This window comes from Arachis hypogaea, chromosome 5 (assembly GCF_003086295.3).
Source record: "Arachis hypogaea cultivar Tifrunner chromosome 5, arahy.Tifrunner.gnm2.J5K5, whole genome shotgun sequence".
Classification (NCBI taxonomy): Eukaryota; Viridiplantae; Streptophyta; class Magnoliopsida; order Fabales; family Fabaceae; genus Arachis; species Arachis hypogaea.
In genome coordinates this window covers 95,603,786-95,675,874 of record NC_092040.1, presented here as the reverse complement: position 1 = coordinate 95,675,874, position 72,089 = coordinate 95,603,786, and the positions used below count along the sequence as shown (strand labels likewise).

Here is a 72,089-nt window from a genome sequence, read left to right as displayed (position 1 = left end):
ATAATATTTAATTTTTTTAAAATAATATGATATTTTTTTATTGATATTGGTCTTATATTAAATATTATATGTAATATGAATTTTAATTATAAATTAATTTAATTACTATAAATATAAAAAATGATATTCAAAAAATATTTCATTGGATTGGCTCTTCTTCGCTTTGGTCAACAAACACATTTTTAAGTCAATGGAGCTTTATGTGAGTGTGTGGGGTTGTGGGGCACCGTTTCTTAGCAGCAAGCAAGTGACTTTTGGCGTATAAAATGAGGCACTCATTCTAGTTTCGATTGGTGGCTTGTTATGAATAAATTATTCATGTAAAACTATTTTTATAAAAATAATAATTACAATTTTTAAAGTTGTTTAAAATATGTAATTAAATTATTTAATATAATATATATATATATAAATATTTTCATGTAAGTCGTAAAACTTGTTATAAATCCAATAATAAGAAACTTCAGGTGCCCATTAAAAATGAAACGTAAAGTTCTCCATATATTCCTTTGATAATTATTGATTAAATCAGTAGATCAAATAATTAGGTTCATAAGTCAAGGTCTTCCATTTTATTATTATTATTGTAATCATGCACACATATTTGTCTTTGATGGTGCATGTCGTCCTATAATATAATAATGTATGGTCAATTTTCAACAAAGGGATGCTAAGCATTAACTATTTAATTGCACCCTGGAAAATGAAATGGAATGTGCGGACACTACTACTCAAGGCCCAGCCATCAATTTGTAAGATTAGTGCTGGATGATGTCATTACATTAAAGTATTGATCCAAAATAAAAAAAACATCCATGAACAAAAAGAAAAAAAAAACATTTATATTAGTAGTTATTATCCAATTGTTATTCATTAATGTCCATTATACTATTCATACCAAATCTGAAAGATAAATAAATAATTTCGAGGATCTCATCCTTTCAAATATATAATTTGGGAGGATCCTAGGTTCTCTTCATAGTATCAACACTAACATAAAAGAGGAATGATTAAAAAAAGACTAATTAGTTGTTTTGCACTTTGAACAATCAAGATTAATAAAGTTCCTAGTAATTTGAAAATAAAAGAGGTTGAATAAAAAAAACACAAATTATAGATATTTTCGCTGGTTATGTCTAACGTAATAAAATAAAAGATTATTTTTAATTTTATCCATGAAGATTATACAAAAAAGAGAAAGAGAGAGAAATAATATTAGGATATATTTTGATTCAGTTTTTAATTTAATATCTACTAAAACGTATATATATCTAGTCTCTACTATAAATTATAGTAGAATTTTTATTATAATTAAATTTTGATTGCAAACACTAATACAAGGATAAAAGTACTTTTTTTATACCTAGATGGCTAGATTAGACTAAATTTAAAGCACCTCTAAGTATTCACCTAACTTAGAAAAAGAAAAATTATATGAACCTTAGTCCTAGCTCATACTTTTGGATAAACACTCGAGAATAAGTAAATATAGTTTTTGTCACTTTCAATATGAAACAAAATTAGACCAACAGAAAAAATAAAAAACACTCAATAATGAAAGAAAAAACTAAAGCTTCAATGGTTATATATGCAAACTATTTTTTTATTTTCTTTTTTGAAAATATATGCAATTTGATTTGCTTTGATATAGAGATTTTTTAAATTTTTTTTCTCTAACTTTTGCAAAAAAACTTATTTAGACCATTAGCTTTAAATAGAAAACTTTTTTTATTTTGCTTCATAAAGAAGTATAGCAGCTTTTCTTATTTCACTACAAAAAAATTGGTTATTGTGATAGTTTTTTAGAGTAATTACAACAGTTTAAACCACCATTATATCTAAGAATAGTATTTTCGAAAAATGCCATGATCTGAAGTGTCATTCTAAAAGTTACGGTGGTTTTCCAAACGTTTAAAATGATGCTTTTATTTCAGAGAAAGAGTAACAATTAGGAAAAGTATAGGTAGACAATGAAAATATTAAATAATATGAACAATGGATATGTCGGATGTTCAATTTACTAGGTATGTGAATGGTTATCCTAATGTTAATATTTAGAAGGTAATTTAAAGGTGGAGTACTTTTTATTTTATTGGGCCAATTTTAAAACTCCTTGTTCATATTATCCAAAAAAATCGTTGATTACCTAGCATAACCCCAAGCATTAAAAATAGGAAGCCAATGTTATCTGTAGTATAAAAATAGTGTGGGTGCATTTTATTCAACAAGGTGTTGAAGTCTTGACATGAAAATGAAAGTAGTAGCCACTTCTCTAATTGGATTTCAGCACTTGAAGCGAACCAAGTATTTGTAATATAGTATTACAATACATAATTTCAGTGTTCTTCTATGTCTACTTAGTTCCTCTCTTGGGCCTTGAAAGTTGAAATCATAAATCATCGTTGTCCCTTTCAATAAAAGAATATCAATTACACCAATATTACTAGTAATAATTCTATCAAGTGGATGATTTTCTAAGAAAACCATAGTTAAGGACAACAAGCTAAGAATGAAGAGGAGTGTTAGGGACCAGCAACTTTTGTGATTTGTAGTCATTAAATAATCATCAATGATGATTTTAATGGTGTAAGATTGGTGTGAGATTTTATCCAATAACTCACTTATTTTTACTGGTTATATGCTGGCCAAAATTTAATAAAGTTGATGGCCCTTAAACTTTTCCGAGAATGATTTCTTCTATATTTTTGTTCTTTTTGTGCAAATTATATACCTTATATACTAGTTTCATGAGTCAACAAAGCTATCTCGAATTTAATTTTCATTAAATTAAAGAGAGAATATTTTTAAACAATCATAAAGAACCAAACTAACATCATTGACTACTAAATCGCACAAAATAAATGACAAATACATTGATACTAAGTCCTAACAAAGGTTTTTGCATGGCTCTCTACGATCTAAATGCATGGCAAACCACATTCTTCATTCATGCCTCTGATTTCTAGTGGGTATGCAATGAAGCCAAATGAAAGATGAAGTGTCTTCTTCATATTTCACATTGCAGACTAGATAGCAATCAAAACTCCGGTATCACTATGAATTTGGACATCTATGATATCAGTCTCACTATAGCTCCTGCAATCAATTATCGATTATTATTATTTATCAAAATCGCAAGAACACGAAAATGCTAACTTTGGTAATTAGAAGAATGTTATTGAGAGAAGATGTAATTAGAAGAATCGGCATAGAACAATCATTGAAGTAATTAGAAAAGATTATGTGAATTTATTTACAGATCTAGAAGTGAGAAGATAGCATACAACCTAAAAAATATATTGAGGTAGATGGAGAAGGTGCGTTAACGGATGAGGAGAAGTTAGCAGAGTAAAAGCTCGAAGAAGAAGGAGAAGTTCGTAGATCTGGAGAAAATTATGATGGAGGAAACACTGGAAGGCGAAACAATGGCATTTTTGCTAAGGCAAGCTCGATGGAAGTTCGCGTTTTTAGATGGAACTTTAGATATGAGTCTGACAAGTTGAACTTTTGTTTCTCTTTTAAATAGGTTGGGTCATAGTGGCAGTTTAAAACTGCTAGAATCACCAATAACTACCATTAAATAAAGATAAATTAAGGCAACATAAACTGTTCTAATTAATAAATATCACGGTAGTTTTATAAAACTACCACAATGTTAATGCCATTTTATACCTTTTTTGGTAATGTTTTGCTTGGTATGATCCATGGAGAATTTCTTTGATCATAGCTTATATGCACCACCTCTTAATTTCCTAATTGATCTTTGATTGCATTTTACATAAGACATACAATACTCAAAATTAAGAGATAGATATATTTGACAAATTCAAATATTATCCATCTTTAAGGTTAATAACCATTCTTAAATCAACCCAACTCATACTTCTATAGACATTATTGAGTTTGGTCTTATATCACTTCAAATAAGAACCATTCTACATCTAATCTAATTATAAAACAGTTCTCAATCAATTCAATATACAATTTAAATGGAGCCACCAAATTTTCTCACCCTAAAAATAATATAAATCTTATTCCAAGTAAGGATAGTATAATACTAATTATTAACTAATATGTAAAGATATTAGTATTTTATTGAGTTATTGGTTATAATTTAAAAGTTTTTTTTGAAAAAAAAAGAAAGCTCAACATATAGATCAGAGCATACAATCAACAGAGTAACAAGAGCAAAAGAATAAAACCAAAGCAACACCTATATTATCTCTAGCATAGCTATCAACAACATAAGTTAGTTATCACACTACTCTCTAGAGTAATAAAATGACTTAGCAACACTGTAATACCCTACTATTTATATTCTTATACTCGAGTCATAAGTTAATAATGATAAGGTGGTACGATTTAAGATGGAGTTGTAATACATATATATAATTAAAAGAGACTATTAAACGAGAAACCTGAAAAGAAATTAAAGAAAATCGGGAGCGCAAACACACACATATAAAAAATATAACGCGTTCGGAAAAGCGGTATAAAATAAAAACTTAAAGGAGGAATAGAGTAAATATATATATATATATATATGCAACAAAAATAGTTGATAACAATTCTTATCTCTCCCAAATATACATTAAAGACTCTATGGGCAAGATTTCAATATATATATATATTATTAAAGTTTTTCTAAAATAAGGGGGCGAAAAATCTAAACAAAATACAATACAGGATTTAAAAAAACTTTGCCGTCTTCTAGATGAACTCCAGCTCACCGCAGAGCATCAGGACCTACGTTTGAAAAACAAAGAATATATACGGAATGAGAACCCTAACCCATGAGTTCTTAGTACGTAAAAATACCAAATACGTAAACTCTTTAAGCAATCTTAAGCTTCCACATAACAATATTTCCATCCTAGGTTCTCACTAATCCGTGATTAGGCAACTATCATAAGGAATTCTAATCAATTTTACTTTTCACATTTTTCCACAACACTCCGAACCCCAAACAGAACAGTCCTCAACATCAATCGGCACCAGCCTGAGAGATCTCTCAGATATTCAAATACAAGTAAGACAAATAAATAATACATAAGTAAATTCAAGTAAAACAATTAGCACAGAGTCACTTAATATGCACAATTAAATAAGCCATGACAAGTAACAAACCCAAACAAATCAAACAAATACAAATGATGCATGCCGGCCCTATTGCAGATGAGTTCATCATTCAGTTATACATCCAACCCAACATGTTCGGTAGCTAACCTTGGACATTTCCTGCGTGTGCGTATTCCTAAGCTGATACTCATATTCATATTCATTTATCAATAGCATTGGAAAAACATCCGGGAAGGTCTAAGTGCCCAGCCACATCTTACGACGGAGGGTCAACATTCCAATTTGGAGCAAGTGGGACTAAATCACAATCCTTGCGTCTATCCCAGAAGCTCAAAATATCAATTGGGAGCAAGCAGGACAAAACCACAATCCTTGCATTTACCCCAAATGCTCAAATACCAACTGGGAGCAAGCAGGACAAAACCACAATACTTGTTTTTATCCTAGAGGCTCAAACCTTAACCTGGAATAAGTAGAACAATGCCATTGCATCTACCCAGACAAACACATTTCAATTAGACTCACTTCTATTATCAAATTTATTCTCAATTTTATTTCACTTCATTCATAGTCATAATCATAATCAATCATCATCATCTCTCAAATAATCATCCTTATTAGATATTAATCAAAATTAATCATCATTGTCATCATCTCAATATCATAATCGTCTTCACTATATTTAGTCCATCTTTCTTCAACTTACTGTCTTAACTCATTAGGTCTTATTTCTAACCCCTCTACTCTCTATTACGTACACTGGATCTAGACTCATAACATGGTTTATAGAGGTTTAGAAAATTAGAGAAATGGTTAAACACTCAAAAATTCATTTTCAGCAAAACAGGGTGATCGCGTACGCAAGCCTTTTGCGTACACGAGAATATTATCAAGAACGTTTACTCGCGTCGCTGACACTATCGCGTGTGCATGAGTTCAAAAATCACATTGTCGCATACGTGGACCACTCTCGCGTTCGCGAGAGTACTGGGCAGAACCATTTACTCGCGTCGCGTGACACTTCTGCGTACGCACGAATGCAGAATTTTCAAAAAAGTTGCTATGCTGCAAAAAGTTTAGTTTTTTTTTATCAAAACTTCAAATGCACATAACTTTTATGTAATAAATCATTTTTCGTCTATTCTTCGAATGTCGTAAACTACTTAGACCTAATTTTCATTTAAAATAAGTTTTATAAAATTTGAAGGTTCGAGAGCCCGGCTAAAAACTCTTTTTTTACTAAAAATAGAAATTACCTAATTTCCAAGAGGTTTACAAGCCATTTTAGTTTGATTAAATATCTCCCAACTCACTTCCTTACTTTCAACTAAGTTCAAGCCTACTTAATTTAAACATTACAACTCTAATTCATCATTTTCATATCTCAATTCATCAATTCCTCTATTCCAACAATTCATTACCAAAATTTCATATGCTCAGTTACATAATCATCATCTCAATTTCAAGCATAAACATTCAATGCATTCCATCAACTTACGAAGCTTATTTTTTTTCGGCCTCTGGCCCAAAATTCATGGCCTCCAGTCCAAAAATCATCAATTCAACTCATAAATCATAAACAACCAATCACCAACCAAAATCAAATTCAAAAATTCATTAATTATAATATTTCAATTCCATCCAGTCACATAATTCAATCTTATGTTTAGGGGCGTCTAATCTAGAACTTCATATCACATTACATGGTATTTAAATAAAACTTAAACAGTACATTTAGAAAGCCAAAATCAAACCCTTAATTCTTAAATTCTACCAAGTTTAGGCTCCAAGATCACCTCCACCAAGCTCAAGCACCACCAATGATCGATTTAATGCCTCTAATACTCATTCTACAATATTTTCACATAATATACGCATTATTTAATCACTAGGGCTTCATAAAATTTTATGTAATTTTATGAATACATAAGAAAAGTGTCTCTTACCCTTAGTCATACGAATTGGTGATGAAACTTGGCTAGAACTCAAGTTAGGGCTCACCCTAAACACAAGAATCACTATGTTTCATAAACACATAAGCCAAAAACGTAATTCTCATAGAAAAAATAAAATTACAGCTTGGTGAGGGAGATACCTACCAAAATTTTTAGATGAAACTAAAGAGGAGAAAATGGGCTTCGTGTGGTTGCAAATGGCGCGGCGATCGAAACTCCGGATAAAGAGATATGATCAATTGAAATTGGAAGTAAATAATGAAACCCTTGGTTCTTCTTCTCTTTTCCTCACCGCATCTCTCTCTTTCTTTAAGGGAATGAGGCTGAATTGTATTTGGTGAGGGGTGTTAGTGGGTGGGTTATGAGCGTTGGACTCAAGTGTGGTCCACGTCTCATGTCTGTGTATTTAGCCATTTAGTCCAATTTTAGGCCGAATTTCTTAGGATAAGTGTTTTAATTTATGTTCTAAATATTTTTATCCTCTCAAAATATAAATTTTAAATTTTCAAATCTTCTTCACTTATAATTTAATTTATTAACTGTTAATTCATTAATTACAATTTAACTAGATTTTACAAACACAATCTATCATATTCATTACCTTGTTCTGAAATATGACTTTATTCCTACGTAGCTTGATATTTCATATAATTGAGAAGAAACTAATTAACCATTTTTTACGCAAGTTTTTTTCAAATGCAACATTCTCTAACTCTCAAAGTGTTCTTTTATAGTACCTAAGGTGGTTCAAGTTTGTCCCACATCAGCAATCCATGCACACTACATCTACCAAGCAAATTCACACGTAACAAACAAATGCTATACAATTTTAACTTTTTTGGTACACACAACACAAATATTATAGCTCTGTTCAATGATAACACAGAAACAGATCCAAGAGGAGTAAGCATAGGTCTTGATCCCCCAAACTTTTTTTTTTAACCAAAATTAACAATTTTAAGTGTATAAAGTTATTATATATTATATAATTTTATTTTTATTTTAAAATACCTAAAAAACAAGTAACCATCCTTAAATTGAGAACAATATTATTGTCAATTATTTTTTGATTAAATAAATTTTCAAGTCTTTAAATATTTAATTTTTTCTCTTTTTAAATATATATTTTTTAATTTTCACACCTATTATCATATAAAAATACTTTAATATTTATAATAATTAAAAGAAATCTTTATATATTATAGTACACATATGAAAGTAAATAATTTTAAAATTTATTTTTTAATGATATTAAATAATAAAATGATTTTATATATTTTATTTACGAATATATTTTAAATGTATATAATAAAGTTATTAAAATAATTTATTTATATTATTTTATAGCATATTTTTCTATAATATGAAGCATAGAAATATAATTTACTATCACAATAATATTCAATAAAGTAAACTAAGATAACTTTTTATATAATCTTTATATTTTATCGAATTCAAAATAAAAATATAAAAACTAAGATAACTTTTTACATAACAAGCACTTATTAGTATTTTTTTAATTAAAAAATATTAATCATGATTATATATTACTAAATATAAAATATTATATTTGATTATATAATATTTTAATTTTCAATCCTTCCTCTACTAAATTTCTGGATCCGTCCTTGATGATACCTATTCTACTCAGTCAAGTTTTAGTATTAATCCGACCTACTAACACAAATCAGGTAAAGAGCTCAATTTGAGGTGGAACTAGCCTTTTCCAAATTTTATTTGTGAATTTGTAGCTAAGAATATCATCCACCAAAGTCTTTTCCTGCATGACGAATGTATTTTCTATCGGTAAAGAAATATAAAAATATGATCGCATTGTAAGTATAGCTTCTAAACCAACAGAAAATCCTTTCGTACAAACGTTTGGTTGTCACAAGTAACAGACCCAATAAAAATAATTAACCGAAGTATTCAAACCTCGGGTCATCTTCTCAAGGAATTGTAGGGAAGTATGATTTATTATTGGTTATGGAAAATATTATTTTTGGGTTTGAAATGGTTTGAGCAATAGATTGCAGGAATTAATAAATCAATAACTGTAAATCTCTTGGCAAGGTATGAAAACTGGAATTTCTATCCTAGTTATCTTTATCAGATGTGATGAGAATTGGGTTTTAATCCCACTTAGTCATCCTTTATTAAATAAAGGAAAGTCAAGTGGACTAATTAAATTGATCCTCAAGTCTTAGTCAACTTTTAGAGCGATCCAAATTAATTAGCAATCTGCCAATTTCAACCACTACTGAGTTTGATAACTCAAGTATTACCAATTAATTAACCAAAGCCAAAAGAAAAAATAAATCATAAATAGAGCAAAACAATCATGAGTTTGAAATACTTCAAATTATATTAATTAAGAAAATCATAACATGAATGGTCTATAAGCCAATTGAACAGCACAAATCAAATACACATAAAAGCATCAGAGTAGATAAAAGTAGAAGAGAAACATAAATTATTGAACTTGGTATGAAGAAACAATCCTAATGATTAAAAGAAATTTTAAATCCTTTAAGAGGAATCCTAATCCTAAATCCTAAGAGAGAGGAGAGAACATCTCTCTCTAAAAGCTACATCTAAATTGTGAAAAGTGTGAATTATGAATGAATGATCATGAATTAATGGATTCTCCCACTTTATAGTCTCTAATCTGTGTTTTCTAGGTCGAGAACTGGGTCATAAACAGCCCAGAAATCACTGATTGTGAAATCTGGTTCGTACAGGTCGCGGCAAAGTGACGCGGAGGCGTCGTCCACGCGTTTGTGTGGATTGAAATTCGCAGATGCGACGCGGGCACGTCATCTACGCGTTCGCGTTGTCTAAATTTGGAGCAGCTATGACAAATTATATATCTTTGCGAAGCCCCGAATGTTAGCTTTCCAACGCAACTGAAACCATCTCATTAGGATCTTTGCAGCTCAAGTTATGACAGTTTGAGTGCGAAGAGGTCAGGCTGGACAGCTTAGCAATTTCTTCAACTTCTTGTATTTCTTCCACTTTTGCATGCTTCCTTTCCATCTTCTGAGCCATTCCTGCCCTGTAATCTCTGAAAACACTTAACACACATATCACGACATTGAATGGTAATAAGAGAGGATTAATATTACCAAATTTAAAGCCCAAAGAAGCATGTTTTCAATCATAGCACAAAATTTGGAAGGAAAACGTAAACTCATGCAATTAGTATGAATAAGTGTATGAAAGATTGATAAAATCCACTCAATTAAGCACAAGATAAACCATAAAATAGTGATTTATCAACCTCTCCACACTTAAACATTAGCATGTCCTCATGCTAAGCTTAAGAGAAGCTATAAGAGAGTGAAGAGGAATGATAGAATGTATGAAATGCAACCTATCTTTATGAATGTAACTACATGCAAAGATGATTCTACCTACTTGGTGAAAAAGTAAATAAATCTTTCAAGAACAAATATGAAATGGATTTCACTAATTCAAAACACAAAATACAATACAAATAACTTGCAAGAAGAAGATAGCTGATGAAAGCAGGGAATATAGAATTAAGCATTGAACCCTTACTGGTAGTGTATATCATTCTAACTCTCAAGTGTCTAGGGTCAATTCTCTCAATTCTCTACTAATCTTGCTTTCTATAGCTTGCTCTTCATCTAACAATCAACAAAAATTTAATGCACCAATACACAAATCAAGAGGTCTTTTAATGGTTGTAATGGGGTTAGGGTCAAGGTAAGATTGTATTTGGCCAAGTGGACTAAAATCTGAATCCTTAATTAACTTAAACTTTCCACCTAACTTAGGACAATCCATGTAATCATAATATAAAATCAATAACTACCCATTAACTGCGTTTACTACATATTTATGCATTTCAAATTTTGAGTACAGTACATGTGCATTGCTATCACCATTTACTTTGGGGCATTTTGTCCCCTTTTTATTTTTCTGCTCTTTTTTTCTTTTTTTTTCTCTTTTTTTTTCTATTTTTCTTTTCTTAATAATTTTTTTTAATGCATATGATTAAGATATTGAATGCATAAACAGTTCTTAACATTTTTCACATTTTCACACAAACTCTAACATACTCAATTCCCAAACCAAACGTTTCCAAACCCACTTTCCCCACACTTAATTCATGAGCACTCTCACTAGTCTAAGCTAATCAAGGATTCAAATTAAGGACATTATTGTTTTCTGCTTAGAGTTACTGATGAGCTAAAGTAAAGAACAAGGGGTAAAATAGGCTCAACATTGGTTTGCAAAGGATAATAAAAGGTAAGGCCATATGGGTATGTAAGCTCAGTGAAACAAGGCCTCAATCATATAAGTGCATGCATACATCAAATAATGAAAATATAAAATTAAGCAAGACAAATATCACAATTTTAGAGAGAAAAACACACACCAAAAATAAAATATTGGTTGATAGAATGCAACCAATTCAAATAGGCTCAAAATCTCACTGGTTTTGTGTGTTCGAGCTCTAAACCATGTTCCAAAATAAGATTTCTTCAACAAGTTTTTCAAAAAGTTTTTAATTTAAATTAGTAAAATACTATAAAAAGTTTTCTTGAAAAAGAAAATATTACTTCAACCAAGTGGTAAAATATGCACAAAATCAAACAAACATGCAAATGCAACAACTAACAAGGAAAATAAACCATTGGTGTTGAGATAAAAGAGTAACTAACCCATGAAGATCGGTATCGACCTTCCCACACTTAAAGATTGCACCGTCCTCGGTACATGCTAAGATGTACAAGTGGACGGGCTGCTCCAACTGATGCCTTTCTCTATAAATTGTGCATATTGACTTGCCTGTCTCCCCATTAAGAAGCTTTTTCTCTCGCTTCGTGGTGGCCATCTTGAAAGAAGAGAAAAAGGAAGGAAAGTAACCCAAAAATAAAGATAAGAACATAAATAAAATATGGGTGTTAATACCAAATAATAAAGGTCTCAATTACATGGTAGCTACAACATGTAAGTGAGAAAATAGTGGAAGCAAATGGCATATCAATAGTGCAAAAGTTGCAACAATGGGGAAGACAATGTGGGTAATATAAGATAGTGTAAGTACATATCAATGCAAAAGGAATATCAGTATTATAAAAATTAGCATTGACTTATGAATAATAATACCCAATTAGAATAAAACAAGTCCTGAAGCACCAGAATAATTCAAGAAAAGATGCAATAGTTGGAGAAGAGAATTTTAATACCAATGGAAAAGAAAAAGAAAGTAAGAAAGGAGAAAGAAAGAAATAATAAGGAAAGAAAAGATTTAGATATGGGGAAGAAAAAGATAAGATATATGGCTGATCTGGATAAGCTGTGCGCCGCTTGTGACGCGGATGCGTGAGTGACGCGTTCGCGCAGATAGCACTTCTATGAAAGACGCGGACGCGTCATCCACGCGATCGCGTGGATCGATTTGTGCCATTAGCGCGAGGGTAGCCTCACGTCGCGCAACTCTCTGTTTGAAACTCATATTGCCAAATTTTAGGGTGACGCGTTCGCGTGGTTGGCCTTGTTTGAAAAATGGTGGGGACGCGTGAGGCACGCGTGCGCATGGTAAGGCTTGTGCTTCTAGCACAAGTCCAGCCACGTTCCAGGCCAACATTCTGCCATACACCCCTTTTTACGTCGATTTTGAGGCACGCGTTCGCGTGGGTGACGCGGACACGTGTGAGGCATTTTTTTCACATGACGTGGACGCGTCGGGCACGCGGTCGCGTGGATCAATTTTTGCCAAAGGCACGCCTCTAGCCACGCTTTCGCGTGACTCTCTGTTCAATTTTGTTTTCTTCCCAACGCACATATGACGCGGACGCGTCGCGTGCGTTTTTTTTATAATGCAGTATGCAGAATGCAATGCTTAATATGAATGCTATGCATGATTCCAGGTTCAATCAAAACTCAAAAATAGACTAAAATTAAAACTGAAAAAGAAACGATCATACCATGGTGGGTTGTCTCCCACCTAGCACTTTTAGTTAAAGTCCTTAAGTTGGACATTTGATGAGCTTCCTATTATGGTGGCTTGTGCTTAAATTCATCCAGAAATCTCCACCAATGTTTGGAAGGCCAACAGCCTTCGGGGTCCCAAACCAGGCATGTGAAGCTTTTGAGCAGCTTCAAACAGATTCTCAGGCTCCCGGGGTGACGAATGTCAGAATAGATTCCAGGATCCCAAATTTTGCATTTAAATCCGCCTCTGTCTTGATTTATATTCTTCCATCCGGGCGGTTTAGAAATTGTATTCTCACCAAGATGACCAAACGTCTTCTGAGACCCATTCAATTGAACTTGATACCAATCCTTACACTTCGGATTGAAGCGTCGAATCCTAAGGAACCTTGCATACCAGCTCTGAGTACGAGCCATTTTCCTTCTACTCTTAAAGCCGCAGAGAGCTCTAAGCTGGCCATCTGTTTCAAGCAAACCATATTCAAGTGGAAAAGTAAGGATAAAGGTCAAGGATTGTACCCACTTGAAGCTTGTATTAGGTGGTAATGGCCTTGGGATAGGTGTTTCCAGTGGTTCTGTAGGCTCTACTCCCTTGTATCCTTCTGTGAATTCCTCCACTTTATTGCAAACTTCTTCAACTGCAACTGCGTCTTTATCAAAGTCTTCTATGTCTTCCTCTTCACTCAAGTCATAATTGGGAGGTTGAGAAAAGTCTACCTCTGCATCATCTTTGTATTCACTTGGGAAAGATTCTTCTATCTCAAAGAATTCACTTGCGGGTGCAAGTTCATTACTAAGAGAACTTGACTTGTGATTATCATCATCAAGGAAACTTGCGTCTTGGGTCATTCCGTCCAGTTCTTCACAAGATACCTGCTTTGGAGGTTGTGCACTATTCTCCTTAGCATCAACTGTAACGTTCTTGACGGAGTCTTCCATAACTCTGGATTCCCATGGAGGTTCGGCATCTCCTAAACCTTCAACCAACTCTTCTTCTTCTACAACTATTATGGCTTCCTCCACTTGTTCCAAGACAAAGCCATGCTCCTCATTGTCCACCGAAGTTTCTAGTGTCTCATTCATGCTACGCTCTTCTTTTGATTCTCCACATGTAACCATGGGAGTACTTTGAGTGCTCAGATGTCAGGAAGCTATTATATTTACTACCTCGGTTAAGGCAGTAGTGAGTTCCAGTACGCCCCTTTACATCTTCGCTTGCCCTTGAAGAAGAACACGAAGTTTGTCATTTACTGGGGGTTGGGGTGGGTATGAGGGCTCATTGGTTGGGAGAGAGGGTTCATAATAAGAATGTGGTGGTTTTTGGGAGTAATTGGATTGGAATTGTGGTGGATAAGGGTCATATGGTGGTGAATGGCAAAAAGGAACTTGTGAGTGTGGTGGTTCAAAGCTACGTTGAGAGGATGGTCTATAAACACAGGGTGGAATTTGTTGGTAACTATCAGGGGGTCCACCATATCTATCAGCTTGGTATGCATTGTATAATGGTCGTCGTCTGTGTTGTTTCCTAAAGGGTTGATAAAGTCCTCGTGGCTCCATCCATCTTTGATTGCTCTGACTTTGATGCATATTCCTGTTATAGCTTCCACTCCTTTCAACAAATGTAGAACCAAACTCAAAGCGAGAGGGGTGAGAATTCATAGTAGCTAATAGAAATAAAAGGGAAAAACAAAAACAAACAAACAAATAAAAGAAAAAATATTTACAATAACCAATAATAAGGCACACGTTTGCAAATCCCCGGCAACGGCGCCATTTTGACGAACGTATTTTCTATCGGTAAAGAAATATAAAAATATGATCGCGTTGTAAGTATAGTTTCTAAACCAACAGAAAATCCTTTCGTACAAACGTTTGGTTGTCACAAGTAACAGACCCAATAAAAATAATTAATCGAAGTATTCAAACCTCGGGTCATCTTCTCAAGGAATTGCAGGGAAGTATGATTTATTATTGGTTATGGAAAACAGTATTTTTGGGTTTGAAAAGGTTTGAGCAAGAAAAATAGATTGCAGGAATTAATAAATCAATAACTGTAAATCTCTTGGCAAGGTATGAAAACTGGAATTCCTATCCTAGTTATCCTTATCAGATGTGATGAGAATTGGGTTTTAATCCAACTTAGTCATCCTTTATTAAATAAAGAAAATTTAAGTGGACTAATTAAATTGATCCTCAAGTCTTAGTCAACTTTTAGAGCGATCCAAATTAATTAGCAATCTGCCAATTTCAACCACTGCCGAATTTGATAACTCAAGTATTACCAATTAATTAACCAAAGCCAAAAGGAAAAATAAATCATAAATAGAGCAAAACAATCATAAGTCTGAAATACTTCAAATTATATTAATTAAGAAAGTCATAACACGAATGGTCCATAAGCCAATTGGGCAGCACAAATCAAATACACATAAAAGCATCAGAGTAAATAAAAGTAGAAGAGAAACATAAATTATTGAACCTGGTATGAAGAAACAATCCTAATAACTAAAAGAAATCCTAAATCCTAAGAGAGAGGAGAGAACCCCTCTCTCTAAAAGCTACATCTAAATTGTGAAATGTGTGAATTATAAATGAATGATCATGAATGAATGGATTCCCCCACTTTATAGCCTCTAATCTGTGTTTTCTGGGCCGAGAACTGGGTCAGAAACAGCCCAGAAATTGCTGATTGTGAAATCTGGTTCGTACAGGTCGCGGCAAAGTGACGCAGAGGCGTCGTCCATGCGTTTGCGTGGATTGAAATTCGGAAATGCGACGTAGGCGTGTCATCCACGCGTTCACGTCGCCTAAATTCGGGGCAGTGATGATTGGATTTTTGACAGTTTAGAATTTTCCAAATGAAATCTCGTCGAAGTATAGTCTCTAAACCAACAATAATCCTCTCATACAAAAATTTGTTTGTCACAAGTACAAACCCCTAAAATTAATAACCGAAGTATTTAAACCTCGGGTCGTCTCTCAAAGGACTTGCAGGGTAGTGTTCTTGTTATTGGTTATGGATTTATTTATTTTGGGGTTTTAGATGAGAAAAATGAATAGTAAATGGTAATGAAATTGTATTAACAAAATGGTCTTGACAAGGTTTGGTTGTCAAGGGTCTTCATCATTATCACTAGCCACAAGTATGGTAGTTGCAAGGATTAATCTCACTAAGTCATCCTTTAATCAAGTAGCAAAGGAAAGTCAAGTGAGTAATATCAATCCAAGTCCATAAGTCCTAGCTTTTCACTAATTGGATTATTGAAGGCTAGAGTCAATGGCTATCAACTATCAATCAACTGGACACTAGAAACTCAAGAAATCCTAAGTCACATTCTCAAGCCAAGAACATAGAATTCTACTCTAACATCCTCTCAAGCATTTCATCAAACACTTGGAGGGTAATGAAAGAAAGCATTTTTATTTGTAAGAATAAAAGGAGTCAACAACTAACAATTACAAAGAATTAACAAAACAACAATCAACAACATCACAATCACATGAATTATCTCAAATTGCATTATTAAAAGAAAACAAAAGAACAAAAATATCTCAATTACAAAACCTAGAAACAAAATAAGAGAAATTACAACAAGAGGATAGGGATAGAAAGAAGAACCAAAGTGTAGCAATCATCAATTGAAGGTAGAAGTAGAAGGAGACTTGAATTAAACCTAGAACTATGAGATCCTAATCTAACCCTAATTCCTAATCCTAATTCTAGACAGAAGAGAGAGCTTCTCTCTCTAACTCTAACTACTTCTAAAACTAAACTATGACTAATGATCAAAAGTATATTGATTCTTCTTCAATCCTTGGCTTAAATAGCATCATAAATGAGTTGGATTGGGCCCACAAGGCTTCTAAAATCGCTGGCCACGTATTGCATTAAGTGGATCATGTGCCACCATCGATGCGTCCGCGTACCATGCGCGTGCGCGCTCCTATGCGCGATGCAACTATGGCAAATCTTATATCTTTTCGAAGCCCCGGATGTTAGCTTTCCAACCCAACTGGAACCGCATCATTTGGATCTCTGTAGCTCAAGTTATGATCAATTAAGTACAAAGAGGTCGGCTTGACAGCTTTTGCGATTCTTTCATTTCTTCATGAGTTCTCCATTTCTACATGCTTTTTCTCCATTCCCTTTGATCCAATCTTTGCCTCCTAATTCTGAAATTACTTAACAAACATATCAAGGCATCTAATAGAATCAAGGTGAATTAAATTTAGCTATTTTAAGACCTAAAAAGTATGTTTTCACATTCAAGCACAATTAAAGGAGAATATACAAAACCATGCTATTTCGTTGAATAAATGTGGATAAAATGTGATAAAATCCCCAAAAATCACTACAAGATAAACCCTACAAATGGGGTTTATCAGGCAGCTATGACAAATTATATATTGTTGCGAAGCCCCGGATGTTAGCTTTCCAATGCATCTGAAACCATCTCATTTGGATCTTTGTAGCTCAAGTTATGACCGTTTGAGTGCAAAGATGTCAGGCTGGACAGCTTAGCAATTTCTTCAACTTCTTGTATTCCTTCCACTTTTGCATGCTTCCTTTCCATCCTCTGAGCCATTCCTGCCCTATAATCTCTGAAAACACTTAACACACATATCATGGCATCGAATGGTAATAAGAAAGGATTAATATTACCAAATTTAAAGCCCAAAGAAGCATGTTTTCAATCATAGCACAAAATTCGGAATGAAAACGTAAACTCATGCAATTAGTATGAATAAGTGTATGAAAGATTGATAAAATCCACTCAAACGACCATAACTTGAGCTACAGAGGTCCAAATGAGATGATTTCAATTGCGTTGGAAAGCTAACATTCGGGGCTTCGCAATGATATATAATTTGCCATAGCTGCCTCGACGCCAGGTGACGCGAACGCGTGGATCACGCGGCCACGTGGCCTGGCAGGAACACAACCCACGCTAACGCGTGGACGACGCCTCCGCGTCACTCTTCCGCGACCTGTACGGATCAGAAAGCGCTGGGAGTGATTTCTGGGCTATTTTTGACCCAGTTTTCAGCCCAGAACACACAGATTAGAGGCTATAAAGTGGGAGAATGCATCCATTCATAAACAGGCTCTCATAATTCACTTTTCATAGTTTAGATGTAGTTTTTAGAGAGAGAGGTTCTCTCCTCTCTCTCAGAATTTGGAATTAGAATTTCTCTTAAAGGATTTAGGATTTATTATTATTTCAACTTATAATTTTTCTGAGCTCCAGGTTTAATATTCCTTTATTTTGACTTCTCTTATTTTTAATTATATATGTTGCCAATTTGGCTTAATGACATTCATGTTATGATTTTGTTAATAAATATTATTTGAGGTATTTTCAGATCTACGATTTGTTTCTCTTATTTATGATATAAATAATTTAGATTTTTCTACCCTTTTGGCTTTGGTTAATTAATTGGTGACTCTTGAGTTATCAAACTCATTGCTGATTGAAAATTGGAATTCTTCAAGAATTGATTCGAGATCCAATAACTCTAACTTTTCCCAAGGAAAGACTGGGACTTGAGGATTCGAATTAATTCATCTACTTAACTTACCTTCATAGTTAGAGGTTAACAAAGTGGGAGAAAACTCCAATTCTCATCATAATTGATAAGGATAACTAGGATAGGACTTCTGAATTTTCATACTTTGCCAAGAGTTTATTTTACAGTTATTATTATTTTATTTTAAGTGTCATTCAACATACCTTTTACCTTAATCCATAACCCCAAACACACTTTTGCATAACCAATAATAAGAACATACCTCCATGCAATTCCTTGAGAAGACGACCCGAGGTTTAAATACTTCGGTTATCAATTTATTTAGGGATTTGTTACTTGTGACAACCAAAATATTTGTACGAAGGGATTTCTGTTAGTTTAGAAGCTATATCTGCAACGCGAATATTTTTATAAATTCTTTACTAGAAAAAATCCTAACGTCAACCTAACCAATAGAACTGCCGTCTGACACCCTAGTAACTGATACATCCGTCCAACCCACTCCTGACTGCAATTCACCGATATCAACATGGACTTCTCAAAATTAATGCTCAATTCATACATCATTATAAAACACCTCAGAAGTATCTTATAATTTCTCACTATCTCCTCTTTAGGTGGATAGAACAATATAGTGCATCAGTAAATTGGAGATGTGATAGCTTTGTATTATCCCTTTCCAATAAAAGTGGAGATATTTTCATATTCCTTACTGCATCTCCAATCAATCTATTCAACACATCCACCACAATAATGAATAAAAATGGTGACAATGGATCGCCTTGTTGAAGCCCCCTTTTATCTTGAATAGTTTTGATGGTGACCTGTTAACCAGAATAGATATAGATGCTAACTTAACACACTTCCTAATCCAAGCCCTCCATCTTCTACCGAACCCCATCTTTTCTAGCCAAAAGTGCTGCTTATGCCATCTACCCAGTGGTTTTGACAATGTCTTCAACTTATCTAAGTATTGGACATCTCCTAATCCCCTTTATTACTCCTTTACCATTCTTTTGAATGGTTCATGCATGAACCATGAGTCTTAGCTATGAAACAATTTTGGACCCTCAACTATTCTTCTATCTTTCACTATCAAGGAGCAATGATCTGATAATTCTCTTGGCCTTTCCTTTAGTTGTGTATCCGAGTATGTTTCTAACCATCCCAAGCTAACCAAACTCCAATCAATATGACTGCAAAACTGAACTCTAAACTATGTATACTTGTGATCATTTAGCATCAAGTCAATCAACTCCATAACATTTATCCATGTTCTAAAGTCTTCAACATACGTTGACAAGCTAATCGCTCCTTTTCATTCATTCAGATGCACAATTTCATTGAAGTCTTCCATATAACAAAAAGGAACCTAACACAACCCTGCAATATAACTTAATTTCTCCCACGTTAAAAGCTTATCATCTCTCACATGCGGTCCATATACCAGACAAATAGCACAGTGACAATTATCTTTGGCCATTACTCCTTCTACACACAACCACATATCTCCTTTATATAGCAGTTATTTAATTTAAACACTAATAATCCCATATTAACAATAAACCTCCGGATGCTCCAATAGAACTTACAAACTCCCAACTAGCTTCATCGTTTCCCGAATTCGTACTACATCAAATTTATTCACCACCTCTTTTTTTGTCTCTATCGAACCCAACATATCCAGTCTAAACTTATTTTTAAAATTCTTTATCATACTCAATTTTTCAACTCCTCCTAACCCCCTAACATTGCAAGAGCTTAAAATCATTTAAAATTCTTATTACACACTTGTTTGCAATTTTTTAAGTGACTTCTTTAGATTTTTTCTTTTTGCTTTGACTATCTTCGTTTCAAAGCTATTGCTTCATTTTGCTCCTAGAGAATACCCATAATGTCCTCCTCATCAGTATATTAAATCGCACTTAACTCCACAGTCAGTTTCCAAGCCTCTTTGTTCTTTGCCATTTTTTCTTCCCAACTCTGTCTTTGGTTGTCTTTGTGAAACTCAGTACCTTTATCCATACCAACCTTTGTTTCAGACTCTTCTTCTACATGGTCTTCACGTTCCTTTCCTTGACCATCACCATAAACATCTCCCAAATTTACCGCCAATCTTCTCCACTCCTCCGATTTCGTGCCTTCTGTTCCACTGGTTCCCCTTCATCCTCTTGTACGTCTTTGTTAAAGCTTGTGGAACTACCATCACATTGCCTATCCAGAACTACATATGCTCATCATCCTGCCCCTCATCCCGTGATATCTCTCTCTTTTGAGGGTTATTCTCTTTCAATCGTAATATTCTTGTTCTCTTGCTAATTATTGGTTCGTGTTCTTCCTGACTACGTCGTATCCTGTTGCTGGCAGTGGATACCACCGCGATATTAATGACATCATCAGGCCTGCCGTATGCAGTGTCACCATCACCTTCCTGACTCATGTAATGCATTCCGTTGTCTTTGTGTTGCCTCCCTCCCACCGAGCATCACGTCTCCTGCGCCACGCAAAAGCTGCGGAGAATCAGGCAGGGCACACGTTGGATTTAGTGTCTCTTCCTCCAACCAGGTCAAATCTGCAATCAAGTTACATCCTACATGGTTGGGGAGCCCAAAACCAACTTCACTCATATGTGCCTTATCCTTCATCTGACTACTAATTTTGATTTCCAACTTGTTGGGCCTATTTGCACCAAGCCCATTAATCCCTCTTTTATAGGAATCTGATTGTTCCCTTATTAAAACCTCATAATTACATGATATGATACAATCCAAATCTTCTTCTTGGTGAATTTCACCACAAAATCCTCCTTCTCTTTTATTACCGTATAATAAGTGCTCTCATAATTTTGCTTTGAATACTTATGATTTCATTCATTTAAATCTGAGCATAAAATGACCACTTTTCCCTTGTCATGTTCATCATTCCTACATTTCTTCGACATCAGCACCGCTGCTGGATCCCATCCAACCATCAGTTTCTCTACACCATTATTGACTGCACAACTTATATCATCATGCTTAAAATCTTCTCCATCTACTATGTGATTATCTCCTTGCTCAACCTTTGTCTTCAGAAAGCATTCTTCCTGATACACTTCTCCACCGACCTCTTTCACTGGGGCGTTGATGCATGAGCATCTTTAGTTGTTTTTAGTTATTGTTTCCTTGAATAAAGTTAGTGATTTATTTATTTTTATTAAGATTCTTATGCTTTTAATCAATATTTCTTGGATTTACTTTGAGCTTTGATTTAAGTAGAAAAGTGTTGAAAACTTAAAGAAAAGAACAATGGGGAACTAAAAATTGAAGACAAGTGCAAAGAGAATTCGTGGATACTGTCAATCCTGACCTCCTCACACTCCAACAAGCATAACTTGATCTATAAAAATTTAAATGACGTGGTTTCAGTGACATTAGAAACCTAACATCAGGAGCTTTCCAACGATATATAATAGTTTATAACTTCTCTCTGGCTTCATGGCGCTATACACCGTGACATCGGCGCTAAACGCCAAACTGCGTCCACTCACCATTCCATGTGGGAGGAGTGGCGCTGAACGCTAAAAACTGGCACTAAACGCCAGACCTATAGCAAGAAGTGTGCGAATTGCATCCATTGTGATGTTTAGTGGCGCTAAATGCCAACAACGGCCCAAGCCCATGATTACGCTGATATTAAGAGCTGTTTCTGAATCCTTTTGCGAACCTTCTTTTCTCCCTTTCGTTCCTTTTTCACTTTACCTTCACAAAAAATAAGGATTTCTATTTTTCTGCACTTTTCAGTTTTCATTTTTTAAACTTTTAGGATTTTTTCTGCACCATGAGCAACTAAATTTCCATTATTAATATTAGGAGCTCTATTTATTTTCATGCATTAATGCTATTATTTTTCTACTTTTGATCTCCTCCTCCAACCAGGTCAAATCTGCAATCGATTACACCTTACCTGGTTGGGGAACTCAAAACCAATTTCACTCATATTGGGTCTTATTCTTCATCTGAATACCAATTTTGATTTCCAACTTATTGGGCTTATTTGCACCAAGCCCACTAATCCCTCTTCTATAGGCATTTGATTGCTCCCTTATTAAATTCTCATAATTACATGATATGATGCAATCCAAACCTTCTTCTTGGTGAACTTCAACCTATCCCCCAAAATCCTCATTCTCCTTTATTACCGTATAATCAGTGCTCTCATAATTATACTTTGAATACATATGATTCCATTCATTTTAATCTGATAACGAAATGACCACTTTGCCCTTGTTATGTTCATCATCCATACGTTTCTTCAACATCAGCACCGCTGCTGGATACCATGCAACCATCAGTTTCTCCACGCCATTATTGACTGCACCACTTATATCATCATGCTTAATATCTTCTCCATCTACTATGTGCCTATCTCCTTGTTCAGTCTTTGTCTTAAAAAAGCATTCTTCCTGATACACTTCTCCACCAACCTCTTTCACTAGGGCGTTGATGGATGAGTATCTGTAGTTATTTTTAGTTTTTATTTTCTTGAAAAAAGTTAGTGATTTCTTTATATTTATTAAGATTCTTATGCTTTTAATCAGTATTTCTTGGAGATACTTTGAGCTTTGATTTATGTAGAAAAGTGTTGAAAACTTAAAGAAAAGAATAACGAGAAACTAAGAATTAAAGACAAGTGCAAAGAGAATTCGTGGATGCTGTCAATCCTGCCCTCCTCACACTCCAATGAGTATAACGTGATCTATTAAGGTTTAAATGATGTGGTTTTATCGACATTAGAAAGCTAACGTTCGAAGCTTTCCAACTATATACACTAGTTTATAACTTCTCTCTTGCTTCACGGCGCTAAATGCCAAACTGTGTCCCACTCAGCATTCCATGTGGGAGGAGCAGTGTTGAACGCCAAAAACAGGCACTAAACGCCAGACCTGCAGTAAGGAGTGTGCAAATTGCATCAATTGTGATATTTAGTGGCGCTAAACGCCAGTAAAATCCCAAGTCCATGATTACGCTGATATTAAGAGCTGTTTCTATATCCTTATTGCGAATCTTCTTTTCTCCCCTTCGTTCCTTTTACTCTTTACTTACACAAAAAATTAGGATTTCTATTTTTCTACAGTTTTCAGTTTTCACTTTTTACACTTTTAGGATTTTCTCTGCACAATGAGTAACTAAATCTCCATTGTTAAGGTTACGAGATCTATTTATTTTGATGGATTAATATTATTATTCTTCTACTTTTGATCTCCTCATCTAACCAAGTCAAATCTGCAATCGGGTTACACCCTACCCGGTTGGGAAGCCCATAACCAACTTCACTCATATGGGCCTTATCCTTCATTTGATTACTAATTTTGATTTCCAACTTGTTGGGCCAAATTACACGAAGCCCACTAAACCCTCTTCTCTATGCATCTGATTGCTCCCTTATTAAATTCTCATAATTACATGATATGATGCAATCCAAATCTTCTTCTTGGGGAACTTCAACCGATCCCACAAAATCCTCAATCTCCTTTATTACCATATAATCAGTGCTCTCATAATCATGCTTTGAATACTTATGATTCCATTCATTTAAATCTGAGCACGAAATGACCACTTTACCCTTCTCATGTTCATTATCCCTACGTTTCTATGACATCAGCACCGCTGCTGGATCCTATCCAACCATCAGTTTCTCCACGCCATTATTGATTGCACCACGTATATCATCATGCTTAATATCTTCTCCATCTACTACGTGCCTATCTCCTTGCTCAGCCTTCGTTTTCAGAAAGCATTCTTTCTGATACACTTCTCTACCGATCTCTTTCCCTATGGCGTTGGTGCATGAGTATCTTAAGTTGTTTTTAGTTATTACTTCCTTGAATAAAGTTAGTGATATCTTTATTTTTATTAATATTCTTATGATTTTAATCAATATTTCTTGAAGTTACTTTGAGCTTTGATTTATGTAGAAAAGTGTTGAAAACTTAAAGAAAACAAGAATGAGGAACTAAGAATTGAAGACAAGTGCAAAGAAAATTTATGGATGCTGTCAACCCTGACCTCCGCACACTCTAACGAGTATAACTTGATTTATAGAGGTTTAAATGACGTGATTTCAATGGCATTCGAATGCTAACGATCAGAGCTTACCAACAATATATAATAGTTTATAACTTCTCTTTGGCTTCACGATGCTATACACCGTGACATCGGCACTAAATGCCAAACTGCGTCCCAGTTACCATTCCATGCGGGAAGCGCGGCGCTGAATGCCAGAAACTGGAACTAAAGGTCAGACCTGTAGCAAAGAGTGCGCGAATTGCATAAATTGTGATGTTTAGTGGCGCTAAATGCCAGCAACAGCCCATGCCCATGATTACGATGATATTAAAAGCTGTTTCTGAATCCATTCTGTGAACCTTCTTTTCTCCTCTTCGTTCCGTTTTCTCTTTACCCACACAAAAAATTAGGATTTGTATTTTTCTACACTTTTCAGTTTTCACTTTTTACAATTTTAGAATTTTCTCTGCACCCTAAGCAACTAAATCTCCATTGTTAACGGTAGGAGCTCTATTTATTTTGATGGATTAATACTATAATTCTTCTACTTTTGATCTCCTCCTCTAACCTGGTCAAATCTGCAATCGGGTTACTCCCTATTGGGTTGTGGAGCCCAAAACCAACTTCACTCATATGGGCCTTATCCTTCATCTGATTACTAATTTTGATTTCCAACTTATTAGGCCTATTTGCACCAAGCCCACTAATCCCTCTTCTATAGGCATCTGATTTCTCCCTTATTAAATCCTCATAATTATATGATATGATGCAATCCAAATCTTCTTCTTGGTGAGCTTCAATCGATCCTACAAAATCCTCCTTCTCCTTTATTACCATATAATCGGTGCTCTCATAATTATTATTTGAATACTTATGATTCCATTCATTTAAATCTGAGCACAAAATGACCACTATGTCCTTGTCATGTTCATCATCCCTACGTTTCTACGACATGAGCACCGCTGCTGTATCCCATCCAATCATCAGTTTTTCCACGCCATTATTGACTGCACCACTTATATCATCATGCTTAATATCTTCTCCGTCTACTATGTGCCTATCTACTTGTTCAGCCTTTGTCTTCGGAAAGTATTCCTCCTGATACACTTCTCCACCGACCTCTTTCACTAGGGCGTTGATGCACGAGCATCTTTAGTTATTATTTCCTTGAATAAAGTTAGTGATTTTAATCAATATTTCTTGGAGTTACTTTGAGCTATGATTTATGTAGAAAAGTGTTGAAAACTTAAAGAAAAGAACAAGGAGGAACTAGGAATTGAAAACAAGTGCAAAGAGAATTCATGGATGATGTCAACCTTGACCTCCTCACACTCCAACGAGCATAAGTTGATCTATTGAGGTTCAAATGACGTAGTTTTAGCTACATTAGAAAGCTAATGTTTGGAGATTTTCAATGATATATAATAGTCCACAACTTTTCTCTGGCTTCATGACGCTAAACATCGTGACATCGGCACTAAATGCCAAACTACGTCCCGCTCACCATTCCATGCAGGAGGAGCAGCGCTGAACGCCAGAAACTGGCACTAAACGCTAGACTTGCAGCAACAAGTGCGCGAATTGCATCAATTGTGATGTTTAGTGGTGCTAAATGCTAGCAACGGCCCAAGTCCATGATTACGCTGATATTAAGAGCCGTTTCTGAATCCTTTTTGCGAACCTTCTTTTCTCCCCTTCGCTCTTTTTTCTCTTTACCTACACAAAAAATTAGGATTTCTATTTTTTTGCACTTTTCAGTTTTCACTTTTTACAATTTTAGGATTTTCTCTACAACATGAGCAACTAAATCACCATTGTTAAGGTTATGAGCTCTATTTATTTTGAAGGATTAATACTATTATTCTTCTACTTTTGATCTCCTCCTCCAACTAGGTCAAATCTACAATCGGGTCACACCCTACCCAGTTGGGGAGCCCAAAAGCAACTTCACTCATATGGGCCTTACCCTTTGTTTGACTACTAATTTTGATTTTCAACATGTTGGGCCTATTTGCCCCAATCCCACTAATCCTTCTTCTATAGGCATCTAATTGCTCCCTTATTAAATCCTCATAATTATATGATATGATGCAATCCAAATCTTCTTCTTGGTGAACTTCAACCGATCCCACAAAATTCTCATTCTCCTTTATTACCATATAATCAGTGCTCTCATAATTGTGCTTTGAATACTTATGATTCCATTCATTTAAAACTGAGTACAAATGACCACTTTGCCCTTGTCATATTCATCATTCTTACATTTTTTTTACATCAGCACCGCTACTGTATCCCATCCAACCATCAGTTTCTCCACGCCATTATTGACTACACCGCTTATATCATCATGCTTAATATCTTCTCTATCTACTATTTGCCTATCTTCTTCCTCCGCCTTTGTCTTCAGAAAGCATTCTTCCTGATACACTTCTCCATCAGCCTCTTTCACTAGGGCGTTGATGAAAGAGCATCTTTAGTTATTTCTAGTTATTATTTCCTTGAATAAAGTTAGTGGTTTCTTTATTTTTATTAAGGTTCTTATGATTTTAATCAATATTTCTTGGAGTTACTTTGAGCTTTGATTTATGTAGAAAAGTGTTTAAAACTTAAAGAAAAGAACAAGGAGGAACTAAGAATTGACGACAAGTGCAAAGAAAATTCATGGATGTTGTCAACCCTAACCTACTCACACTCCCACGAGCATAACTTTATCTATAGTAGTTTATAACTTCTCCTTGGCTTCAAAGCGCTAAACACAGTGACATCAACGCTAAATGCCAAACTGCGTCCCACTCACCATTCCATGCGGGAAGAGCGGCACTGAATGCCAGAAACTGGCACTAAACGCCAGACCTGCAGCAAGGAGTGCGCGAATTGCATCAATTGTGATGTTTAGTTGCGCTAAACACCAGCAACAACCCATACCCATCGTAGTTGCTAATTTTATTTCCAATTTGTTGGGCCTATTTGCACCAAGCCCACTAATCTCTCTTCTATAGGCATCTGATTGCTCGCTTATTAAATCTCATAATTACATGATATGATGCAATTCGAATCTTCTTCTTGTTGAACATCAACCGATCCCATAAAATCCTCCTTCTCCTTTATTACCGTATAATCAGTGCTCTCATAATTATGCTTTGAATACTTATGATTCCATTCATTTAAATCTGAGCACAAAATGACCACTTTGCCCTTCTCATGTTCATCATCCCTACATTTCTTCGACATCAGCACCGCTGCTAGATCCCATCTAACCATCAGTTTCTCCACGCCATTATTGACTGCACCACTTATATCATCATGTTTAATATCTTCTCCGTCTACTATGTGCCTATCTTCTTGTTCAGCCTTTGTCTTCAGAAAGCATTCCTCCTGATACACTTCTCCACCGACCTCTTTCACTAAGGCATTGATGCATGAATATCTTTAGTTGTTTTTAGTTATTATTTTCTTGAATAAAGTTAGTGATTCTTTATTTTTATTAAGATTCTTATGCTTTTAATCAATATTTTTTGGAGTTACCTTAAATTTTGATTTATGTAGAAAAGTGTTGAAAACTTAAAGAAAAGAACAAGAAGGAACTACGAATTGAAGATAAGTGCAAAGAGAATTTATGGATGCTGTCAACCCTGACCTCCTCAAACTCCAACGAGCATAACTTGATCTATAGAGGTTCAAATGACATGGTTTTAGCGACATTAGAAAACTAATGTCCGAAGCTTTCCAACGATGTATAATAGTTTATACCTTCTCTCTGGTTTTACGGCGCTAAACATCATGACATCGGCGTTAAACGCCAAAGTGCGTCCTACTCACCATTCCATGCGAGAAGAGCGGCACTGAACGCCAAAAACTGGCACTAAATGCTAGACCTGCAGCAAGGAGTGCGCAAATTACATCAATTGTGATGTTTAGTGGCGCTAAACGCTAGCGACGGCCTAAGCCCATTATTACGCTGATATTAAAAGTCGTTTCTGAATCCTTTTTGCGAACCTTCTTTTCTCCCCTTCGTTCCTTTTTCTCTTTGCCTACACAAAAAATTAGGATTTCTATTTTTTTTGAATTTTTTAATTTTCACTTTTTACACTTTTAGGATTTTTTCTGCACCGTGAGCAACTAAATCTCTATTGTTAAAGTTAAGAGCTCTATTTATTTTGATGGATTAATACTATTATTCTTCTATTTTTGATCTCCTCCTCTAACCAGGTCAAATATGCGATTGGGTTACGCCCTTTTTGGTTGGGGAGCCCAAAACCAACTTCACTCACATGGGTCTTATCCTTCACCTTATTACTAATTTTGATTTCCAACTTTTTGGACCTATTTGTACCAAGTCCACTGATCCCTCTTCTATGGGCATCTAATTGCTCCCTTATTATTAAATCCTCATAATTAAATGATATGATGCAATCCAAATCTTCTTCTTGGTGAACTTCAACTGATCCCACAAAATTCTTCTTCTCCTTTATTACCATATAATTAGTGCTTTCATAATTATGCTTTGAATACTTATGATTCTGTTCATTTAAATTTGAGTACGAAATGACCACTTTACTTAATTACATAAATACACAATTGTCCACGTTTCGGTTATTGAGGAGTTTTAAAAATTGAACACATTTCGGATACCGAGACTCCAATCTGTGTCAAAAGAGTTAAATACAGTCTTAATATCCGAGATATATGCAAAAATAGAATATAAACTCAGTATCCAAAATATGCACAATACATGAATTGATGACTCAGTATCCGAGATAAGATCTTTTTTGTTTTGGTAATATTTTTGATAGAACATGTAGATATGAGCTTGATCATAGTGTTATGATAGTTAGTTATGATATAAATAAAACTCCTGTTTATTGGATTGTTTAGAACTCATGGGGCACCAAATGGAGTGAGGAAAGTTACATAAGGGTAAAAAAAAAGGTATGTGCTAGTCTTGGATTATGTAGAATCGCCATAGATACTTCTTATCCCACTGCATAACTATTTTTGGTGAATTCAAATTTGTCTAATGAGTATTTTGAGAGTTATTTTTAAAATATTTATTTAAAAAATATATATTTAAATATATATTCTTAGAATATTTGTTAGTAAGGTTTTTGTAATATTTATAATAATTGATCAGTGTTTCTCCATACAAATAATTGGAGGGACTATTTTCAAAAAAAATTTAGTTTGTAAGCTTTCGTGTTTTGTTGTTTTCTTTAGGTTTTGATAATATTTATATATTTATAAATAAAAATTTTAAATTTTATTTTAATAATAAATAATAAATAAATTTTTTTTATAAAAAAAAGTAAGGTCTTTTTTATAAATAATGAATAAGTATATTTGTTTTCATTGAAATAAATTAAATTATTAATTATATATATATATATAAATATAAATGAATTGTTATAAAAATTATTTATGATTATTTTAAAAGAGTACTATTTAATAAAATTATTGTCTTTTAGATATTATTGTGGTATATTATTAGATTAATTTTATATGGTATTAGATACTATCTTACCATACCAACATAGAAGATAGTATTATTAGATTAAGGGATAAGTATTATTTTGGTCCTAAAGTTTAGGGTCAAAATCAAATTCGTCCCCAACGTTATTTTTTATCTAAAATCGTCCCAAACGTTTTATTTTATATTAAAATAGTCCTTTTTAATAAAATTTTTAATTTTATTACTAAATTATTCCTACTTTAATAAAAAAATTATATTTTTATTTAAAAAAAAAAAGAAAAGAATGCAAGGGAGAAAGGAAAAGGGGAAAGGACGGGGGAAGGAAAAGAGGAAGGGGGAGGGGGGACGGTGCCGGTCAATCTTGGAGCCGCCGTCACCGTCAGGAATCTGAGCTCGCGGGACAGAGGAGACGTGAGCCAAAGAGAGAGTTTGCTGTCGTGCTTCGCCACTGCCACCGCTGCTATTGACCTCGCCGCCACTTTGCGTTCTCGCCGCCTCGCCACTACACCTCCCTGTTTCTGTTTCATGCTTTGGCTTCTACTTCTTACTTCGCCTTTTACTTCTTACTTCGGTCTCTGCTTTCTGCTTCTACTTGAGTTTCTGCTTTTGCTTCTGTATCTGCTTCTATTTCTGTTTCTACTTCTAATTCTGATTTTGATTTGTTATTTTCTAATTTTATTGTTGTTGTGTGTTGATTTGATTGTTGAATTTGATGTTGTTGTTTCTAAATTTGAATAATGTGTTATTGTTGGTGTTTTTGAATCTGATTATTAGTATTTGATGGGAGTAAGGGAGGTGGTGGTGGTGGAGGATATTTTTTTTTCTGTAAAAAGTTAAAAGGATGATTTTAATATGAAATAAAACGTTTGGGACGATTTTAAATAAAAAATAACATTGGAGACAAATTTGATTTTGATCCTAAACTTTAGGAACAAAAACAATACTTATTCCTTGGATTAATAGAGTGTAGCCAATTTATTTTTATACGGCATAACTTAATTTAATAATATATTTTTTTAAATTAACTTTGCAATACTCATAAATAACTACTACAACAATATAAGTATATCTATTTTTATTGAATTAAAATAAATTATTAATTTTAATTATAATCATCTAAATTTTAAATGAAATATTTTTATAATTTTAAAATTTAAAATTATTTGAATTAAAATAGATGACTATATCACGGATATTGAATCACCAATTTGTGCATTGTGCATGTTTCGATTACATGTTGATTGAGGTCTCAGTATTAGAAATGTATTCAATTTTTGAAAATTTTCTCAATAACTAGATGTGATCAATTATGTATTTATGTAATTAGCTGTACTTTATGTATTTTCGTAAATTTTATATTTATTTAATTTAAATATAAAAAAACCCAATTTTCCTATATTTAAGAGAATTGATATAAATAATATTATGGGATAATTCTTTTATGGCTGTTATTATGTGCTTTTCCCTTTCTTCACGTTGACCCACGTGAGACGTCAATATAATGAGAAACCAACATTAAAATAATTTAAACTTCATTTTGGTGTTATACGAAGAATAATCAAACATCATTTATATATTTATATGTTTTTTAAAAATATTGTCAAACATATGATTTACTCATTTTTCACTCAATTGTTTACTTCTTACTCGCATGTGTGGAAATCAGCGAGTGAAATTTATTTATTTTTGCCAGATAAGAAACCAATTATTGGTTTGTCATTTATGCCAAGGTTGTTTTAGTCGCACTACAATAAATGAACAAAATAGATCTACTTCACTTTTGGTCCGTGTTTACGCGTGCATCTCCTCGATACACTTAATTCAGCTAACTTTCGTGTTTACTCCTTCTAGAAGGCTATTGGTAAGTACAGGAAATTTCACTGAATTATTGTATCTTTACGTTATATTTTAATATTTTTTTTCTATTTTTGTCTTGCATTTAAATTGATATTAAATATTTATTCAATTATATTTCTGTACGTAAATACATAAATTTAATCCTTAGAGAAGAATATCAATAAAAGAGTTGTAAAAGACTTAAATAAAATTTACAACACAAAAATAAAAAAATAAAAAAAAAATTTACAACACAAAATAAATTAGTATATTAATATTATTTTATCAAAATGTATGTAAAGATAAGGCATAACGCTCATTTATTTTGAAAAAAAAATCTAGACCAGTAATTTTATTGAATTTTGGTCAGTATGTAACCAGTAGAAAAATGTGAGTCATTGGATGAAATCTTATACCAATCTTACATCATTAAATCATCATTGATGACTATTTGATAGTTACCAATTACAAAAATTGTTGGTCCTAACATTGCTCTATTTTGAATTACAGTTATTTTTAACGAGGGAGAAGTAAGAGCAAGTTGGTTGTTAGTGGGTACTGGACTAAAATCCAATTAACAAATTAACGGTATAAGTGGGAAACAGGAAATGGTGGCTGTAATAGTAGTTTCTGCCTTTGCACTTTGCACCACTTTCTTCTTCATTGAAATAGATAGTGTCAAAATTTTCACACCAACGCAACAATCAACAAATCCTCCTCATCTTCCATTCTCTCTTTCTCTCTCTCTGTCTCTGTGCGCAGTTTCGGTTACGTTATTGGATGTAGCGCGCAGGCTCTAAGTCCAAGTCTTCTACCCTTCTCCCTTTCCTGAACAACAATAATGACACCACCCTCACGTGACCAATTTCCGTTACTCTCTTCCCTTCTCACCTTCTTCCTTATTTTCAACATTACCAACTCCCTGCTTCACGATCAAGAACACCAACTCCTCCTGAGGATAAAACAGTACTTTCACAACCCACCTTCACTCTCTCACTGGACCCCCTCCTCCTCCTCCTCCTCCTCTCACTGTTCTTGGCCTGAGATCACCTGCAACAACGACGGTTCCGTCACCGGAATAACCCTATCCAACGCCAATCTCAACCAAACAATACCTTCTTTCTTGTGTGACCTCAAGAACCTGACACGTGTCGATTTCAGCCAGAACTTTATTCCCGGCGATTTTCCGATCACTCTCTACAACTGCTCTCAACTTCAATACCTTGATTTGCACATGAACAACTTCGTCGGAGAAGTTCCCGATGACATTGACACGCTGTCAAATTTGCAGTACCTGAATCTCGCTTCGACGAACTTCGCCGGCGACGTTCCGGCGGCAATCGGAAAATTGAAGGAGCTCAGAGTGCTTCGCCTTCAGTACTGTCTTTTTAACGGAACTTTGCCTGATGAGATTGGAGATTTGTCCAATCTTGAATTCTTGGATTTGTCAACAAACACCATGCTTCCTTCTACAACGCTGCCACCAAGCTGGACCAGGTTGAAGAAACTGAAGATTTTTTATGTGTTTGCATGCAACCTGGTTGGTGAAATTCCTGAAACAATTGGAGAAATGGTGGCTTTGGAGGAGCTTGATTTGTCGCAGAACAAGTTAACTGGACAAATTCCAAGTGGTTTGTTCAAGCCGAAGAATCTGAGCATTGTGTACCTTTCGAGAAACAAGCTCTCTGGAACGATACCTGATGTGATTGAAGCATCAAACTTGACCATCATTGATCTAACAAATAATAACCTTACAGGGAAGATACCGAATGATTTCCGAAAGCTCGGAAACTTAAAGGGACTGAAATTGTCTTTGAATAGCTTGTCAGGGGAGCTACCTCAAAGCTTAGGCCATCTGCCAGCTCTGATCGATTTTCGTGTCTTCAGCAACAAGTTATCAGGTACTCTTCCCTCTGACTTTGGCCGCTACTCAAAGCTTGAAATCTTTCTTGCTGGAGACAATGATTTCACTGGAAATCTGCCAGAGGACTTGTGTTATTATGGTGTGTTGCATAATTTAACTGTCTATGAAAATAATCTGAATGGGGAGTTGCCAGAGTCACTAGGAAATTGCAGAACCCTGCAGGAGCTGAAAATTCAGAAGAATGGATTTTCTGGTAGCATTCCTAGTGGCCTATGGACATCTTTCAATTTGTCTAATTTCATTGTGGCGCATAATAAGTTTAGTGGTGAGCTTCCTGAAAGATTGTCTGCGAATATTTCGCGCTTTGATATCGGTGACAATCAGTTTTCCGGTAGAATTCCGGCCGGCGTGTCTTCCTGGACCAATGTGGAATACTTTGATGCCAGCAAGAACAACCTTACTGGAAGTATGCCACCTGGGATCACTGCTCTTCCCAAGCTGCTATACCTCGATCTTCATCAGAACCAGCTCACTGGGCCACTTCCATCAGATATATTATCATGGAAGTCCCTAGAAATTCTAGTTTTGAGCCAAAACAAACTCTCAGGACAAATTCCAGTCTCGATTGGCCGGTTACCAGCTCTTAATATGCTTGACCTCTCAGAAAATCAATTCTCTGGCCAAATTCCCTCTCTACCTTCAACACTCAGCAATTTCAATCTATCCTCCAATCACTTGACTGGGAGGATTCCGAGTGAATTCGAAAATTCTGTATATGCTAGCTGCTTTTTGGACAACTCCGGCCTCTGTGCTGCTACTCGAGTGCTTAACCTTGCTTTGTGTAATTCTAGCCCTCAAAGGCAAACCAAAGGCTCATCTTGGTCTCTTGGTTTGATTATAAGCCTGGTGGTTATAGCCATTTTCCTGGCTTCATTAGCTGCATTCTTGATTACCAGACTTTACAGCAAAAGAAAGCGTGGATTGGACAATTCATGGAAGCTCATTTCCTTTCAAAGGCTGAGTTTCAGAGAATCAAGCATAGTATCATCATTGACAGAGAATAATATCATTGGCAGTGGTGGATACGGTACAGTGTACCGTGTGCCTGTTGATGGATTTGGCTATGTTGCAGTGAAAAAGATTTGGAATAACAGAAAGTTAAACCACAGGCTTGAGAGCTCATTTCACGCAGAAGTTAAGATATTGAGCAATATTCGTCATGGCAACATTGTGAAGTTGTTGTGCTGTATCTTCAATGAGGATTCTATGCTCCTTGTCTACGAGTACCTAGAGAATCATAGCCTAGATAAGTGGCTGCACAAGAAGAGCAAGTCATCATCCATGTCTGGTAAAGTCAATCATTTTTTTCTTGATTGGCCAAAGAGATTGCGAATTGCCATTGGTATTGCCCAAGGCCTAACATACATGCACCATGATTGCTCGCCGCCTGTGGTTCATAGAGATGTGAAAACAAGCAACATACTTTTGGATTCTCAATTCAATGCAAAAGTTGCAGATTTTGGTCTTGCAAGGATGACGATCAAGCCCCTTACCACCATGACAAGTGTTGTTGGCTCATTTGGATATATTGCTCCAGGTGAATATCTTTCCAATCTTCAACATCCCTTGGTAATATTTTTTTCATTGGCAATTAAGTTTAATCTGAATTTCATAATTGAATTGCAGAATATGTTCAAACAACAAAAGTGAGCGAAAAGATCGATGTCTTCAGCTTTGGGGTTATACTATTGGAATTAACAACTGGAAAAGAAGCTAATTATGGAGATGAGCACTCATCTCTTTCAGAGTGGGCATGGCGCCACGTTCAGTTAGGAACCAATGTAGACGAACTGCTGGACACTGATGTCTTGGAGGCTAGTTACAGTGATGAAATGTGCAGTGTTTTTAAACTTGGGGTCATGTGTACTTCACCATTGCCTGCTGGTAGGCCTCAAATGAAGGAGGCTTTGCAACTGTTGCATCGATTCGGTGAAGGATATGAATTTGGAGAGAGGAATATTGGGAAAGATGAAATTATTCCCCTTATTAAGAATTCAAAAACGGAAGCAAGGCTGGATATTGACAATGATAGTGACTAATGAACTTGGTTTTCAAGGAGACGGGGCCTGGGAATCCATCATAATTGATTGCCCCCGTAAGCTGGTGACATAAAAAATATGTAAAGCAACTCAACCATGGTTGAGTAGAAGGAAGAAAGCAGAATCCAGCATTGTACAGAAGATTGTTTTGAGGTAGTGTTGTGAGATTCATCTTTTTACAGTAATGTGTAACATAATGATAGGGGTAGACTTCAAATCATGTTTGCTTATCTAAATTAGAGAAATTTTTATTAGGTGCTGTAACTAGTGTACACATATAGGTGGAGCTTCAATAATATGTTTCCTTCTTCCACAGAAAATAAAACTACCAATGTATTATATTGTGACAAGTTACAATAGCTAGCAATTGAGAACATTTTGGATCCTAGTCACCTAAATCGAACAGTATTGTGAAAAATGGTGCAGGAGCTTTCTCGAATAGTGCAGTGATCTTTATATGCAAGATGGCTGAGAGTGATGTTTATTTCGTTGGAAATAAGACATGATCTCATATTACTTTCATTCAAGTGACGGTTACAACACTAACATGTTATCTGTGGGAAAAATTCCCATTTATATTTTCATTTTAATAGCAGAGTCTAATCGTGTGTTCCTTCTCTTGTGTTTTTTTTTTTTTTTTTTTTTTTTGTCACAATTGGACAAAGGTATTGGTGCTTGACTTTATCCTAGTTGGAAATTGTGCATATATAATTGTAAGCATGAGGATTTTCAGATTTCATTAGGCGTTGACTTGGTTGGGGCATATGCTGAAGGAGTTGAACACCAGCATTATCTTTTATTTCACTTCAATTATATTAGCTTTGTATTAGTGAAGCAGTAGATCAGATGTTTATACTTAGCTTGTAAAGCAAAAAGGTGAGGGAATTAATAGTTATCGTCAGGACCATACAGGTAGAGTCAACCCCTATTGGAAATAGAGGATTTTCAATTTCATATGGCTGATTTCATTTATTTTATCTTTACATATATAACGTGAGAGACCTTCTTAAGTAACTGGCATTTTATATATATATATATATATATATATATATATATATTGGGGTGTGGCAATACTACCCGAACCCGCGGGTACCCATCCCACCTCTACCCGTTCGGGGGTGGATAATTATCCGCACCCGCACCGGAACGGATTTTAACGGGGCGGGGTCGGATTTAGGTTAAACCCACCCCTATCCGCTCCGGTATATATAATAGATATATAAATATATATTTTTAATATATAATATATGTAAGATATATATAAAATAATTAGTAAAATAATTAATAATATTATATCATATTAAAATTTTTATTTTAATTTATGTTATGTATATAAATAATAGTTATATAATTTTTAAAATTTTATTTTATTTTTTGGATTTAATAATTATAGGGGCGGGTAGGAGCGGAACGGGTACCCGCAGAGGCGGGTTAAGGTTTAACATTTTACTACCTGCAAATAGAGGCGAGGCGGATTCGATGCAGATTTTCGTTGAGCGGAACGGAGTCGGATAGAGCAAAAACCTCCCCCGTTGCCACCCTTATATATGTGTGTGTGTGCGCGCGCTACTTATGTGTGCAATTTGTCATTCGTCATGATATATTATAATCTTAGGGATGGCAAACAGGTAAACGCATCGCCCATCTCATTTTGTCAAAATTTTGTTATTTTGCGTTTCAATTATATTTTTGCTTTATGAGATAATCCTAAATTTCTATCTCGTCGAGTTTAATGGCGAATTAGCAGATTAGTGAGGCAAGTCCACTAATTTTTATTTTTTTATATTATTAAATTATTAAATATTAAAATAAATATATAATTTCACAAACATTTTAGTAAATATTAATTTTTAAAAATAAAAAATTATAATTTTTAGATTCACAAACATTAAAATTTTTATAATTTTAAATATCTAATAAATATAATTATTAACAAAATTTTTTGAAACAAAATAATAAAATCGGCATGTTCAATTGTTCAAAATATATAATTAAAAATAAAATATTATCCAAATATCTAATCAATCAAACATAGTTCAATTTATAACTTAGAATAAAACGGACAACATTCTAAATACAAGTATAAAAGTAATGTTCTAAATTCAATCATCATCTTCATCCTCTTGTAGAATGACAGGCCTGTCAGGTAAGCCCGTCTAGCCTGCTGACACCTATCAAAACCCATAGATTAAGTGGTGCGAGTTAAGTGGTCTTTTTCATTATTGCGGTCTCAAATTTCTAGTTCGGATCACTTTTTTTTTTTACAAGTTATGTGGACCAGTCCGACGAATTTTGGTCCGTTTGTCACTCCTAATTATATATTCGGTATTCTTGTTGTGTTGTATTAGGAAAAGTCTAGGGGCAGCAACTTTATTAAATTCTGTCCAGTATGTAATCAGCAAAAAAAAAGTAATCTATTGGATGAAATCTCACACCATTAAAATAATCATTGATGACTATTTGATAGCTATAAATCACAAAAGTTGCTGCCCTAACACTCCTTGTTATGTTATTTCTGCAACATGTTAATTTATCCAGCATTCATTATTGGATTAGAGTTTAATTATCGGGTCCATATTTCATAAGCAATCTCCCATCCAAAACATATACAGCAACAAATATTTCCGTTTTTCTAGTTATACTATCTTGTTTTTTTTGGTGACTAGTTATACTATCTTGTTGACTGTTGAGTGTGTTTTGTTAGATATATAATTATTGAAATGAATTTTGCATAAATCTTTTTAATTTTTTCTGTGTTTTATACCAAAATTCTTTTTATTAGAGAAAAACAATAATCAAATTCTAAACTTTTTAGTTATAGAAACCTTAATATTATGTCATAAAATCATTTATCTCAAAAATTTATAATGATAAATAAAAAAACATATAAATGATTATATATCTTACATTTATATTTATCAAATTAAGTTTTTGGCTTAAAACAATTTTGTTATATGATATTAAAATTTTTATGAACAGAAAATCTAAAATTCTATTTTTTTATTAAATAAATAATTTTATTATTAAAACTATTATCTAAATAGTAAATACATCAACTTTACCTACTCAACTTAATGTTAATAGAATAATAGTTCACTTCTTCCTTTGTTTTAAATTCGAGAAATCCTGCTTTGACCATAGAAGCTGATACGTGGAGTTGCAAATTTGAATACAATGGTCCATTATATTTTTTAGAGGAACGATAGTTTCCAGTGATCAGCATTTCAGCGGGTTACAAAGGAGGGAGATAATGAGTTAATCATATTTTCATTATCTGTGTATGTATAATTAATATGATTAAGAAACTAGGCGGAAATGGAAGTTTATGGAGTAGTTAACAGCAATTCAAAACTCACTCATAATCATTTTATATAGCATAGTTGATTGGTTGCTCCAGCATTAGAGGCAAAATTATAATTGAATGAAGGGTAAAGCTAAAACATGTAACTAACAAAATTAGATTACATTTCAAAACCGAGCCAGACGAACTTCACCAGTATACAACACCCCCACTCCCCTCTTCTTGGGAGACCATGAACAATGGCATGAAATTACGCTGCAGTTACATTCATACAAATGTCGACGATTTTCAAGAGATCTTTCGAGAAAGGTTCTTCATGCCATAACCCATTCCCTTGAGCAAAACCGACTGTGTTTGAGGGTCTGGTTTTATAACAAACTTCAAATTCAAGAAATCCCTTATGTTTCTGAGAGTTTCAATTCCATGCTGGGAAAGTTTTCCAACACGAATCTTTGAAAAATCTTGAGGACACAGAGCGCAAAGAAGAAATAACAGACCCTGCATAGCAGACACGTTAAAATATTAGCAGGCATATCAACATCATCTCTACTTCATACAACTTATCATCAAACTTGGGTGCAAAATTAAACTAACTTTGAAAAAGAAGTGAATGGAGCCAAATGTTGCTGACATACGAACCTGATGTGTTGAATCTACTACACCCCCTTGAGCAATCTCCCCAAGCAAAATATTTGCAATTCCGCAACCAACATCCTCTGGAGGCATCAAATCTTTTTTTGAATCATCCTCAAGACCAGCTGTTTCTTCATGCCTAGCATGAGAAACGGCTGTATCTGCAGATATCAAGCAACCGGTAGTAGTCTCCGCTACCAATGAAATCCCATATCCGGGTGAACTGCATCAGTAAAGAACCTGGTAAATATTTTCGCTTTTTCTACCAGATACAGTTGCAAAATTCAAATTAATCATTCAATAATATCTACTGAAAGAAAAGGAAACATACTTTCCGGCCTGTGGACCTGATCGGTGGTCAGTGAAGATGTGCACATCTGAAAGTAGTGGATTGAAGATTCCACGGGCAGCTCTAATCATGCTATTTTCAAACTGAGCAGACACTTTGGTTGAAAATGTGATTCCTCTAATCTTCTTAACAAATCCCTCTTCAGTCCAATTAACTGCCTGTAAAGTAGAATATATGATATAACAAAATCCATTCTAATAAACTAAATCAAAGAAACCAAAAAAAATCCCAGCAACTTACAGATAGACTTTGAACAACAGGAAGAGACAAAACAACTTCTCCACCACCATTCGGAGGTACTCCACGACTCTCTATTTTAAGACTCAGGCCTTCAGCAGGGACCCCAAAGCGCTTTAGCATGGGCAAAGCAGTAGACTTGAAAGTATCAACCGATGGATCCTTAAAATCATTTGTGATCCCTGAAAACAATTTTATGGACAAATTTAATTCAAATCATTAGAATATATCCTAATTTCTAAATGGTCCTTATATTCTAGTTTTCTTTAAAAAAATAAATTAATATACTTTCCATACTTTTCTGCCTTTCCTGTTAGTTTCTAGGCAAAGTATTTGATGGAACACTTGTGTAAAAAGCTCTATTCAATGGAACCGTCAAAAATATTTATAAATTTCTCCTAATTTATTAATTTATATTTATACATTTTCAACAAAATCTTTTATATTTGTAAAACAAGCACAAACCTCAAAACACTCCATAGATATGACATATGAGAGGCTATAAGCTCCATAGAATAATAACTTGATCTAAGCAGAGTGTCAGAATCACTAAAGCCTGCTTCCAAGTTGCAAATTTCAAGTGCAAAATGTACATATGTCAACTTAATTGACTCTCCCTATATAGATCTCAGCTTTGCCAAGCCTCCTTCTCACGTTCCAACTTTCAAGTCGCAAATAAGTAAAGCAATGACAACAAGAAGAAAGAAGAAAGAAGAAGAAAGGAAGAGGCCCCAATGAAGAGTGAATTGGAATTACTACTTGGTTTCAGGTTCCACCATACTGACGACAAGCAATGTGCTTCACAATCTATTGTTGTTCCTATCAATCAAGGAGATCGATTTATACAAATTTGATCCATGGCACCTTTCAGACTTTCCTTTATACTACTTAATTTCTCAAGAAAAAAAAAAAAAAACCAAAACAAGTGCTAATTATTCCTTTATAGAAATGGCTCTACACACTGAGAAAAAGTGATATTTCTTCTTTCATAGAGACCGCAAATATCCAACAGTTTGCACCCAAACCGAACTGCGGACTATCTTGCTGAGTTATCTTCACCAATTTGATCTTGCCGCCGACCGCCGCTGTATAGAGTGGAAGGCGTTACGCTGGAGATTGGAGTAGTGAGAGTTGGTGCGGAGCGAGGGTTTTGAGGTTTTGACTTGCTTTTGAAATTATTTTTTTGTTGAAAATGAGTAAATATAAAATAACAGGTTGAGGCGAATGTATAATTTTTTTGCACTTCCAGTGAATGGAGCTCTGAGAGTTCCATAGAATCCTTTGCCTAGTTTCTAATAGGATCTAGAAAAGCATAACCGAATCGCAAATCAAAGTGTCAAAATCACATACTGAGTACCGGATTCCAACCACACATAACAAAGGGGTGCCTTAGAACCTTGATTGTAAGTCCTAAACTCCTAATGGCAAGAATAGAGGACATATTTGTTATGAAATTCATGAGAGCATATCATAAATGTTATACCTTTGAGGGTGATGGTGAGGGGCTTCTTGGCAAACAAACCAAGAAGTATGAGCGGCTCCAGGAAATAAGCAATGGAGCGAGACACACCGCAGTCGTGGGGACGGTGCTGTGTGCCACCCATAATAATGCCGGGTTTATATTTCAATTTGGTGCCTGCAAATCAGAACGAAACTCTAATTATCATAATTAGTATAGAAGGAAATAGGAGCTACTAAAGAGAATGGTGTATATATGTATAGATACCGGTTTCATTGATTTGGACGAGGCAATCATCGGAGACAGTCTCAAACAAGCGGAGGAGGGAGATCTCGTGGTTGTGGAGACCAGGCCAAGTCTCGTCGGCACGAATATCATCAATGATTATGGGAGTTGAAGAGAGAGTAGCAAGAAGAAGGCGCTGCCTGAAGCTCTGGCTTCCTTTCAGCCTCTTGTACTCCGTCTTCATCCTCTTCAATATGTTTTTCAGCTTTCACTGCGAAGTCTGAAGTGGCAGCGGAGGTTGACGGAGCTTGGTGATCTGATTCAGCAAGGCTGCGAGAACGATTCAATGACAATAAAATTCAAACTTTCACTTCCAATTTGTCTATTTTTCATCATTAAAAGTTCACATTCAAAGTTGAACACACCAAAGTTCATGACTAGAATTAAAATCGAAATGCACGTATTATTAATGATAAACAACAAAAACAAAGACAAAAGTGTCTGACCGAATTTTCAGCAACTCAGCAACAGCAAACAAGTTTTGAATTTTAATTAGTAAATAACAAAATTTCGTATATTTAGTTATGGTTCTGAATTACATTAACAAAAGCTTAATATTAATTAGGATAAAATAAAAAACTTACCAGGGATGAAGCAGGGCAGCAACACAGCGGAGAGGATGGGCAGAGCACTGAACAGAGACGCTGCTGACGGCAGCGACGCGGACGGGCAGAGACGCCGGAAGCGATGCAGGAGTTACTGGAGAAGAGGTGCAGAAGGAGTGGTGGAGAATGCAACAATGAGACCGGCGGCGGCGGTGACTCTGGCGCGGTTGGAATACCGATAAGGAGAAGGAAGGAAGGAAAGAGGGGTATAACGGGCTGGGTGGAATGAATTAGGGTTTTGGTAATATATATAAAAAATATATATATATATATATATATTAGAAGTGGGTTTTGTGTAAAGAATTATATCCAAAAATTAAGAAGAAAATTAGATAATATTTAGGATAATTTACATTAATAAATTAAATGAGATTTAAATTTATACTGATGTCCTAAATCAATTTTTTTATATGTCTATTCTAAAATATTTCTATGTAAATCGAATCTATTGATAATAATAAAGTGAATCAACTATATTCAATTTGCTATATATATGCTATAGAAATAGTAAATTAAATTAACTAGATTCAATTTATTATATATACATAACGTCATCAAAGCAATAAGCTCTATACTTAATTTCACAAATTAAATGATAATTTAATTGATATGGTATTTTAATTATTTCTCAAATTAAATTACATATTAAATAAATATAGTTGATTATTTTATATTGTATAACTGTCCTTGCTTCTAACTCTGAAAAAAAACTTCAAGCTTTAACTCTTATACTATTTTGGAAGGCTATATTTTATATTAAATTTTTTAACATCAAAAATTTTGGTGATGATTTTTTAAAATTTTTTATTGTTTCGTTTTAAATTCATAAATTTATAAAAATATAAATTTTCTAGAATTTTAACTAAAACACAAAAGTTGAATTTTTATTCTTATTCGTTTTAATTTTTTTATATTTTATTTGACTCCAAGTAGGAGTATTTTTTATTGACATTTATATTTTAAAGTTAATAATTAACTTAAAAATAATAAGTTGTATAAGTAGTAAATTGAATCAAACTGATTCGATTTACATGTATATGTAATTCGATTTACTACTTCTGCTTAGTTGATTTAATTTACTACTATTATAACTAAATCGAATATGATTGATTTGATTTACATAGAGATATTTTAAGACATGCGTGTATCGAAAATTATTTTAGAATATCTTTGTAATTTTATACTCCATTCAATTTATTAGTATAAATTCCCCTAATATATATGTAAAATAATTTTAAGTGTACAAAATATCTTACTATTTCAATAATTTTAACTGTTAATTTTAATTATAAAAAATATATGTAATATATATTAATTAAAATCAATAATTAAAATTATTAAAACACCAATATTTCAAGTGACTATTTTTTAAATAAGGTGTTCAAGACATCACTCAATCCAAACATCTCAAAAATGTAATCCAAATCTAAATTACATTTTTTTGTTGGAATTTATCATTTTTTATTTTATATAACTTTTATGTTAGAACTCGAGTTATATTTTAAATAAATTTGATGCAGTTTTAAATCATATTTTATAATAGTCACAAAAAAATCATGTTTTATAATTAAAATATATATTTTAGATTAAATTTTTATTTTATTTCTTGAGATTCATATGATTATTTATTTTAGTTTTTGAAATTTAAAATTTTTTATGGTAATGTCCAGATTTAGGTTCGAATACCAATTTGGTCCTTCAAGTCTTTTAGATGACGAATAAGCAAACAGAATGTTGAGATAGCACTTTTATTACCATGTTGGATGCTGCAATAACTAATTAACATGGTTTAATTTATATTTATATTTAATGTAGTTTCTGAAATCCTAATTCTAGCCTTCCGCATCCTCTTTCTTGCTTCTTCTTTTTTGTTTCACAATTATTAATGACAACAACTCTAATCCCACCACCATCACACTCCAAAAATCTCTCATTTTCTTTTCAAAATCACCCATCGTCCAAAACATCTAAATTGGGATTCGATTTTACATGGGAAGGTTTAAAAATTCCAATTCTGGCATTGAATTTAGCATTTAGGAGAATAATATCACTGTAAATCAAAGAGGGCCACAACTATGAAGGAAAAGAACACCTTTTACAATGTTCAATGCAACAAACAAATTATTTATTCTTTTCTGAGTTCAAGATACTTTCTATAAAAATAGTGTCTTAAAAGTTTCCGTGAGCCACAAGATTGCAGACGAGGAGAAAACGATGCCATTTTGGGTATATTAGAATCCCACGACAATAACAACGTGGAGGGAAGATTGGCGGAGCACAGAGGTGAAGAAGAGCTCGTTGTGGGGCTCGCGCTCAACTTGCTGGGACTGCGAGGTTGTTGTGGGGTCCATGAACTTCACTGTGACAAGGGTTCTCGCAGGAGGAGGAAAGTGTCGGGGAAGATGGCGTCGAAGCCGCCATAGCCAAGTGAGAAAGAAAAGAAGTTGGTGGCATGACAAAAGAGGAAGCAAGAGAGGCGGTATGGGGGCTTTGAGTTGTCTCCGATAGTGAAAGGGGAGGTGCACTTACGAACTTACGGTAAAAGAAGAGAATGAGGAGGAGGAGAGAGGCGGCGGTGGCAGTGATAAGAAGAAGAAAAAAATAAGACAAGAAGGAGGATGAGAAAAACTGGAATTAGGACTTTAAGTCTCGTTTGTTTCATGTCCATGTCCACTGGAGACATGGACATGGTAGAACATGTACATTGTTTGTTTGTTGAAACACAAAATTTTGATGCACACAGTTACACATAGATATACATAAAATACATGTATTTTGTGTCTCTCCTTTTAGCTGTGACACTGAGACATAACTCATGAGACACAAATTTTTTCAGTTTTATCCCTAGTTATTTTTTAAAATTCTAATTTTATCCTTTATCCTAATTTCAATTTCATAACTCTCCCTCTTCTTCTCCAATTCATTCTACCTTCCAACCTCTGTTCTACCCCTGCCTTTTTCTTTTACCATTGTCACCGTCACCACTACCGGCGTTGCCACCGCCTCCTTCCTTTGTCCGCCTCTCTTCCTCTCTTCTGCCTTCTCTCTCTTCTTCCGCCGCCACCCTCATCTCCCTCTCAGCGTTGTTGTCGTCACCATCGTTGTGCCGTCTCTCTGTCGTCTTCCGTCATTTCCGTCGTCGTGTCGTCTCCAGATCTGCCTTGGTTCGCCTCTCTTCTTCGTCGCTTGTGTCGATGCCTCTGTTGCCTCGTGTCGCCTTGCCTCTAGATCTACCTTCACACACCTCCGTTGTCTTTGTTGGTTCGTGCCGGCGCTGACGCCTCCGTTGCCTCTCCCTGTATATAGATTTGTCTTTACCGCCTCCATATCTGTTTTTCAAATTGTGCTTGTTTCTTGTATTTTTTTTCATTATTCTTTTTCATGGGATATATTTTGTTCAAGTTTCTTTTTTTCCTTAGATCTCTGTCTTAATTTTTTATATATAAAAAAATTATTGATTTGATTATTGGATTAAAGATTTTGATGATATTTCATAGTTATTTGGATTGAGGCTGAAAAATTAATGACAATGATGGTGGAAAGTAATGTTGGTAGTGGTATTGCAGTGATAGGGATAAATATGATATTTAGTTGAGATCAATGTGTCTTGTACATTATTACCAAACATAGCAAAAAAAATTGTGTATTATGTGTCTATGTCTTACTGTGTATTTGTGTCTCAAAGACACTATCAAAATTCTGCCTTATGGACCACATTGAGTACAAGCATAAATTAAGCCATGTCAGTTAGCTATTGTATCCTCTAATGTTATAAGAAATGTGCCATCTCAACATTCTGTTTGATGATTCATCATTTGAAAGGTTCGAGAGACTAAATTTGTACTCGAATTTAAATCTAGAGTATCACTACAAAAAAATTTTAAATTTCAAAGACTAAAATAAATAACCACGGTGAATTTCAAATACTAAAATAAAAATTTAATCATATATTTTATATTAAATAATAATAAAAATATTATATTTTTATATTTTAATTAATATTTTAAATATTATATGATATTACTTTTGTTTTTAAATAATTTATTCTAAAGATTTAATGTAACAATGAAATTACTTCAATAATTTATACAACTATAAATCGAATAAAAAATAAATTTCTTTGTAATATTTATTATTATTTTTTATCGAACTCATTTATAATTTTGACATGAAATATTATTCCTTCTTGTATTGCTATTCCAACTAGAATTTAAGGGTTGTGCAGAATATCTTGAACTATTTTCTGATTAAATTAATTTAAATATTATATACCATAATATATTGAGTTAAATGATGAATATATAGATGTTAAGCTAACTATTTCAGTATAACTTTGTTATGGTTTTTCATGCTAGGCAACGAGTATTTTGAATCTCTGAAAATTGGTGTCACCGAAAGAAAAGAAATAAAAAAAAAAAAACAGAGAGAAACTTGAAATATTATCGATCCGCTTCTATCAAGATTAATTTCTAAAATTTTAATTGTTTTAAAAAATTATATTATATTAGTCTCAAGCACATTTCTTATTATTAAAACTCAATATCGTAAGTGATATAGTTTAGTTCTTGTCCTTAAAAATATCTCATAATAAAATTTTATGTTCAAAATAAATATCAATCGTATCATAATTTTTTTTAATTCATAAAATATATTTTCTGTAACTCATTATCTGTATAAAGATCCCTTAAATCAATATTTAAATTGCATTCAAGAACGTGCTAGTATTCTACAACTTTATCATACCCACATTTTTTTTATGATGAAACATAATATCTATCAATATCTTCATTTGACTAAATTTTTATTTTGATTTTTAAGATTCACGCGATTATTTATTTTAGTCTCCAAAATTTAAAATTATCTATATTGGTCTTTCAGATTTAAGTTTGGATACTAATATAGTCATTCAACTCTTTTCGGTAATAATTAGACAAATTGAATGCTGAGATGACACCTTTCCTGTCACGTTAGACGCTGTAACGGCTAGTTGATGTGTCGAGAGTTGTATTTGTATCCAATTTAGTCCCCCTTGTTAAAACTTTGTCATTATAACTCAGATAAATAATAAGATAATTAAGGTTTTAGGGACTAAATTGGATACAAATATAACTCTCGCCACGTCAGTTAGCCGTTGCAGTGTCCAACGTAATAGAAAAGGTGTCATCTTAACACTTTATTTGTGTGCCGAAAATAGTCGAGGGATCACATTAGTGTCCAAATTTAAATCTAAAAGACTAATATAGATAATTTTAAATTTCAAAAAATAAAATGAATAATCGCGTAAATAGCATGATTAATTAAAAGGTATAGTTATCAATAACACATCAAATTAAAAGATAGACCCAATCACATAGAAAATCTTTAGCATATTTACAATTCACCAACAATGTTAACATATGTGAATCATCAATTTCATCTATATATATAACATGAACACATATAAAAACCTTGCACCTAGTAACACAATAACTAAAACAAATCTTAACACGGACTCAAATTCAACAAAAATAGGATCAGAATAATGAAAACAGAAAAATATCATCGCCAAACATGTATACATTACAAAAAAAAATTATGATATTTTTTTGTCACTCATCACCAACCTTTGAAAGCAAAGTTAAAAACCCTTATAGCTATATTCAACATTCACGCACGATTACACACTCTCTGAAAATTAATATTCACCCACAAATCATTTCTCCTCCAACAACCACTAATTATTTTTAGAATAAATTTCGGTAAGAAAGAGAGACACTTAGATAAAGATACTAAAAATATCTTTTTTTTTAAATTAAAATTCAACACATATAATTAATTAAATTATATTATTTTTATTAAAATTAGACTGAATATTTTTATAAAAGTTTACTACAGTATCTCAATTATAAAACACAACTAAAATATCCCTATAATATATATATATATATATATATATATATATATATATATATATATATATATATATATTGAAAACTTTAAATTCTAACCCTGTAACGATAAAGAAAAAAAAAAGGGGCTAGAATTTAGAATTTTCAAAATTAATATATATCATAAGAGTATTTTAGTCATTTTATATAATAGGGGTATTATAGTCATTTTTATAAAAAATAATATTAATTTAGACAGATTCAAAATTTAATTAACTATTTTTTGATCAAATTAATTTGTCTGACATAATTTTGACAAAAATAACATAATTTAAGTGATTATATGTGTTAAATTTTAATTATTAAAAAATATCTTTAAAAAAAGACATTTTTTACAACTTTATGGGAGCATCCCCTTTGGGTAAATAGTTTAATTAAGCTCCTTTTAAAAAAATAGTTTAAACAATAAATGACTATATTAAAAAGTAGCTTATAAATACGTTATTTTGTATTTGAATTTTTAGTTCTAAAAATACTTATTTTAAAAAAAATGTGATAAAAAGCTTTTTATTATGAGAGAAGTAATTTTTTTTAACTTTACTATAAACTCCTAAATAGCTTCTTAGAAAATTATAATTTGATTTTAAAGATTATACCAGATATTAATACTATTATTTTTTATAAGTTAAAAGTTCAAAAAAGTTCCTTTTAAAGTTTTTCAAACAGACATTTAGTTATGGAAGAGAGAAATTTTTTTTTGTTTTAAAGTTCAAAAAAAAAAAGAAAGAAAAGATAAAAAGTTATCAAAAGAATGGAGAAGTAATGTTTTATTTTTCTAAAACCTTCAACCTTTTTTTAGTACCAAAATTTACAACGTTATTTTTCCCTTTTTAGCAGCGGTAAATCCAAAAATTTTATAAAAGGGGATTAAATTAAATACAAAATAAATTAAAATAATATAATAAAAAATTAACAAAATATCATTTATAGTATATAGATCAAAATTAATAATTATATTTGTTCATACCCTGGCCCAATGCAAAGGCCCAGGTCCAACTAAAAGGCCTAATCTAAAGGATTAGAGCCTTGCTAAGTGCCGACCTTCACATAAGAAGTCGGTGTCAGCCACGACTTGGTCTGAAGAGGTCGGATGTGAGATTAGCTGGCAGATAAACACTCATTCAAATGAGTAACCACCCCTAAAATCTCTCTAACCGCCTCATAAAGCCATATCTTAACCTCCCCAAGATAATAGGGACGGTTATCACCCTAAAGATACGACACTACATCAACGGTGGTTATTGGCTCACCATTATAAATACACTGACACCCCTCAGGTATCTCTAAGCCCAATACTCTCTAGACCTGCTTACACCCTTGCTAACTTAGGCATCGGAGTGTCTTTGCAGGTACCACCCCCCATTCACACGCGAGCACAAGTCGGACGGAGCCTCCCGAGCTGCGTACCTACCCGGAGTTCTCATCCATCGCACACTTGGGCCGCCAAACGCCATCCGTTGTACTAATCTCCGGTTACCTACCGTAACATTGGCGCCGTTGCCGGGGACCCGAGAGATCATCCATCGATGGCGGAAAGATCCCACGAAGAAGGCCATGTGGAAACAGATTCTGAACAAGAGAATCTGGACGTGGGCAATGACAACGAAGACAACGACCAACACAGAGAGGGTACCTCCGGAGTAAAGAATCCAAAGGTAAATTCCTCAGATGGGCGTGAATCAGAAAAGGACGGACCATCCCACATAGCTGAACTAATGGGATTGGTCCATAGCCGCCTGGAGCAATTGGAACAAGAGCGGGAGAAGCAAAGGGAAACCGAAAGGTACCTTAAAGAGGAGATGGAACGGCGAAAAGAGTTAGAAAGAAAACTCTTGCAGCTAGAATCCTCCCTCAAGAACTCCCGCGATGAAGGAGAAGACCAACTCCCGGGCGGAGAAGATCCTTTCAGCGAGGATATAATGAGGGCAAAAGTTCCAAGGAACTTCAAAAGCCCTGATATGGACCTCTATGATGGAACCACGGATCCGAAGCATCATCTAAGTAACTTTAAAAGTCGGATGTATCTAGCCGATGCCTCCGACGCTACGAGATGCAAGGCTTTCCCGACCACTCTATCGAAAGCAGCGATGAAGTGGTTCGATAGCCTCCCCCCGAGATCCATCACTAGTTTTGAAGACCTCTCGAGGAAATTCTTGATGAGGTTCTCAATCCAAAAAGACAAGGTAAAACATGCACCGAGCCTCCTGGGAATAAAACAGGAGGTCGGAGAGTCTTTACGAGCCTATATGGAAAGGTTCAACAAGGCATGTTTAGAGATCCAAGACCTGCCCACAGAGGCAGTAATAATGGGGTTAGTCAACGGACTTAGAGAAGGCCCCTTCTCACAGTCCATATCTAAAAGACACCCCGTTTCTCTAAGTGATGTACAAGAAAGGGCCGAGAAGTACATCAACATGGAAGAGAATGCAAAATTAAGGGACCTGAGTTGGCGACCTGGACCCACTTCCTCATCCAAGGAGAGGGAAAGGGAAGCCAGGAAGAAGGAAGAACCCGGTCTCGAAAGGCCCAGAAAGTATCACTCTTATACTCCTCTAAAGACTTCTATAGTGGACGTATACAGAGAGATTTGCAACACTGAAAGATTGCCACCCCCAAGACCTATTAAAAATAAAAAAGGGGGAAGTCGCGGCGATTATTGCGAGTACCATAAGATATATGGTCATTCCACTAACGACTGCTACGACCTTAAGAATGTGATAGAAAAGCTGGCTAGAGAAGATCGGCTTGATAGATATCTCATAGAAAGGTCAGACGGTCACGGAAAGAGAAAGCGAGATGACATGGATAGAAGAGATCCACCTCCACAGACCCCAGAGAGACATATCCACATGATCTCAGGAGGGTTTGCAGGAGGTGGAATCACCAAATCTTCTCGCAAAAGACATCTCAAAAGAATCTATCAGGTCGGGGATGAGACACCCGACCTCCCTACTATATCATTCACAAAAGAGGATGGGCAAGGGATAATCCCCGGGCATGATGATCCCGTGGTGATAACTATAATCCTAGCCAACGCCCATCTCCACAGAACCCTAGTAGACCAAGGAAGTTCGGCGGACATCCTTTTCAAGCCCGCCTTCGACAAGCTAGGGTTAGATGCAAAAGAGTTGAGAGCCTACCCTGACACCCTATATGGGTTAGGGGATACGCCAATAAAACCACTGGGATTTTTACCCCTTCACACCACTTTTGGAAAAGGGGAAAAATCAAGGACTCTGAGCATAGACTTTATAGTCATCGACGAAGGGTCAGCCTACAATGCCTTAATCGGCAGGACTACCCTTAATCGCCTCGGAGCAGTGGTATCCACTCCCCACCTTTGCATGAAATTCCCGACTCCAGGAGGAATAGCAACGGTAAGGGGAGATCAAAAATTGGCAAGGAAGTGCTACAACGAAAGCCTAAATCTGAGAGGAAAGGGCAAAGAAGTCCACACCATAGAGCTAGGCGGCGCAAGAACCAGAGAAGAGCTACGACCCCAACCGGGAGGAAAAACCGAAGAGATACAAGTCGGGGCGGAGGAAGGAAAAAACACTTACATAGGAGCCAACCTAGGGGAAACCCTAAAACGAAGGTTGGGTGAACTCCTAAGAGCTAATTCCGACCTCTTCGCCTGGAAGGCTTCCGACATGCCCGGGATTGATCCCGAGCTCATGTCCCACAAACTCTCGGTTTACCCAGGGTCCCGACCTGTACAGCAAAGAAGACGCAAGCTCGGCCCAGAGCGAGCCTCAATAGTGGAGGAACAAGTACGGGCGCTCCTAGAGGCCGGCTTTATCAGGGAGGTCAAATACCCAACGTGGCTAGCCAACGTAGTGCTAGTCAAGAAACAGAATGGTAAATGGAGAATGTGCGTCGACTATACCGACTTGAATAAGGCATGTCCTAAGGACCCTTATCCCCTACCGAGTATTGATACCCTGGTGGACTCCAGCTCGGGGTACCAATACTTATCGTTCATGGACGCCTACTCGGGATATAACCAAATCCCGATGCATGAACCCGACCAGGAGAAAACATCGTTCATCACACCAAGAGCCAACTATTGCTACGTGGTCATGCCATTCGGGCTCAAGAATGCAGGAGCCACATATCAAAGGCTGATGAACAAAGTGTTTTCCCCCCATCTAGGGACCCTAATGGAGGTATACGTCGACGACATGTTGGTAAAAACCAAGTAAGAAGTCGACCTCTTAACCGACCTCTCACAAGTCTTCAACACTGTAAGGTTGCATGGGATGAGGCTAAATCCCGCAAAATGCGCCTTCGCGGTAGAAGCAGGAAAATTTCTAGGATTTATGCTAACACAAAGAGGGATTGAAGCCAATCCCGACAAATGCCAAGCCATCCTAGAAATGAAAAGCCCGACTTGTTTGAGAGAGGTTCAACAACTCAATGGCCGACTTGCAGCCCTCTCCAGATTTTTGGCAGGATCGGCACTAAAATCCCTTCCATTATTCTCCCTATTAAGGAAGGAATGTCAGTTTGAATGGACTCCGGAATGTGAGGAGGCGTTCCAAGAGTTCAAAAAATTCTTAAGCCAACCTCCTATATTAACTCGACCAATACCGGGGAAAGACCTCGTCCTATACCTATCCGTCACAAACAGGGCTGTCTCATCAGCCCTGATCAGAGAAGACGAGGTCGGGCAGCACCCGGTCTACTTTATCAGTAAGGTCCTACAAGGCCCTGAACTAAGGTACCACAAACTAGAGAAGTTTGCCTACTCCTTAGTGATAGCCTCACGAAGGCTACGACCTTACTTTCAGGCTCACACAATAAGAGTCCGTACGAACCAACCTATGAAGCAAATCCTCCAGAAGACGGATGTTGCAGGGAGAATGGTTCAGTGGGCGATCGAGCTCTCCGAGTTTGATCTGAGATACGAAACTCGGACAGCAATTAAAGCCCAATGCCTCGCCGACTTCATTGCAGAATATGCCGGTGAACAAGAGGAAAAGCCAACTACATGGGAGCTCTATGTAGACGGGTCCTCCAACAAGACAGGGAGCGGCGCGGGCATAATATTGGTAGATGGAAAAGGAACCCAGATAGAGGTCTCCTTAAAATTTGAATTTCCAGCTTCAAACAATCAGGCAGAATATGAGGCCTTGATTGCCGGATTAAAATTAGCAGAAGAAGTCGGCGCCACAAAGGTGATGATCTACAGCGACTCACAAGTGGTGACCTCCCAAATAAGTGGAGAGTATCAGGCAAAGGACCCCAATATGAAGAAGTACTTGGAGAAAACCTTGGAGCACCTTGGGCGCTTTGCAGAAACCGAGGTTAAGCATATAACTCGGGATCTAAATAGCAGAGCTGACGCCCTATCCAAGTTAGCAAGCACCAAACCCGGAGGGAACAATAGAAGCCTGATCCAAGAAACTCTCCAAGAGCCCTCGGTGTCAAAAACAGAAGACGAACAAGAGGTACTTGAAGTAGTCGGTCTAGACCTCGGATGGATGAATCCCTTAGTCGAATACCTGAAATTCGACATCCTCCCCAAGGAGGAGAAAGAAGCTAAAAGGATCCGAAGGGAAGCACAGCTTTATACCTTGGTGAGAAATGTCCTTTACAGAAGAGGGATATCAACACCATTGTTGAAGTGCGTACCGACCTCAAGAACCACCGAAGTATTGGAGGAAGTGCATAGTGGGACCTGCGGAAACCATCTCGGAGCAAGGTCGCTGGCCAGAAAAGTAATCCGAGCAGGATTCTATTGGCCGACCTTGCAGAAAGATGCCACAGACTTTGTGAAAAGATGCCAACCATGCCAGATGCATGCGAATTTCCACGTAGCTCCACCAGAAGAGCTCATCAGTATCACTTCCCCCTGGCCTTTCGCAAAATGGGGAATGGATTTGTTAGGTCCTTTTCCCCAAGCACCAGGGCAAGTAAAATACTTGATCGTGGGAATAGATTACTTCACAAAGTGGATAGAAGCAGAACCATTAGCCACCATTACCGCTCAAAGAAGTCGCAGGTTCCTCTACAAAAACATTATCACAAGGTATGGAATACCTTATTCCATCACCACTGATAATGGAACCCAATTCACCGACGCCACCTTCAGAAGTCTAGTGGCCAGTATGAAAATCAAGCATCAATTCACCTCGGTAGAACACCCACAAGCCAATGGGCAAGCCGAGGCAGCTAACAAGGTCATACTGGCAGGATTGAAGAAGAGATTACAAGAAGCAAAGGGAGCTTGGGCTGAAGAGCTCCCTCAAGTGCTGTGGGCTTATAGGACAACACCCCAATCCGCCACAGGAGAAACACCCTTCCGACTAGTATACGGTGTAGAAGCCATGATTCCTATAGAAATCAGTGAGCAAAGCCCAAGGGTAATTCTCCATGATGAGGTCGGAAATGTACAGGGGCACAAAGAGGAGCTCGACTTGCTCCCCGAAGTCCGAGAGAACGCCCAGATAAGAGAAGCAGCATTAAAACAAAGAATGACTACCAGATACAACAAGAAAGTCATTCGAAGAACATTTGCTGTAGATGACTTGGTCTTAATCAGAAACGACATTGGAGTCAACAAATCAGGAGATGGAAAGCTCACCGCAAATTGGAAAGGGCCATACAAAATCAAGGAAGTGTTAGGGAAAGGTTATTATAAAGTAACCGACCTGAATGGCACTGAGCTACCAAGGTCGTGGCACGCTTGTAATATGAAAAGGTACTACAGTTAAAAGCGAACTCTACTCCCTGATGTACTCTTTTCCCAACTTCATGATTTTTTCCCAAAAAGGGTTTTTTCTGGAGAAGGGTTTTTAACGAGGCATCATAGTAGAGACTAAGGGAAAAAGCTATCAAGACCCTTAGTAGCAAAGAGGTACCTTCCCAATTAATAAAGATCTTTTTTACAATATCTCTCTTAAAATCCTCCTTTATTTTCATAAGTCTTTCTACGAAACGCGCCGACTTAAGCTCGACAAAGCGTGAAAATCCCATGAACCGACCTAACATGGTCGTCAGGATGAAACGACGAGGTACAAGTCGGCATAAAGAGGTTATATGAGTTGATCGTATTAAACTCGGAAACTATCCGACTCTTAAGTCGAAAAGAAATCCGAGTAAAGCAAACTCGAAAGAGCTCCGAGTAAAAGAAAACCGAGCTCCGAGTAGATGAAAAACGCATCACAAAAGTAACCTAAGTCATAAAAACTCACTAAAGCAAAGTTGAGTATAAAGGATAACAAAAGAGATATGAAAACCTGAAAAGTTTGAAGTTTGCATACAAGCCTTTGCACGAAAAAGGCTCAAGAAAACAATGCAAGCTAACAAGAGGTTTTTCCGAAAAGATCAAACATACTCAAAACAGAAAAGCATGTACACGCGTAAAGTAACTTAAACCCTTATCCAAAAAGGGGCACCTACTTCGATTAGAGAACCCTTATCCAAAAAAGGGCGTTTATTTTGTTTAAAACCCTTATCCAAAAAGGGCACCAAACAGAATATTTTGTTTACGGCCTTAAAAGGCCAGAAGAAAATTGTTCACAACCACCAACAAATAAATAAGTTTAAAAAAGGGGGGACCCACAGGCCGGGCCCCCATATAGCCATAAAAATAAAGAAGTCATTTCTTGAGTGGAGTAGAGGAATCACCACCACCAGGAGAAGCACCGCCAGGACCGGGAGGAGGAGCCGAAGAGGAAGTCGGGGCAAGGATTGAAGAACTCGGAGCGTCTTTGGAATGAGGAGGAGACTCTACAATCCTCTGTCCCCGAGTCTTTAGGTCTGACTCGGAAAGGACCTCGGGGGCAGGAGGATAAACAATGGCGCCATCAATAACTACCTTGTCGGGATGTAAAGGAGAAAGGTCCAAGTCGGGAGCGATGACTCTGACTTGTTCCAAGAAAATTCTCCAAGACTCCTCGGCACCCTCGGCGATAGAATCCTCCAACTCGGCGTATGCGTTCCGGGAATTCAGCAAGTCCTTCCTCACAGCAACAATATCTTGAAAAAGACTGTGATAGCTCTCTTGCGCTGTTTTCCTCAAATTTGCCTCCAAGGTGCATTGGGCCCGCAGCTTACCCTCCTCCTCCTTAAGGTGATCCCTCTCCTTCCTCAGTCTATCTCTCTCCTCCTTCAATTCTTTCTCATGTTTTTCATAAATGAGAAGTCTCCCCTCCAACTCCTCAACCCTCGAGGATGCCCCCAAAGAGCTGAGGGGAGCCTTCTCAAAAATGTCCAAGAGTTTGTTACAAACACCCGCTGTCCTAAAACTCTCCTCGGCCATGGCGGTGAGGTGGTTTCGAACAGAAACATCATCCATACTTATAAAAGGATAGATGTTCTTTCGGACGAATGCCAAAGCATCCGCCTTAACCCCGCCATCAAAAGAAGAAGAGCCAGACTCTGAAGTCTTGCGCTTCTTCTTCTTGGGCTCGGAGAGAGTTTGGGCAGAAGGGGGTGGTCGGGGCAAACTTGAGGAAGAAATGACAAGGGGTTGAGAGGGAGTACCCACATTCTTAGGAGGAGGAGGAGGTGGAGAGATGACCGTCTTGGCCCTAGCCCGGGACTTTGCCTTAGCCTCCTGGACCCTTTGGTAGGCCTCCTGAGCGTTCCTTTTTGCCATATCTACAAAAGAAACAACCAAGTTACAAGTCGGTAAAATACAAGTCGGCGGGAACAACTCGGAAATAAGAAATGCATGCGCTACCTATGCAAGACTGAACAAAAGTCGACGTCCCCTGAAGGATTTTCCTCGTGTCCAAGTATGGGGCCCTCCCCCATGCTTCTCGGAAAAACCCCACAACTGCCGCCTCCACCTCGTCCAGGTCATCTGGACCAATCTTTTCGCAAGGGGAGGCCGGCAACCAGTAAAGGGGAAAGCGAGGGGAGGAATGCTCGTCCAGGAAAAAGGGGTGGTGACCCTCTACGGCTTGAACTTTGAAAAAGAAGTTTTTGAAGTCGTGGAAAGATTCGTCAAAAAGGGTGAAAATCCTCCGACCTTGAATGGCTCGGAAGGATACCCATTGTTGCTTGTTGTTTAGCCCACTGAAGGGCTTAGTCATATGAAAAAGGAAGAAAAAAATCCTCAAAGAGGTCGGGAAGTCCAGAGCATGGCTTATAAACTGATAAATCTTCAAAAAACCCCAAGAATTGGGGTGAAGTTGAGTAGGGGCGACTTTACAGTGGTGCAAGACGGATATCTCGAAATCTGAGAAAGGAAGAAAAACACCCAAACGGGTGATCATACATTCATACATGAAGAAAAAATGAAGGGCCGCCTCATTGACTCTCCCAAAACAAACCCGGTCTTCAGGACCCGGGGTTATCAGTTCATATTTGGGCTCGTCCTCCTCCGAAGTACAGAGCCTATGATGAGTACGAAGGTGAGTGATGAACTCAGCGTCGACTAACGGTTCCTCCCCAAGGACCGTCACGTCAACCCACTGAGAAAGAACATCTACAGAAGCCATTTTTTATACAAAGAAAAGTGGCAGAAACCTACAAAAAGGGAAAAAGAAAAAGAAAATCAAAAAACACGGCCACTAAAGAAGAGAGATTCGAAACTAGAATCTATAGGTCAACCTATCTACTCGCAAAACAAAACATGCAAACATAAAGCATGACATGGAAAAAGCAAAACTAACCTTTATCCGAAAATGAAGGATGGAGAAGAACAGAAATCTTCGAACGCAAGGAAGTAGTACGAACAAGATAAGGAGAAGTTTGAAAGATTGCAGAAACGGAAAATAGAAAGAGAGGGAAAGTATTTATAAATACACCCAGGGGCATAATGGTAAAAAACGGGGCAGTCATTAATGAGATTGCACCGTTACCAAAGCCCTCAACACTTCCTCAACGGACACGACGCTTGAATTGACGTAACTGTCAGAAACTAAAGGTCGCGAAAATCACGTCGGTTTCCAAGACCCATGCTCTTTCAAACAAGTCGACTACGCACCCGAGTTGAATACTTGAACCCAAACTTTAAAGAAAATTCGGGCTCAAGTAGGGGCACTGTTCATACCCTGGCCCAATGCAAAGGCCCAGGTCCAACTAAAAGGCCTAATCTAAAGGATTAGAGCCTTGCTAAGTGCCGACCTTCACATAAGAAGTCGGTGTCAGCCACGACTTGGTCTGAAGAGGTCGGATGTGAGATTAGCTGGCAGATAAACACTCATTCAAATGAGTAACCACCCCTAAAATCTCTCTAACCGCCTCATAAAGCCATATCTTAACCTCCCCAAGATAATAGGGACGGTTATCACCCTAAAGATACGGCACTACATCAACGGTGGTTATTGGCTCACCACTATAAACACACTGACACCCCTCAGGTATCTCTAAGCCCAATACTCTCTAGACCTGCTTACACCCTTGCTAACTTAGGCATCGGAGTGTCTTTGCAGGTACCACCCCCCATTCACACGCGAGCACAAGTCGGACGGAGCCTCCCGAGCTGCGTACCTACCCGGAGTTCTCATCCATCGCACACTTGGGCCGCCAAACGCCATCCGTTGTACTAATCTCCGGTTACCTACCGTAACAATATTATATATAAATTAACATTCAACTATATACTTTAGCATTTTGATATTTTTAAATTTGTTCTATGATATTTTATATAACTAAAATACCAATTTATCATCTAAAATAAATTTTGAAACATTTTCTTTTTCAACATATATAATCATATAATTTGCTAAAAATTTATTTTTTATCTTATTTTAATAATTTTTATTATTTAAAAAATTTATTTAATTGTTACTATTGCTATAAAAACAGTCAAAATACAAAATTTTTTATAATTGTTATTTTTTACATTAATGCAAATCTATATTTTTAATAACTTTTTAATTATATATTCATACGTTTTTATTTTTTTAACCTATTTATTAATTGCTACTAATATATTATAATACACATTATAATTTATACATATTAAGTTTTTAACATATAAATTTTTTTAGTGTGTTAATATACTAATAAAATATATTTAATCTATAATATATATATATATATATATATTAATTATATAATAATAATAAACTAATAATATTAATTTTTTTTTAAATGGAAACCATGGCCACCTTAGGCCTAATATGACAAAAATTAAGTCACGTCGTTCAGATATTGAGTTATGATGATAGAAAATGTGTTTGAGATTATTGTGGTATACTTTTAACTTTTTTAATCTAGAAGATTAAATTAGAGTAATTGAGATTTAGAGGCTAAATCAATACAAATCACCCATCTCAAAAACAAAAATGAGACTCATTCATAAAAAAATACAAACTTAAAAAGCACAATTTTTATTTTCAGTGGATAAATACATCTTTTAATGAAAGTTTTATTTTTCATTATTCATGAAATTTTCTTCATATGACCATACTTGAAACTTTATGTGAATACTGAGTATCATGAACTTCATTTTGTTATTAAGTTTCATTGCTTCAGGCGCATTTCATGTTTAGAAAATAGAAATCATAAACTTCATTGTAGTTGAATTATTTTGCTTAATCTGAATGGGTTATGATAAAATTAGGAAGGAATGAGAATAAAAAAATATGAATAAATTTTTATTGATGGTTTGAATGATTGAATTGTTAATTAATTGAATTGAATTGTAAATTATGAAGGTAAAACTAAATATATATATATATATATATAGAACATTGGTTTAAAAAAGATAAAAATAAATAAAGATAAGATAAGAACAACTAAAAATAAAATAAAAAAAAGATAAAATAAGATAATAAAAATTAAAATAATAATTAATTTTGTGTATTTTATTGAATTGAATTTGTAGGTTATAAAACTTTTTTTATTATTGTCATGCGAAAGTAGTTTAATAGGTTACTTCATAATTCAACTGCAGAATGTGTTCAAGCAACTCGAGTGTGCGAAAAGGTAGATATATTCAGCTTTGCGGTTATCCATGGTTGAGTAGAGGGGAGAAATTGGAATCCAGCATTCTATAGAACATAGTTTCAATATAATTAATGTTACTAATATAAAACTGACAAATTTTTATTATTTGGAGCAGTTAGTATTAGTGTAAATATAGTGCTGGAGTTTCAATAATATGTTACCTTCTTGGCTTCTTCCGCCGAATAAAAATACCAAAGGTTTTATATTGTGACAAATATAGAGATATAAGAGTATAATAATTAAAAAACGAATAGACAAGGGGAGTGGATCATTTTTCCACTTAAAAAAATTGGATAGTATTTAATGTTTAATTTTATTTATTATTTTATTTATTTATTTTTTATTTTATTTATAAAATTAAAATGAGAGATTATATTTTATTTTCTCAAATATTAAAAAATAGAAAAAATCCATTTTTAATAAACAAGTAGAAGCGATAAGAGAAGACAAGTATTGAGAATTTTTTAGCGATAAGATTAGAGTTAATACTTAATTTGATTTCTGAAATTTAAAGTTGAATTTAATTTGACTTTTAAAATTTTAATGGATTTATATTGGACTTTAAAATTTATAATCATAATTCATATTAACTCTTAAGTTAATTTTTGTTAATGATATATTGATTTGGTACATTAATTTGTTATGATTTAAATTCTTTTTTCAGGTTTTATGTGATCAAAATTTATTAGAGTTCCAGAAGTTTGATTGTTATTTTTAAAGTTATAAAAAAATTAATTAAACTTGTTATTGTCATTTTTATGAGAATATTGGAGAGTCCATCAAATTTTTAAGAAGCCTAATAAATCTTAATCATATAAAATTTAAGCAAAAATTTCAAATATTATTAAATTAATGTGCAAAATTAACACATCATTTATAAAAATAAGTTCAAAAATTAATATAAGTTACTATTATAAATTTTAAAAATTAAATTAAATTCATTGTAATTTTTAAGAGTTAATTTAAGTCTAATTTTAAATTTTAAGAATTAAATTAAATATTAACTTAAGTAAAAATGATATAACAATAATATGCAATATTATGTATCAAGTTTTTAATAAATTATTTTAGTATCTCTTTTTAATTTGTATATAATTATAAAGGATATAAATTTATAAGGGTCGCTCTACTATAAAGATGTAAATCTCAGAGATTTAATCTTGTGGTGACACATGCTATATAGTTAAGGGAGTATAATATTAAATTTGTACTAGCTGCGAATGACTCTGGGAGCCTGAGCTCATAGCGTGAGAGGTTGTTGTGGCATAACGGGATTTTGTAAAAATGGATTCTGTTGAGCATTTTAGCTTTGGAGTCTCAGTTTATGCCCAAATATTGTATATACATGACAATAAATGTTGGGTCTTTAAATGATAATATAAAAGTTATTCAAGCAATGTAAATTTTTTCACTCAAAAATATTTTTGAGAAAAAAAATGCATATTTTATAAATCGCGTTGATGAACATTAAATAATAGTAATAAAAAAAACTCAACCATAACTAAGTAGTTTTTGCACCTGCATGATGAAAAGAAATTGGCAAATAGGGCTGGAGGAAGAGGAGAAGGGGAGGGGAGAGAGAGAACAATACAATAAAGTATGTAAATGAAGTAAAAGGACTTTGAATGAAACGACAAACTAACCATAAACGGGATTGATGGTCTGCTTTGCCAACTAAGGTGGATTCAAAATGTTAGCCCGTTTTATTTTACAATGAATTGACAGGTCGGCGGACTAACTCGTTTGACTTTTTAAAAAAAAATAAAATTTATTAAAATTAACTAAAAATAATAATTAAAAAATTAAATACAAATAAAAATAGTTAAATTAAAATATAATTTTTTATTATTTTTTTAATTTTTTAACTTCAATAAAATTGTTCAAAATAATATTTGTTAATAGAACTATTTTTATTTTAAGAAATAAATCACATAATTTGAGCATATATACGAAATTATAAAATAAAATAAATAAAGTTAATAACTATAAAAAAATAAAAATAAAAAATAAAAAAGTGTATAAACATTATATAATTTTATAATAATAATCACTCTTTTATTTAATAAGAAAAAGAAAAATAAAAATCTTTGACCCGGCGGGTCGGTCCGCTCCACCCCGTCCTACCAAAACCCGCAAATTTGACGGTGCGAGTTTGGCAAATTTTTTAATTTGACAAGTTCTAAATCCTAACCCGACCCACCCTTTTTAGCAGGTTCGGCAGGTTGGCCTGACGGATTCGACCCGTTTTGCCACCCCTAATGTTCATACCAAATGTATCAACTCCTTCATTTTTTAATCATCATAAATTCATACTCATAGAATCATAATATATTTAAAAAGTTAAAAAATAATAATTAACATAAAAGGCATCTATAATCATAATAGCTAGAATTTTCTTTAGAATAATGTCATACTACTTATTTTATTTACAATATAATTAGTAGAGTGTATTATAAAAAAAATTAAAAAATTAGATTTATTTTCATAAAAATTTATATATCTATAGATATATAACTATAATTGCTTCTTGTTCGTCATACCTTGACTCGCAACTAAAATTGTCCAATATAAAAATGGCAATATAACTTAAAATCCTTTTTGTACCAGTTTTATATCAATTAGAATAATTTTTATAAATATTTAAAAATATTAAAGAAACTCCGCCTATATTACACCTGCAGCACATAGTCGATCTCAAACTCGAATAAAGGAGGAGGGTTGTGTTAGATTTTCGACAGTCAACATAAAAACTTAGTTGAATCTTCATGACATGGATCAAATACGTTATTGCACTAAAATTAGGTTGTTGTCCGGAAGCAACGCGTTGTATGGCTCTCATACAGTGTCAAATGAGAAAGAGTTACTGCATCGGTGTTTGGGTGTAGTGTTAAATGAGTAAAATTTTTTGCATTTTCGTGAATGGACGAGAATAAATAAGCTAGTTTACAAAGAAAAAGGTAAAGGTCGAAACGACAGAAGGTTTCCTTTTTGTGATACAGAACATAGGCACTCTAACAGGAAAATTCATGAAGGTGGTGGATATCATGACAAGGAGAAAGATTAACATCATTTGCCTACAAGAAACAAAATGGGTCGGTACGAAGACTAGGGAGTTGGATACTTTAGGGGTTCAAACTTTGGTATACTTAAAAGGTGGAGAATAGGAATGAGGTAAGTATTATCGTGGATAAGTAGTGGAAGAAGGACATATTGGATGTTAATAGAGTGGAAGATCATATCATCTCTATCTAACTTGTGGTGGAAGGAGGTACTTGTCATGTGATTAGCACATATGCACTGTAAGTAGGTTCAGACAAGCAACACAAAACAAGGTTTTGTGAGGATCTAGAGAGTTTGGTCCAAGATATACCTTCGAGAGATAAGATTTTCTTAGGAGCAGATTTAAATGGCCATGTTGAAAGAGAAGTGATTGGGTATGAAAGTATTCACAGAGGCCATGGATGAGTGGTCATACACGATTGAATAAAATACGGAACAATGATAAGAGAAAGAGTTGAAGTAGCACCTATTATGGAAAATATGGTAGAATCACATCTCAGGTTGTTTGGACATGTGAGAAGAAGACCGACAGAGCACCCAGTCAGGAGGGTGGATGAGATAAAAGATGGACAAAGGGTGAAAGACAAAGAAAGACCTAGGAAAACCATCTATGAGGTGGTCAAACAAGATCTACATGTAAATGGTCTCTCTGTAAACATGATACATGATAGAGCTCTGTTCATACTCTGGCCCAACACTATGGCTCAGGTCCAAACACACCAAAAGGCCCAATCTAAAGATTGGCCCTCGCCGTCCACCGACCTCCTCAGAAGAGGTCGGATTCAACACAGACTTCATCCCAAAGAAGTCGGGCTCAAAGGATAGCTGACAGATAACCCTTATTCAAATAAGTAACTGCCCCTAAAATCTCTCAACCCATTTCTAGGAGCCATATCTCAACTACCCTAAGATAAAGGGACGGTTATCTACCCTGAAAAGTGGAACTACTCCAACAGTGGTTATTGGATTACCACTATAAATACACTGACACTCCTCATTCTTTCACACATTCAACTCGAACGGTGGCTCCCGAACGCCAACAAGTCGAAGAGCACCCTCCAGTAACACTTGGGCCAATCCTCTAAGCCCAAACCGCCAATTTCAGGTTACCTACGTAACAAGCTCAATATCGTCGTTTGATTTATGTAGTCGACTCCACCAAATGAGATAAATATTTTGTTGTTATTGTTATATTATTTAAAACTATTAAAGAAACAATATTATTGTTTATTTTCTGTTTCTATTATTTTGTTAAAAATATAAATAAAACAACCAAAAAATTTAAATATTAATAAATTATTATTTTCTTACAAAATTAATAATATATATATGTAATATTTTGAATAGTATGTATTTTAATAATATTTATATAATTTTACGTAATATTTTAAAAAATAATATTTAGGATATTTTTATCTTAAACTAAAATAATTTATCATATGTCAAGTAATATAGATAAAATTTAATTATTTTATATTTTATATATTAAAATAAAAAAATCTTAATATGAAATTATTTTTAACATAAAAAATGTTACTCCATATTTATTGAATTTAATAACAAAAAAGATTCATAATTTTTTATAAGTTGATATGCTTTGTATTGTTTATTTAAATTTATTCTAAAACTAGAAATGTTATTATTTGTGTAGTAATATACTCTATATTAATTAAAGTCTTTTAATATTTTTTTATAACTATTTAATTTTTATTTTATAAAATCTAATAATATATAAAAATGATATATTTAATGTGCAGAAAATTATTCATCTCATACTCTCATTTTAGATATTCCATCCAAAAAAGACTCCATAAATATATAATGAAAGAAAATTAAATATTCTATTCTTTTTATATACAAAGGGGCCAAAAATCTAAGATTCCCTCATTCCCTTCAAAATATTAACACTCCTAATATTTCACACTCATATAAATACACTTATATGCAGCCAACAAATTCATAGCCAATAACCATAGCATGAGGAGCCAACTTATCAGCCTTTCGTTAGCCCATTAACATAGTGTTGTTACTTTGTTACCTTTTACCATAACGTTACGGAGAGAGCTCTTAACCCAGCAAACAAAGCCGCTACTCCAATGCACAAGCCGTTTATGAATGTCCAGACAAAAGTGTCATCAATTTCTCATGTGCGTGTCTCAATCCCAACGGCTAAAACAAAATATCTTTATCTCTGTACATTATAAAATCTGTACGCTATAATTCTCCAATTTATAATAGTCAGATTAACGAAACAGTTTTCTCTCTCTTATTCTACAGCAGTCACCGAAAATGATGTCATTCCTAACTTAATTTTCTTAAGTTCCGGCTTAATGAAGTATACCATCTAATATAAAAAATTTATTAATAATTTTAATAAGTATTTAAACATTATAAATATTATTAATTTACGCATATAAATTTAAATAAATATAAATATAAATTATATTCATTTATATGTATAAATTCTGATAAATATATATATAAATTATTACTCATCAAATATTAATATTAAAGAATAATATTTATTGCCGATATATCTGATATATAATGACTTCTGAGTTCTGACTAGTGGTTTGCATGCTACACCGGTATGAAATTTTGTCACGATATATATATTCTCGGTATCCGTGCCCCATTTTATGAGTTGTACTATTCCAACACGTCTTGTTTTCTATTTTTGTTCGAGTCTTCCATTAAATTTATTGGAGGAAAGTTTACTCATTGTATACTTTATTTTTTTCTTGTTTTGGTGAGGAAGATGCTAGGTAGGTTCATGCTCATTTTCCTTGCATTTTAAAAGAAAATTATATATTATCTGTATTCATTTGGCATTTTAAAATTATATATTTGTTTTGATCTTGTTTGCAAAATAGATCGACTTCAACTAATTAATGATGGCCAAACTAAAACCTTGGAGGCTGAACATCCAATGTTTGAGTCCGAGTTTTTTTTTTCGTCGTAGCGTGAGAGCACGAGCAATGGTGAGAGAGAGGAGTGTACTGACGATTGGATTTTTGACGGTTTAGAATTTTACAAATGAAATCTCGTCGAAGTATAGTCTCTAAACCAACAATAATCCTCTCATACAAAAATTTGTTTGTCACAAGTACAAACCCCTAAAATCTATAAACCGAAGTATTTAAACTTCGGGTCGTTCTCCCTAGGATTTACAATAAAGTGTTTTGTTATTGGTTGTGAGTTATATTTGGGGTTTTAGAGGAGAAACATGAATAGTAAATGGTAAGAAAACTTTATTAACAAAATGGTCTTGGCAAGATTTGGTTGTCAAGGGTCTTCATCATTATCACTAGCCACAAGTATGGTAGTTGCAAGGATTAATCCCACTTAGTCATCCTTAAATCAATTAACAAAGGAAAGTCAAGTGAGTTATATCAATCCTAGTCCATAAGTCCTAGCTTTCCACTAATTGGATTAATGAAGGCTAGAGTTAATGGCTATCAACTAGCAATCAATTGGACACTAGTGACTCAAGAAATCCTAAGTTACCTTCTCAAGCCAAGAACATAAAATCCTACTCTAACATCCTCTCAAGCATTTCATCAAACACTTGGAGGGTAATGAAAGAAAGCATTTTTATTTGTAAGAATAAAAGGAATCAACAACCAACAATTACAAGGAATTAACAAAGCAACAATCAACAACATCACAATCATATGATTATTTCAAATTGCATTATTAAAAGAAAACAAAAGAACAAAAATATCTCAATTACAAAACCTAGAAACAAAATAAGAGAAATTACACTAGAGGATAGGGATAGAAAGAAGAACCAAAGTGTAGCAATCATCAATTGAAGGTAGAAGTAGAAGGAGATTTGAATTAAACCTAGAACTATGAGATCCTAATCTAACCCTAATTCCTAATCCTAGAGAGAAGTGAGAGCTTCTCTCTCTAAAACTAACTCTAACTCCTAAAACTAAGCTAATGATCAAAAGTATCTAAAAGTCTCTTGATTCCCCTTCAATACTTGACTTAAATAGCATCAGAAATGAGTTGGATTGGGCCCACATGGCTCCTAAAACCGCTGGGGACGATTTCATAATAGTGGGCCACGGACAGAATCGGCGCGCGCGCGCAAAGTGCGCGTGCGCGCCCCTGAACGCGAAGCAACATATGGCAAAATTTATATCATTTCGAAGCCCCGGATGTTAGCTTTCCAACCCAACTGGAACCGCATCATTTGGACCTCTGTAGCTCAAGTTATGGTCAATTAAGTGCGAAGAGGTCGGCTTGACAGCTTTCCGGTTCTTTCATTTCTTCATGAGTTCTCCAACTTTACATGCTTTTTCTTCATTCCCTTGATCCAATCTTTGCCTCCTAAACCTTAAACCACTTAACAAACATATCAAGGCATCTAATGGAATCAAGGAGAATTAGATTTATCTATTTTGAGTCCTAAAAAGCATGTTTTCACTCTTAAGCACAATTAAAGGAGAATATACAAAACCATGCTATTTTATTGAATAAATGTGGGTGAAAGGTGACAAAATCCCCTAAATTCAATACAAGATAAACCGTCAAATTGGGGTTTGTCAACCTCCCCACACTTAAACCTTAGCATGTCCTCATGCTAAACCAAGAATGAAATAAGGGATATGACACTTATTCAAAGCAAAGAAACTATATGCATGCAACTAAATGCAAAATGATTCTACCTACTTGGTTAAAAATAAATCATTCTCCAAGACATACATGCACAAGTAGGGCTTAAGATCATATAACGATTCATGAATCCTACCAATTGAAGTATAAACATGAAGTTCACATAGACTTGCAAGAAGAACGCTCATGAAAGCCGGGAATCAAAGAATTGAGCATCGAATCCTCACCGGGAGTGTTTGCACTCTAGCCGCTCGGTGTTTGGGGTTGATTCTCTCAATTCTCCCCTAATCATGCTTTCCAAAATTTGTTTTTCATCTAACAATCAACAATTATTTCATGCATGCATACAATTATCATGAGGTCTTTTCTTTAGGTTGTAATGGGGCTAGGGTTAAGGTATGATGCATATTTGGTCAAGCGAGCTTGAAATTTGAATCTTTGATAAGCTTAAACTTCCCACCTAACCTATGACATCCTATACAATTAAGTTCTAATCTAACTACCCATTTCTCACTTTTTCACATACTCATGTATCCCTTTTCATTTCACAACACTTATGCATTGATTTTATTGGACTATACTTTGATTTGGGGCATTTTGTCCCCTTTTTATTTCTTTCTTTTTCTTCTTTTTCTTTCTTTTTCTATTTTTTTCTTTTCTTTTTTTCTTTTGTTTTTTCTCATTTTTTTCTTTCTATATACAAGAGCATCAATGCATAAGGTCTATACATTTGATCAATACATGAGTATGTACCCAATTCCCCAATATAAAAATACAAAACACAAACACCCTTTTATCCCAACCAATGTCCCAAAGTCTTCCCACTCTTGGATGACACTCACACTCACTAGCCTAAGCCAATCAAAGATCCAAATAAGGACTTTTATTGTTTTTCGCTTTAAGGCTTGTAATGTGCTAAATTAAGAACAAAGTGGGTTAATCATAGGCTCAAATTTGGCTAACAAAGGAAGATAAAAGGTAAGGCTATTTGGGTAAGTGAGCTAATGAAATGATGGCCTCAATCATATAAATGCATGAATACACAAAATAATGGACATAAAGAATCAAACAAAGCAAAGATCACAATTATAGGAAGAGAATAATGCATACAAGAAGGAAAATAAGTGGTTATAAGATGTAACCACATCATTAGGCTCAAATCTCACTCGCTTGTGTTCTTAGCTCAAAAACCATGTTCCAAAATACATTCTTTCAAGCAAGTTCAACAGAAATTTTTCAAATTGGTAGGTTGCCCTAAAACAGTCTCTTGGAAAAGAAATCATCATCCTAACCAAGTAGTCCTAATAAGAAGAAGGTAGTAAAATATGTACAAATTCTAACTAACATGCAACCTATCATGCAAATGCAATAACTAACTAACATTGGTGTTGAAAAAGGAAATTTTTTTTTTACCCATGGAGATCGGTCGAACGACCTCCCCACACTTGAAGATTGCATCGTCCTCGGTGCATGCAAAGAAGAGCAAGGTGGACGGGTTGCTACAATTGATGAGTTTCTTCGAAAGGTTGTGCGGATGACTTGTTTGTTGCCCCATTTAAAAGCTTTCTCATTCATTTCCTGCTTGGTGGCCAACCATGGTGGGGTGTCTCCCACCTAACACTTTTAGTTTAAGTCCTTAAGTTGGACTTATGGGGAGCTCTTCTCAAGGTGGCTTGTGCTTGTACTCATCTTGGAACTTCCACCAATGCTTGAATCTCCAATAAGCTCCATTCTTCAATTTCAATATCTTCAAGCTTTGATGGAGTTCTCCACAAACCATGAGCTCCCAAATTTGATTTTCATTGTGCGATCCGGGATCCCACACTTTGTTTTGACACCCGTCCTTAATTTGATCATCATTATTCCATCCGGGTGGTATGGCATTGGAATTCTCAAAGAAACCTCCAAACAACTTCCTAGACCCATGCCATTTGGTTTCACACCAACCATTGCTCTTGAATTTTGAGCTTACAACCGTCATGAGCTTAGAATGATGTTTCCAACCACTACACAACTCTCTTATACTTTTGACTCCACAAAGAGCTCTAAGTTGACCATCATTTTCAATTAAACCATATTCAAGTGAGAAAGTAAAGCTTAGGGATAAGAATTTTACCCACTTGAATGTTGTTTTGGATGGTGACTTGGGAAGGGAGACCTCCCCACACTTAGACAATGCAAGGTCTACTTCTTTAGACTCTTCTTTAGTTATTTCCACCTCTTCACAAGCTTCTTCAATTTCAACCTTTTCCCTTTTTCCACATGGCTTGGTGTTGTCTTCAAGAACTTCATCTTGCCCAATGGGAGGTGATTCAATTTTGGATAGGAATTCATTGATGAATGAATCCATCTCTTGATCAACCTCTTCATATTCTTCAATTTCGATATACACCATGCCATTTTCGTTTTCCTTGGGGGGTTGTACACACTCTTCTATAACTTCAACTTCATGTCCAATGGGAGAGGATTCGATTGTAGATAGAAATTCATCCATGATGGAATCCATCTTTTGATAGGCCTCTTCCAAGTCTTCAACTATGACATGTCTTGGAGGTTGCGCACCCTCTTCAACATCAATATTAAGCTTCTTGGAGGAGTTCTCCATGATGCTATATTCCCATGGACTTTCAATATCTCCTAAATCTTCAACCACTTCTCCCTTTTCTTCAATGATCATAGGCTCCTCCAATTGTTCCAACACAAAATAGCATCCCTCATCCCCCACCGGAGTTTTCAATCTCTCCTTCATGCTTTGCTCTTCAATTGATTCTCCATATGTGGCTAGGGAAGCACCTTGAGTGTTCAAACATTTGTAGGCTAAAGTATGCACTACCTTGGTCAAGTTAGTCACAAACTCTAAGGTGTTCCTTTGCATATCCGCTTGTCCTTGAAGTAGCAAGGTAAGAGAATCATCTATTGGGGCTTGGGGTGAGTAGGAAGGTTCGTTATTTTGGAGAGAGGATTCATGGTAGGAAGGTGGTTCCTCTTGATAAAATTGTGGAGATGGTGTGTATTGAGGTGGTTCTTGGGAGTAAGCTTGATAGGGTTGTGGCGGTTCTAAGGGTTCTTGCTCATAATGGTCATAAGAATATGGCATGAATGATTGGTCATATGGTGGGTATGGATCATAGGAAGGTGCTTGGTATGGAAGGGCTTGTGAGTGTGGTTGAGGTTCATGTTGAGGATAAGATTCATAGGCATATGGTGGTGGTTGTTGAGTGTCACAAGAAGAGTCATCATAGCCGTTAAATTGACATGCATTAGGATAGAAATTATACCTATACGTGTCCGGAGGTTGTTGCCAATAGGAGTGATCAATTCCTTGAGGCTCCTCCCATCTTGGAGTGTTCCATCCATGGTACATGTTGCCATTGAAGTCCACATTCCCTACAACACAATTAGAGCCAAACTCATAGCCAAAGTGAGAACTCATTATGGAAAAACAAAATAAAACTAACAAAAATTAAGAAACAAACAAAAGATAAACCTATTCACAATATTCACATATGTACAATAACCAATAACACAACACCATTGCAAATCCCCGGCAACGGCGCCATTTTGACGATTGGATTTTTGACGGTTTAGAATTTTACAAATGAAATCTCGTCGAAGTATAGTCTCTAAACCAACAATAATTTGTTTGTCACAAGTACAAACCCCTAAAATCTATAAACCGAAGTATTTAAACCTCGGGTCGTTCTCCCTAGGATTTACAATAAAGTGTTTTGTTATTGGTTGTGAGTTATATTTGGGGTTTTAGAGGAGAAACATGAATAGTAAATGGTAAGAAAACTTTATTAACAAAATGGTCTTGGCAAGATTTGGTTGTCAAGGGTCTTCATCATTATCACTAG

General features: G+C 34.9%; 2 protein-coding genes across 2 annotated transcripts; one reads left to right on the top strand and one right to left on the bottom strand.

The window, feature by feature from the left end:
• Positions 1-32,423: 32,423 nt before the first annotated feature.
• On the top strand, positions 32,424-36,193 carry LOC112802077 (uncharacterized). Its single transcript, XM_025845085.3, has 2 exons — positions 32,424-35,341; positions 35,431-36,193. The coding sequence occupies exons 1-2, from the start codon at positions 32,722-32,724 to the stop codon at positions 35,841-35,843; spliced, it is 3,033 nt and encodes a 1,010-aa protein (XP_025700870.1). The 5' UTR covers positions 32,424-32,721; the 3' UTR covers positions 35,844-36,193.
• A 2,984-nt stretch (positions 36,194-39,177) lies between these two features.
• On the bottom strand, positions 39,178-42,962 carry LOC112802076 (probable RNA 3'-terminal phosphate cyclase-like protein). Its single transcript, XM_025845083.3, has 7 exons — positions 42,692-42,962; positions 42,090-42,377; positions 41,847-41,999; positions 40,367-40,545; positions 40,109-40,284; positions 39,784-40,000; positions 39,178-39,642 (listed from the first exon to the last, which is right to left on the bottom strand). Exons 2-7 carry the CDS (start codon positions 42,289-42,291, stop codon positions 39,433-39,435), a joined length of 1,137 nt encoding a protein of 378 aa, XP_025700868.1. The 5' UTR covers positions 42,292-42,377; positions 42,692-42,962; the 3' UTR covers positions 39,178-39,432.
• Positions 42,963-72,089: the final 29,127 nt, after the last annotated feature.

What these genes read in the sequence shown, in the direction of transcription:
- LOC112802076 (XM_025845083.3), bottom strand. Translation starts at nt 42,291, where the DNA reads ATGAAGACGGAGTACAAGAGGCTGAAAGGAAGCCAGAGCTTCAGGCAG. An exon ending in CGTCCAAATCAATGAAACCG is followed by an intron (nt 42,000 to 42,089) that starts GTATCTATACAT and finishes TCTGATTTGCAG; the next exon opens with GCACCAAATTGAAATATAAA. An exon ending in CTGTTGTTCAAAGTCTATCT is followed by an intron (nt 40,285 to 40,366) that starts GTAAGTTGCTGG and finishes TCTACTTTACAG; the next exon opens with GCAGTTAATTGGACTGAAGA.
- LOC112802077 (XM_025845085.3), top strand. Translation starts at nt 32,722, where the DNA reads ATGACACCACCCTCACGTGACCAATTTCCGTTACTCTCTTCCCTTCTC. An exon ending in ATTTGGATATATTGCTCCAG is followed by an intron (nt 35,342 to 35,430) that starts GTGAATATCTTT and finishes ATTGAATTGCAG; the next exon opens with AATATGTTCAAACAACAAAA.